The sequence below is a fragment of the Ruditapes philippinarum genome, unplaced genomic scaffold (genome assembly GCF_026571515.1).
Source record: "Ruditapes philippinarum isolate M1 unplaced genomic scaffold, ASM2657151v2 ctg6467_1_1_1_1, whole genome shotgun sequence".
Taxonomy (NCBI): domain Eukaryota; kingdom Metazoa; phylum Mollusca; class Bivalvia; order Venerida; family Veneridae; genus Ruditapes; species Ruditapes philippinarum.
Window position 1 is genome coordinate 1 of NW_026860875.1, and position 52,634 is coordinate 52,634.

The following is a 52,634-nucleotide window of genomic DNA, read 5'->3' on the forward strand; positions in this document are numbered from 1 at the left end:
GTAGGTGATAATCGGCCCTGAAATGTATAATGCCCTCGAGCTTAAGCCCTCGTGGCCATTATTCACTTTGCGGGTCGACTCTGATGAAGTTGCTCTCATAATTAACAAATAATTATTTTACCCAAAGTTTTGTAAGTAATTTTAAGAACGTGCCAATGGTTTATGCTTCACGAATTAGTACAATTCACTATGATCCTTTGTCATCTTATATTATTAGTTTCTTAGTTACAATTGTTCAAACAGACGTGTACGTATTATAAGAAGATGGCCAGTTACAAAACCATTGCTGCTTTGGCCGGCAGTCTGAAATCCCTTTTGAACAATATGGAAACCAAAGTATTTCATTTGTATAGATACATGCTTGCGATACCATTCGAAAGATTTCAGAATCTGAACTAAAACGGTATGTGGTAGAGTATACTGAACTTTGATTTTACAGGGACACGATTCTTCACTTAAAACCCGAAAATATAAATCATCAAATGAACGTTGACATCTTTAACAACGTGACAAATCTTCTAAAGTCAACATTTCCAAGAACGCCGGTTTATCCTTCTTTTGGTAACCATGACACTGATCTCACGGACCAGTTTGAGCCAAGAAATACATTATTATATAATCAAGCATGGTCAAGATGGCGTAGCTGGATTAATGATGACACTCAAGAGGCAACTTGTAGGAAAGGTATATCGTCCCCGAGGAGAAAACGTTTCTTTATTTTATGCTAATCAGTGTGATGCTGGGTTTTACCCGAGTAGTAAAGTCCATATCACCTACGGTGTGGGTAATATGTCAATGCCGAACTATTTTCTGACGTACGTTTTCATTTTTAAGATTCCGTAAATTTGTAGATTTACATAAAACAGCTTATTTTCTTTTGCACTTTGTTCAAAATGGCATATTTCTAGAGTCAAATATCATAATTTAATATTAAAAAAATGTTAAAAGGGTTTCTGCATTGTAATAAAAACGTTAAATTACTTTTGTTTGTAAATTACTTTTGTTTGTGTAACATTTACTTAACTATTAAACGCCTTTCGTCATCTCCTTGACGTGTGTTTTTAAAAACAGTTGAAAATTGCTGTTATTATAGTTCATGCTATATATTACACTGAAAAGTGAGATAACTGCATTTTTTTAAGTAATGGTCCTTTTAAATATTTGTGTTACCAGACATTTCCAACCGAAACTTGCAATCTCGAAACAAAGGTAAAAGAAATAAGAATAAAGTACGGTACGGTATATAAACATGTACTAAATCACATTAGCAGTTAAATTATTTAACTTAGGAACTTCGGATCTTTAGATATAATTTGTATCCTCCTTTATTTCATACCATTTGTTTAGAAAGAAATTATATATCATCGTTTATGGCCTTGAAGTCGCACTTGAAGAATTTTGATCGCGCCTAAATTATGACTCTCTAATACATTAAAATTTACAGTCCTGAATTCAAAGCAGGTACTGCCATTAAATGGATTTAATTTAGCATGGTAATGATTAAAAGTCACCCATTTATCTCTTTTCTACTTTCTAACTGCACCCTCCCCGTGGAACAAAGGGAGGAAATCGAATTATTTTGCCTCTTAACCCTTTCGCTGCCAGAGGGTTATTGTTTGATTGATCACCTATTTGCCAGAGAGTTTTCTAAGAAATTACTATAATTATTAATTAATATAATTATTATTATTTGTTATTATTATTATTATAATAATTATATATGTTTCCAAACATGTAACTAAAGTATAATAATAATTATTATCGATGGTATAATTTTTTATATTTATTATTATTATTATTATTATTATTATTATTATTATTATTAATTTATTATTATTATTATTATTATTATTATTATAGAAACGGCAAAAGCCGTCCTTATGGCAAATACGCCGAAAATAACAGGGACGGCATAAGCCGTCCCTATGGCAGTGAAATGGTTAATTTGCACCGTTTGTCTAATACACAATAAAGTGCCGTCTCGTAGATTCATTTTCTCTTGTCTTAAGATTTTATATTTGTCAATTCTCCATTCTTTTCTATTGCGTTAGATCCATTTACATTTTTGCAGGTGGGTATTACACAGTGAAAGCTTCACCTTACCTCAGGATCATTGTTTTAAACACAATTCTTTATTACAAACGAAACAAACAGGTGACCTCAGATGGTGATCCGGCAGGTCAATTCCGTTGGCTCGTTGAGGCATTACAGTATGCACGAAAACAAAAAGAAAAGGTAAGATACCTAATATAAATTCAATGTAACAAAACTATTTTAGAAAGAAAGGAAAAGTATGATGGAACGTTCGTTAAATCAGTTTATAATTAAAATACACAAAAACATGTAAAAAAGTTACTATCAATTAGAATTTAGCAGTAATATGTAATATTAAAGGAAACGATATTTTAACTGAATTTACATCAGATGATTTTCATTCAAATCAAGATTTCATAATATGATTAGATTCTGCAAAATATATCCATTGCAGGGATGAGATTCTTTTTGTCATTCAACGAACTTTTTTCAAGTTTATTATTATATTACTTTGTATATAAAACAACATAATTTGACAGAACAGACAATTATACTATCAAATAGAATTTCTTATTAATTACTAAAAGTTACCAAAATCAATTAAGATTTAGATAAAATTTGAATAAAAAATCCTTAAAATGTCTCAATTATCCATATTTTTTAATTTATCAATTGCGTTGAATGTGAAGTAAAGGCAGCGAAATGTAAACAAAGTAGTACATGTATTTTGACTTTCATACAAAACATTTATTCACTATGATTATACCCTTTGCTAACAGAGCAAAAGAGTTAAAGTTGGTTCATCTGTGTGGCAAATGAAAATGTTTTGGAAACTGTAACAAATACAAAAAATACAAAATGTTTGAGAAATGAAAATGATAGCATTTCTGAAGCATAATGGGCCTTCAAGTTGTCTGAATTTGTATAATTAAAACATGAAACTGTCCACTGTCTGATTTAGGGATTTCAATATTATTATAGAACAGTAGTGGTAATGCGAAAAAAAGTGCAGACCGGTTTTGTTTTACACTGGTGACAGACAACCGATCATTGCTGCTTATTGGCATTCTAAGAATGAATATTTTAATTAATTATTCTAATAATTATTCGTGAGAAATTGTACAAAAGTGTCTAATCTGTAATTATTCCCTCACTAACAGTGAAACGTTGCAGAATAAAGAGATTACAGTGACGAAATTCAGGGAAGACAAAATTCTTCAGTTACCTATTGTTTTTACCAGAACTGTTTTCGATGGTAATAAAATGAGCCGCGTCATGACAAAACCAACATAATGGGTTAGTGACTAGCATGGATCCAGACCAGCCTGCGCATCCGCGCAGTCTGATCATGATCCATGCTGTTCGCTTACAAACTCTATTACAAATAGAGAAACTGATAGCGAACAGCATGGATCCTGATCAGACTGCGCGGATGAACAGGCTGGTCTGGATCCATGCTGGTCGCAAACGCATTACGTTGGTTTTGTCATGACGCGGCTCAAATATGATTGCTACTTTCAGGTTATTGCAGTTAACACATTATATTGTCATAAATGTTTTATGGTAAAATTTAACACATTACATATGTCTTTCACTTTCAGGTTATAATCACGGCTCATATACCGCTGGGAGTTCAACCAAACGGTGAAACAGAATTATACAAACATCAGAATGATAGACTCATCGCAATATCAAATCAATATTCTGACGTCATTGTCGCCATGCATTTTGGACATGAACATACAGATGCCTTTAAAGTGCTAACAGATGAAAAAGGTAATGCAAAGTGTACTTCTTGAAGATCTTATAACGAAAAAAAAATGTTATGCACACTGTTTTAATAATACCGAATTTAGCATTTCATGTAAATAAAGTCTAAGAAAGTTTTTTTTTCAATAAAAATGAATACCTTAATTTAACGTTTAATTATAATGTACGTAAACATATGCTGTACATATTTAACATATTCCTGGATGTTATGAAATTGTTTTAGAAGAATATTGATATTATGGACTAGAAGGGAAATAAATGACGTTTTAGAAAATATGGACTGGAAAAGAATGAATACATGTACACATATAAAAAAAAAACTTAACTTAACTGTATGTCTCATCCTTAATTACAACATAAATGATCTTTAATTTCCAGGCCATCGGCCTTCTTAGAAAGACTAACAATCAAAGGCAAAAATGTCAATCACTCTTCAAGAACAAAGATAAAGTTTGGGCGATTCGAACATCTTTATACATTGTATATATAATAAATATCATTGCGTTTATAAATACTGTTGCCTTTTCTCTGTTCGAAGACCAGTATAATGTGACTGGTTAGATAGGGTTCACATAAACACGGAAATTATTATATCATTACATTATAAAAAACAAATTTTCTTGCATTTTCAGGGGTACCCACTGTACCTATATTTTTAGCGCCGTCGGTGACTCCACTCGGATATTCTCTTTCACATAATCCGGGTATACGTCTTATCAAATATAATCGAATAACCGGATTACATCTAGAAATAATTCAATATTACCTTGACGTAGAAGCGGCGAATATTGCGGGCACTGCATCATGGGAACTTGAATATACAACTTCCGGTGCGTACGGTATAAAGAATCTATCTCCCGCATCACTGTATTCATTAGTAAACCGAATGAAAGCAGCCGACAGCCAAGAATTCAAGAGCTTTTGGAAACATTATGTTGTTACCCCGCCCAGGAGCTTATATAAGGAATGTGAATCAAAATGTCATGCAAGGGTGTTTTGTAGATTTACAAAGCTTACCGAAAGCGATTTTGCAAAATGCTTACAGGAATTTGATGTCGATAATATTCAAAAGTTTTGGAGATGGTTTTTCAGAAGATAATTTTCAAGGACTATATAATTAAAAATCAAATGCAATGTTTTCCTTCTTCATGATTTGTCATATTTAGCATACGGTTTTATCTTTTTGTAAGAAATGTTTTATATCAATTTTACCATTTTATTTGGACATAAAATATTTTATTTCCAAGATAATCTACGGTGCTGGGACATAATTACTTATATGAATTGGTTATTTGTATCTATTTATGCGATCAAACACATAAAGCTGTTTTGAATTGGTTCAATGGTTTGAAATTACACAGCATTTTTAAAACGTCAATTCACAACTAGGAGAGGGAGACAGTGGGGTTTATATCCGGGCTTTAATCACGAAGATATAACCATCCTCCTGATGTGAGGTTCATAACTTTCTCATAAAAAAGTCAGCGTCTCTTGCAGAATTGGAGCGGGAAAATATGTTCTATGGCAGCAAGTAAAACAGGCACGTCTTTTACAATAAGAAATTGTTTTATGGCCAGTTGTAATGTGTTGATACAATTTGAATAGAAAAATGAATGACGTTTTGATATTATGTAGTCGAATGGAAATTAAAGACGTTTAGAAATTATGGAATGAAAAAAATGAAGGCGATTGGACAATATGAACTGGAAAAGACTGAAGAATGAAGTTTAGATGGCATGGACCGGAAAAAATGAATGGCGGTTTGAACAATATTGATTGAAAAACAATGATTGACGATGGACAATATGGACTGGAAATTGGTTAACGGGGTTTAGACTATATGGACTGGAAATTAATTAACAGGATTTGGACATAATGGAATGAAAAAGAATGAATTACATTGGACAATTTCGACTGCAAATGAATGAATGAATGATGTGGACAAATAAGACTGGGGGAAACTGAACGGCGTTTGGACAGTATGGACTTGAAAAGAATGAACGCCATTTTAACTTTTCGGACAAGGAACCAGTGAAAGGGGTCTAAAAGGTTTCTGGTATAAGACTCCATTATTGGTCATTACTGGATGGAGGAAATAAGATAAACAATCAATAGTTCTTCATTCTGTTTATTTTAAAATTCAGAGAAAAGTTTTGTGGATATGACAGTATTGTGATTATGATATGTATATAAATGCGTATAAGATACCATAACGAAATAGGAAGTGTCTAAACTGCATATAGAACGTCATTACATATTAGAATAAAACAGTCAAAGAAACTAAAATGAAATCAATCAATGCGATCTTAATTATATGGTGCTCACAAATCAAATGAATAAGATACTGACACTAATTTTGATCCGAAAATTTTGTAAATAGTCTAAATGTTTTCATTAGATATTCTAAAAAAGCATTGTCCTTCAAAAACCTTTTGCTTAAATAAGCAATCGTCGATACTTGCACTGTCCATCTATTCAGCTGAAATTACTTTGCTTATTCGTGATTTATAGTAGCCTTCGAAGAAGAGAGCGAATCCATTACACGTGTCTTTCTTTTAGCCAATGTTCTTTTGCTGAAATAATGTTTTGTTGTTTTCACTATCTTAAGGTTACAATAGATAAACACATACAGTATAAGACAAAATGAAAACAAAATGGATAAAATGGATTAATTTCATAAACAATCATTTCTGCATAAGTATGTTTGTTTCATAGAGGACATAAGTAGGCCTAAGTAATAGTATCTGTGCTACAAATCAACATAAAATTTCGTTATCAAATATTAAATACCTTTTGTAAATACATCCCAGTATCACCCCGACTATTACAACAAAGGAAGGACAAATGACTGCTGCAATGACCCATAGTTTCTTTGACTGAGGTGGTGGTGGAACTGCAATTGGGCATTCTAGAAATAGAACATTCTTTAGCTTAAATGTTTGTAAACTTTATGGAAAATATTCATATAGTATCCAATAAATGATTAACGGGTTTATACAAACTATTTGGTAAAATAAATATTGAAATATTTTTTTTATTTAAATGATATCTGCTATAATTATATAAAATATATACATATAAAGCCAACAAAAATTGTTAAAAATTCTTCTATGTCAAAAATGAAGGAAAACTAGACTAGCCGATGTTAAGACAAGCATCCCTATTAACCTAATCTGATGATAATGAGATTCTACCTTTACCAGGAACCCATGAGAACTGACCGTCAATACCACCGGTGCAAACATAACAGTCGTATTTGTCTCCAAATCGATAACATTGTCCGTGTTTGGTGCAATATCCTGGCTAGAAATATACAACATCTAATACTTCAACGTATATATATCTAATAGGAGGAAAGATAAGTTTTTACCATTAAAGGTCTAATTCTTTATTAAGAGAGGGTTCAAAGCAATCAAAGACATTATATGTTTACAAAATAAATGATATTTTTTCACCCGATTAATATGTATTTCGCATATTTTTTGTTCGTTTTGTTGATAAAATAACATTATATTTTAAGAAATACACAGTCTTAATACTATTTTAGTTTCTGTTCAGAACCATTCTTCTAATGAATCGAGCAATGTGTGAGGAAGTACAAAACGTCTTATGAAAAAGACACATACATGTATATGATATGGAGATTGTATTGTTTTTAATAAAAATAGACAGTAAACAAGATAAAACCTCACCCGTTGAACGCAAACTATCTTGTCGTTATCTTTTGTGCAATTAACACACTCAGAATCGTAAATTACAATGACATCTTCTTCACTAAACGCCTTGCCATCATTACTTACTGAAACAGTGTAACCTTTAGCCATGTAATCGTTAGTTTTTGTATCATCAGCGCGCTTTTCTCGTCTTTTTTCTAAGGGGCATGATACTTCCATAAATGTTTGTAAAGTTCCTTTGTTTTTATAAGAAGTATTTTCTGTCTCCATAACACTGTCAGTATTGATCTAAAGTATGTAACAAAATCCAAATACATTTATATTTCTTTGCTACTATACTAAAAAGTAAAACCAATATTGTCGAATATTTTACACGATAAGAAAATGATAATTTTAGTGTTCATTAAAAAAGTGTTTAGGTTATTAGGCAATCCATACGTTCAATGATATGCTTTTTTGTAATATAGCTAAACACAATAACTTATAATTTAATATATCAAAGACAAAACGTAAAAAACTTAACCTGAAATGGTTTAATATGACACGATAATGTTTCCGATTGTACCAAATTTATTCCGTAAACAGATGTTGTCAAACACTCCCTGTACTGTAAGTCACATTCACCATCGTCAGGAATGCCTGTCATTATTGGTGGTTTTGAACTATCAACGGAACAGTCCGCTCCAGAAAATCCATCATTACAAACGCACAGACCTAGCAATGTAAGTAACAATAGTGATGTCAGATAGACATTCTACATTCAAGTAAAAGACAGCATTTAATGAAATGAAAATAAATCATTTTCATTATCAATATAAGCAATCTTTCAATATTTACCAATGATGACAGACTAGGATTAAATTGTTAAAATATGATATTAGTCTATTTTCATTGCCATTTTCCACGCCTTTGCTGTAATAACAAAGCCGTAGCACACAATTTTTTATTATCTATTACGTTGTTATAATCTGTTGACATATATAATGTTTCAGAGTAAATGAAATGCAGAATTTGTCCTCGAAGTCCAATCACTTACCTGGATATAGCTGCAAAATAAAATCACTTAGATATGAAAAAAACAAATCAACCAAACAAGTCTACGTCAGATCAGTTTATCTTTATATTGTCAAAATGTTATATTGGTTTCAAGTTTGAAACTTTACCTTTTTCACAAATCCCATTTTGAGTGCAATCATTGAGACAGGTTACATCTTCAAGATTGCTAAGGAAATCTGATGTAAATACTGGACTAAGGGTTGTTTGCAAAGTACTCGAGGGCATCAATGTAGTCATGTTAGAATTGATTGGGTCTGGCTTGAAACTTTTGAGATCTTCTGCTGTGAGTGGTTGATTTACTTTAACCTCTTGTACACATTCTCCTTTCATTGCGTCTAGATGAGATGCTGTCCATTCCATTGAATTTGTCGACTAAATAGAATGAAACAAATACCGATTATATAACTCGCTCTATTTTACGTGTATATTAGTTTTAAGCATACTTCATAACCACTTATTTTATGAATTTTTTGTCTCTGTAAATGTGCCTATATTCATCATGTTTTGTACACCATGCGTTATGATTGACATATGAGCCGCGTCACGACAAAACCAACATAATGGGTTTGCGACCAGCATGGATCCAGACCAGCCTGCGCATCTGCGCAGTCTGATCAGGATACATGCTGTTCGCTATCAGTTTCTCTAGTTGTTGTAGAGTTTGTAAGCGAACAGCATGGATCCTGATCAGGATGCGCAGGCTGGTCTGGATCCATGCTGGTCGCAAACCCATTATGTTGATTTTGTCGTGTCGCGGCTCATATATGTTTAATTTATTAAAATGCATTTTGGATAAAAACAACGACAACAAAAGAAGAGCAACATGAAGGCTTTCCGCTAGTTTTTTTAATGGCTAAAATAATTGTTGTTATAGCTTTAGCTGAGAGATTTTGATCCCTGCTGTTTCTTTAACACCCGAGGTTAGCAAAAACTATCGTTCCTGTTTCGGCGCCATTACAATGTAACAAATAAACAAAGAAGAGTAAATTCATTATCCAAAGAGCCTTTACTGAAACGATTATGAAATATGACAATAATAATATAATTACGAAACATGTTTCGACTTGTAAAAAGATGTTAAAAAGTACCAATGCATCGAGAGTGCAGTCTTCGACATATTTGTTAACGTCGACAGTGGGAACTGATGAACACATTTGAAATGCCGTTGTATTTATAGTCTTTAAACAGGCTTGCCGTGCAGATGCCTCTGTATAATTGATATTTGTAACATCCCTTTTATGTCTCTATACATAAAAAGAAATTGTATACTAAATGCTTGTTTATTTAAGCTTACATATAATATTATGTTGTTACCATAACAACATAATTTTACTGACACAATAAACAATATATTACATATTGTCACCTACTATATACACGATGATGACTGGCATTGACACATTTTAATCAACTGCATCATATATATGTGAGCAATTATTATTTTTGTTCATTCAATTACAATAAAGGTAATTTTTACTGATATTGATTGATATTTTTGTAATTATTTTTGTAATTATGAACATACTGTGTTATTCATTTTTGATATTCTTAATGATATTTTTCTAAAATAAATCTGACGATAGTGATAGTTTTAAAAATGTCTAACACCATTTACTAGTATGCAAAATACCTGAGATAAACGGAATGTATTCAAAAGTTTTGAGACGAATTTTGTACTTGTCGTGAAGTGTTTATCAACATCTCTTTGTACGTAATGCCCGTGAACATTTCTTTTTTTCCTCGCAAATGAACACCTTTCATTATACTCTTCTTCAAATATTCTATCCTTGCATTTTCTTGCCTTCGATTTATGTGCAGAACATTGAACAAAGTTTTGTGGTCCACTAGCGCCTCCCACCGGTGCCCATTCAACAGTACAATTGCATAAAAATCTTTCAGATGACCATTTTTTTAGATACTTGTCATTCCTTTGATCAAACAGACTTTCAATCGGCCCTACACTGTAATTGATATAAAACTTCTTCATACAGTAATACTTACTTTTGTAGCAGGTGGCGAAGATAAAGATGGAGAAGAAAGGAGAACAAGAAAATTGAAGGATGCCTTTTTCGATTATATTATATATACGAGTATATTGAAGATAAAAGTGCAATAATATAAACTTTACTTTATACAAATATAGTGTAGTGTATATTTACTATTATATAATATAGAAGCAAATTGCAATTTCATGAGCAGTTGATATCCTGATCCAAAATATTCCTAATATACTTGTATTTTATCATTACTGGTATCAATCAGATTTTAATATTAATGCGGTCTTCGAAACTGATGTTTTTATAGCTTTTTTAAATCAAGTATTAATCAATAACAAACATCATTCTAAGAATATGCACGATATTTTATACATGTGTATGTTTCCAATGTTTTTACTAGCATTCAATTCATCAACTGACATTATTAATGCTCTGTCATATTCGCAAAACCTTTACAAACAATATTGTAATGTATTTATACATGTATCTTTAGCATTGGTGTACTTGTTGGTTGAAGATATGCTACTCTTATGTTTTAATGTCTTTATTAAAGTAAAATGTCTTATGGAACTGAGTAAAGACGAGAACAAGCTACATTTTGTAGGTGCTTTACACAATTATTATGTATATTTTATGATTTCATTTACCTCCAGCTTAGATTAATATCATTTTTTGTTGAACCAGGCCTTTTTTGTCTATCGTCATTTGCATTTCCATTAAAGAGACCACAAAGTCCATCCGTTTTGTTCCAATCCGCCAAGCTAGGTGTAACTTGTACGTTTAGAAAGGGTTGGAAATAGTGTCCACTAAGTGTTATAAGAACTTCCGTTCCTGTCGGAAGAAATATCTGCAAAAATGTAAAAATATCAGTGCTAGAAAATATTGTTAAAACACTGGTGATGTATTTGCCAACAAAGTCTGACTGAGACAATTATAAATTAAATCTTGCGTTTATCAAATTTACAAGGTAGATCTATTTATTTAATGAAATGACATCTCTTTCGATTCTATAAAAAATCAAAAGAACAAAGCAACAATATCAACAACAACCAAAAAAAAAACAACAAAACTTTGTACTGATAAAATTAGAACGATTTGGAAAGACGACAATACAGTGTTTGTGCGTGTGATAGCGTGAAATTAAAACAAATAAAAATGACATTATTTTAAAATATATATAAATAAGCATACGAATGCATGTAATTTGGATACATTAAATTTCTGTTCGTTGAAAGTAGCTTGTAAATATTGCTTTTAATTAAAAAATTCTAAATTAAAATCCATCATAGAAAACTGATTTTCCAGTTACATACATGCATTTCAAAATATAAACATCCCCCATCACCACCCCGCCCACCCCGAAAAAGCCATGATGATCCTTGTAGACGATCAACTGTTTATGAAGATGATAATGACATAAAGCATGTTGAATTTATATTGATCACTATGAATGAAACTCAGGCATTTTGTCACAATCTAGGAGAACTGACATCAAATTCTAATACTAGTAATGCATTACTAAAATGAAAAACTGTATATGTAAATTGCAGCGGTTGCAAGGAAAATCAATTATAGTTATGGGAAGTCAATGGTTGCCATAGAAGTAAATTACTGTTTGTAATTAAAAATCAATGATTGCTACATAACTTTTCAACATGTTTGCAAAGGTTCTGTTTAGATAAAAGTAATTCAACGATCTTTTTTCAGACACGAAGACATTTCACCATTAACCACTTACACAAATGTCAATGTCAAACGTTTTCATGTTCTATTCAGTGCTTTGTCGCACTTGGCAAGACTTATTTCAGACTCTTTTGTTTGTTTGTTTGGTTTTACGGTGCACCAACAATATATAGGGCATACGGCGCTCAAACAGGAAAGATGAATTTGGCTAACAAAGGGTGTTACAAGCTTCAAAGCAAAACCAGGGGTCAAAACCACCCATACCATCTGATTAAGGTTTATTGATGCAAATACTCGAAATTTCAACCCATTCATTTGCCTCTTACGACCAAGCAGGGATAAGCAGTGTCTGCAATTGTGATGCATCAACCTTAAAAACAACCCATCAGTCATAAGGGACGTGCTCTTAATTGAAATAAAGAGGCTCGAGCTCAAGACCTGGCTCTGAGTGTCTAATTATGGCTTTTTTGTAGATGAAAGCAGTCGGCTCGAATGTTTTGCCAGTGCTTCAAAGATAGAGCATTTAATGTTCATAAAAATTGATACTTGTTGGACATGAGTAACGAGAATAGAGTTTTGTTTTGGAAAAGGAAAATTATGTTATTTTAGTTATTAAGAAAGAAAAATTAGTAAACCCCATTAACTCTGAATTACACTGATTACTATCATAATGTGTTGTAATTTTAATTTTATTTAAAAATGAAAAGAAAAAGAAAATATTTACCACAAATTTTTGTTTTGCTTTGTCTGTCTTTATACTATTAGACAACACTTGATCTTTACATCGAAATTCCTGACGCCACTTTCCACTATTGGCACCACAACTACTCATGATAAACACGTCTCTACCTGCACTTACAGCTACCCCACAATTGCACCAGATGTCACTGTTGTGTTTATAACAAGGACTCGTCTGCACCTGAACCTATTTAGCATTGAAATAGAAAAGCACAAAACGCGTAAGAAATTGATAAATAATAAGATGCTATTGAATTATTTTGTTTATAAAATTGGTAAAAGGCAACAAGAAAACTGAACTTGCTTAATGTTACAACAGAAAAAAGAACAGATAGAAAAATCCATACTACTTTACAAAGTGACATTGTAACCTCGGCATTCTTCATATTTCGGAGGCACAGAAGAAATTGTTTATAAAAGAGATCGTTTTGAGTATAACTTTCTAACAAGAACGATTTTAAGAGATGTTTTCCATATTACATTTTGGTCTGGTTGTGCGCCTTTTGCATCACACTGGTATTTTATAATTTCTACAGTTTCAAAAAGAAAGCCAACATCGCAAATAATGTTATGAGGATATGTAAATATATCTCTCTCAAATTTTTCTCTTGATATAGGTTAAACATATTTAGAAATTTCAGTCTATTTATTGCTGCGTATTTTTAAAAAAATGATTGCGTTGTCTGTGTACGTGCGTATGTGCGCGCACGCGTGTTTGTGTTTCATGAAAGTTAGAAATGACCCATTTTCAAACATTAAATAATATTGCGAGTAAACTGTTAACTGACAGGAACTCAACCTGGGTTTTACGTAATGACACCATTAGTCATAATTTTGCTGTACATTTATCTCCGGATTTGGTAACATCACATATTAAACCTGCTTAAAAGATTGCGAATGAATTCATTACAGAGCGACAATAATTACAATAGACCGTATCCTCAGTATACAGGCAGACTAATTCAGAAAGATGTAAAATCGCAAAAGTAAATAGGATTAATTCTACGCCGTAAACTGACATTTGTTTACGTTGCTATATAGTTTATTATTGATTATTGAATACTGGAGTAGGTATAGTCAGTGATGTGAGTTTCACAAAATGTCCATCCGCTGAGGAATACATCTTAAAAGGACAACTTTTTTAAGCAAAAAAGAAACAAGTGGTGACCCTGTTTAATTAAGTGTCACGTGCATGCATAATTTTGTCTCTCTTGTTTACGTTATTTCCATTTTTGTCGCTTCCGCACTTTTGTGGCTTTTGTTAAACTTTTGTTGAATTGAACATAGAGATGTGTAAATGTCTCCATTCATCTCGGTAACGTGACTTGCAGTAAAGTGCTACGTAAAGATTACAGTGTTTGGGTCGAATCCAACAATATAGAATCTGTTGAAGCCAAAAGGTACCTACCTTTGCGATTACGTTTTATTTTTATGGCTATTTATTACTATGCCTGTTGAAAGAATTATGTCGAAGGTTGAAATTAGTTTTCTCTGGCAGTTGTGGGTTTTAGTATTATTTAAGCAGAAACGCTCACGTGCGTTATTTCATTCCCATATTTACATTTTTTATCATATATGTTTAACCTCGGTAATGTATTGTTGAAAATCTCCAATTTCCGCTTTCGAGATCACCCATGTTAGGATAGCTGCGGCTTTCCAAAGTTTTATTTATGTAATACATTGTTTCGATATCACCCGTGAAATATCGTGAACATTGATCACTCACTTTGTGTTGTATTTGTCCAGTAGTTGTGTCTGAATAGTTTATTTCGATTAATAGTATCAATAGATTTAATAGTATCAAGTCATGTATTAATGTATAATAAATTTCAGAGCTATACAGATCCTTTAGTCCGGTGCCCGGGACAACTCTCTAAACAACTTCGGACAACTGACAATATGCAGAAAATTAGCCCCGAACAAGTCAAATTTTGATAGATGCTTATCTTATAATACAATCCTGCACAGCATGGTGTGTCGGTAATTTACTATTGATACAGTCAATCGAAATATCTAATTAGCAACTATTATGAAAACTTTCAAACATAAATAGCCAAAATAGTAATATTTCAGAGGAAAACAGACACATCTTCGTGTGTCAAATATTTTCACGATGCTGTTTTTTATATAAAAATCGAAAGGCAAATTTAATCTGTAAAAAAGGTCTGTAGCTAGTAGAAATAATTATAGTTTTTGTTGTTAATGAATCAAAAGCACTGATGATGACATTTGAAAAATGCTGGCATTTGTATGATCTAATTCACTTGTCAATATGATCTGTCTATTTTTTTGTTATCCATGCCCTTTGTGAAATGTGGAAAACGAGAGAAATATTCAAGTTCAAGGATAAAAATTCGAGGAAAATAGAAACTGAAACAAACATACACAGGCTATGGAACTTGAATGTTATAATAGTGCTGAAAGGTATCTTGTAAAATTGCTGAAGAATTTAAATTATTTCAGTTGAAACATTTTTTTATACCAAATGACACACAAAATATTACTTAAAAATGTTAATTGCTCTTCTTTGGATATACATACTGCACATACTGAACATTCGAGACTTTTGTGGTCAATTTTGGTATGTTGGGATATTGTATTGTTTTTTATGTATTTTAATTTAATATGTTTTTTATTTATAAGATGTACGCTTCAGACAATTTCGGACTTTAAATCTTCGAAACTACCCAGCTGAGTTTTGCAATCCTATTTACTAGAAATATTTGATCTTGTGACAGATTTACCATTATTAACAAAGTCGGTTTTTTATTGATAAATTGAACTGATTTTATAATTAATTCCAACTAATTTCTGTTTTAAACCAATAAAATCATCTTACCTGTACTTTTTGATTGGAATTACGGTACAGTATGAATATTCCGTTATTCTGGTTTTCAAATTTCCTGAAAGAGTATATAAAAGAATTTCTATAATAAAACTGATTTACTAAGAAATAAAATCAACATTAGTGTTAAGTGAACCATTATATTTTTCAACATTATTGACATTTTACAACACATTCTATTGGACAGTATGTTAATACTATAGATGTAAACGATAAGAAAAGGATATTAAAATAGTATATCAAGTATATTACCCTATATTTCCAACACGATCAAACGAAACCATATGAGGGTCATTATTTGAATGACATTTTCCCTTCACACGGGTCATATCCACCAATACGTCTACCTTTAACATCAAAATGATAATCTAGGTTTTATAATACAATGTACAAAATATCTCCATGGATTTTCAATAATTTTTAATTTACACCAAACAAAATATGTATTACGTATTATAAAAATAGTTCAATATCAATACACTTAGTTAAAGTGATATTATGATCTTCTAAAAGTATATAGTGCGTGAACAGGTGAAAGTCCAAGTAAGTTAACATTTTTGCAAAAAAAAAATTTCAATTCTAAATGCTCTTTACAAGAACAATTAAAAACCCACGTGGCCCAAGGAAATTTTCAATAAATATTCATTGGAAGTTACCTGAAATGTTCAATTTATAAAAAAAGAGTGGGACAGTCTTTTAAAATTTTAGGCAGAAACATACATGTATTTCATCCTAAACAATTTCCGATATTAACTATTGGTCAAGCACCATTATAACCATAATAACAGCCTATCTTTGTCAATTCAGGTCAACTTGGCAATGAGAAATGAGCATAATGCTACATTAAAGGTAAGGGCTTATCTTTAACTTGACTATTGTTTTAAACGATTATGAAAAAAGTAAGTTGTATAATAAAACGCGTCAGTTACTGTTGATAGAATTCATTTATTCTAAATGTTATGTACATATGAAGTTTTACATGAAACATATAATTTAAACAAAACCATACTTTGACCATATCAAGCACATAATTCTGGAAAAATGGATGTGCTTTGTAGTCCTTTGTTGTTGCTAAAATTACTCTGAAATTCCAGTCTTTTTTTTCACGATTTTGGCCCAGATCTGCTTCAACTTGAATTGTCTTAGACTTCCCAATTTCGTCGTTTTTAATTTTTATTCCACAACGATTATCTATTCTGTCTATTTGGGAAGCTTGGGAAAGTCCACTTGGCCGGCAATTACTGTTTTGATTTTCTGGTACAAACATTGTTACATCCAACGAACACCCATTCCTTTCCCATTTTTGGCAACCAAACGGAATAGTCAAGCGTATTTCAAATTGACCTATTTCTGTATCTTTCAACCTGAGTGTTGATTTATTCACAATCTAGATAAATTAAACTTTAATAGACTGATTGTGTTCTATTATTTTTCTTAAACTATAATTTATGTCCTCAGTTTAAAAGTAAAAATAATGCACTTACAAATATTGTAAACGATCACTGTATACATAATATTGATAACATTATTAAGAAGATATCTAATTACTAAGGAAATTTGTTTCCCTCTTTCTTATTCGAAAATATTTATTTAAAGATATATAATAATATTTTCAGGTAAGAAAGTGTTTGAAATATAAGATATCTATCTAGGTAGTAATATCAGGCACAAAAGATCAGAATTGTATAAGGTGAAACCATTAATCGTATTTCTTTACTGATAAATGTTTTATTGTGTTGGTTTGTTTTCTGTAACTGATAAAAAACAATATTGAACTATTACAATAAATTAAACATTTTTCAATAATGTTACCTCAATACCACAAAACTTTGGAGCACTTGGTCTTCCTTTGCTAGGTAACCCTAAAACGTTTTTCATTGCTCTAACAAGGCAAGCGATCTGAAGTGAATTCAATAATGATTTAATACAGACATGTTACATCACACATGGTTGACGAGGAAAATAACTACATTTTCAGTCCTTTTCCACAACATTTATAGTTTGATTAAATTCTCTTCTTCAATTAAAATTAAATCCAGAGAAGGTGGTTTGCGGCAACATTCAATCACTGCTGAGAGCTTCGTTGAAAGTTATGTATCGTTGAAAGTCCGGGATAGTATATATCTTTATTGACGGTGCGTAATCATTCCGGGCTGATTTGGAATATTTCCCCGTTCCTGAACTGATTCGGATTTTTTTTTCACCGGATTGATTCAGATAAATTGGATTTTGAGCTTGACAAGGTAAGAAAATATATAAAAAAACATATTTACAACTGTTCGTCTTTGAATATTCTAATTGCACGGAACATTGCAATGTTTAAGGAATTCATATACAATTTTATAAGGTTTGTTAACGGTCTTTTATCAGTTTGAATCGAAAAACAAATTTCACATGTCAGTGAAGTAGTCGTTAACACTAGGATAAAATTGCCAAAAAAGTCATTATCATTCTTATTTTTTCAGGTATTTCATGATTATATTATAGAAAAAATAATTCCGCAATAATTTAGTGGTTTTTAGTAAAATGATTTGTCCGGTAATGAATTTGTAGGACGTAAGCCTACAATCAGCGCTTTGTCTTGTTTTCCTTAATACGAATCAATCCGGTGCCCTAAAAAAATTATGAGGTTGTCATAAAAGTACGTCCTACAAATTCATTACTGGACAAAACATTTTACCTGAAATCTCTGAAAAATCAAAGATAAGAATGACTTTTTGGCAATTTTATGCTAATGTGTACTACTACTTCACTGACATGTGAAAATTGTTTTTCGATTCCAACTGATAAAAGACCGTTAACAACCTTATAAAGTTGTATATGAATTCTTTAAACATTGCAATGTTCCGTGCAAGTAGAATATTCAAAGACTAACAGTGGTAAATATGTTTATTTTATATATTTTCTTACCTTGTCAAGCTCAAAATCCAATTTATCTGAATCAATCCGGTAGAAAAAATCCAAATCAGTTCAGGAACTGGGAAATATTCCATATCAGCCCGGAACGATTACACACCGTGTTATTGACATTCAAATATGTTAAATTTAACGAAAAATAAACAAATACCTTTCATGGCGCGGCCATTAGCGTTGACTCGATGTTGCAAAAAATAAATGTCACATGATCACCTACCATGAAATGCCAGTAAACATTTACTTTTAAACTTTGAAATTATTCTTATCTTTTCTTTACTCATAATCGATATTCAAAGATATTTAAATTTCAACATTTTGAATATTAAACCAATTATGAGACTTTGTAAAAACATAAATCTGGTTTCCTTACATGAATTCCAAGACGACCAAAGTTCTTTACTTTAAGAGTTGTTTCAGTCAATCTAGTTTTATTGCGAAAGTCGGATAAATTTATAAACTGAACAGCATTAGATTCAAAAAGAGAGTCTGTCCATGAAACTCCAGATGAAATACCCCATTCGACCGTATAGAAATAGTTTGTGTTTTTCGGTGGTTGAAAGTCACAATAGAATTGAAGCTCGTTAGACCCCAAAACTAATACGACATTCGCTTCAATATGAGGCAATACTTGTGAAATGTCTGGTGCCGTGTCATCTAATAAAATTGAGAATATAAAGAAATTTGATTAAAAAAGCACAATTATCTTAAGAGGGCTGTTTGAAATATATGTGTAACTTTATTATAGAATCTAAAAAAAAAATTTCTAAAATTTCAGCATGCAAGCAACACACACAAAATCATATATCAAAAGTCAACAAACTTTTTATATAAATTATTCCTGCGCAATGAAACTGATGTGAGCGAAAATCTTAACTTTAGTTATATTTACATATTTCTGTGTTACCGAGAAGTTCATAACTGGAAGAAAATTTAGAAAAGTTCATTTAAAATCAAACGGGGCTCGAATAGTTTATATATGTCACTACTTTCCTCTTAATAGGTATTCATAGTTAGAACATGTAAAACATATATAATAAGCACAGTGCTAAAAATAGGCTGTCGCAGGATTCATAGCATGCAAAATAATAAGCAAATTAAGTAAATATCAAACACACTTTTGACGCCTTTTCATTTATTACCAGGCATAATTGTAACAAAATATCAAGGGAGGTAACCGTAATGCATACTTGGAATACTGACATTGAAAGCATTTCTTTGTTAAACCCGGTGTTTGTTTCGAATATGTACACAATTACTATGTTTAATTGAGTGACTGTTCATATTTACATGATAAAATTCCACGATTCTTTGAAACAACTCTCTTATAATGACATATTAAAAATCATTCGAAAAAAATAGCTATTAAATTTAATGAAATACTTCTAAAATGAAAGTGAATCTTGAAATATCACCTGTTGTGGTTCCATTTGTGTTGTTCAATTTCTCTGAAAAATATTGAAATTGAGATTTTCAGATACAGATAAGATCAAATTGCAAAAAGATGGCAAATATCTAAGCTCCAAAGAAGACAAGAAATCTATTTCCATATAACCCACCCATACCGGGTATCATTGTGTATTGCATCAAGTTAATATAATGTGTGCATATTCAGCCTAATATTTTCTCCAGAAAAATATATCATCTCATTAACAAATTATGTTTTTAAAAATTTAATCATACATTTTCAGGGTCATTTATGGATTTTCAGCACACTTCCATTAGCGCCGGCGACTGAGAACATATTTTTTGTTTGGTTGTAATTAAGAAGCCAGCTGAGAAGAAATGAAGGTTGTAACTATTTTTTTCGAACAACACGGGATTTAGCATATGCAAATACCAATGCATCTTACGATCTAAAGATTTCATGAATTCAGTTTTAACGATTCGTGGCACATCCAAGGGGATTTGTGACGAATCATGGAAAATGCTATCCATGTCTACAGGGGCGGATACAGAACAGGGTTTTCTGGGGGGGGGAGCCGACATAGGGGTGGAAGATTTTGACATAAACAAAAGAAATAAAAATGCAACAGGAGAAAATTGTGCATGTTTAAAAATTGGGCCAGCATCTTGTTCATGTGACAAAAATTGCAATTGGTGTGTTTTATAGCTCATCTTATGAGTGGCAATGTACTTTTTCTAATATATGTGTATACTACTGTTTTTGTAAATATTTAGAGGAATATTAATACTGGAATTAAGAAAAATGTATGTGATTTGGGGGAAGCGGGGCTGGGAGGGGTGTCCCCTCCCATAGACTAAGAAATTTTTTGAAATATGAGGTTGAAAAAAGTGTTATTTCCTTGACTTTCTAGTGCTGTTTAATATGGTACCTTTAGGATGATTTAATTTCACGTTGTATTTTGTATAGGTAAGTGTTTGCAGGGTCTTTCAAATAGCATTCCCCTGGTGTTTAGTAGTAAGCATTTACAAAATAACAGCACACTTACCAATGTATGCGCGACCGTTGATAAAATTAATTTCAAACACTAGATCAATTTATTCATCTGAATAATAGACAATGTTCGTAAATAAATTGTTCTTAAAATACTGCTTTTCTATTGTACATTTTTTTTTCAAACACTTATATTCGATAAGAATTTTTTTCCTGCAATGAATCCATTAGAGATTATGACTCAAGAGGTCAGTACAATTTAAATTTTATTTAAACATGTAACTGCCATTAAAAGTTATTAAAAGCAAATGACCAATCATTTCATCTTGATAAAAATCTTAGTAAAACTAGTAATACAATCAATTATGCAGTTTAAACAGTTTAAACATTGAAGTGATTCAAGCATGTTGATAGATAAAGATCTCTGCCAAGCCCCAGGCAGGAGATTAACAACTGGATGACAGCAATAAATGTTTTGATAAGGGAGTACACTACAGCCAATAAAGTTTGAAACTGACAAAACTATATTCTAGCCAAGCTGGTAAACATATCTTTGGGCCTAACTGGTTGTGGGGGGGGGGTGCAGTCCTGAAGCCCGGGCCTGAATCCGCTACTGGTCTAAGTGTTTGTCATGTCATGATTCTTTTGTGAAATAATGCTCACTATTTTATCAAATATACTTTTCACAAGATACTGTATTTGAATTAACATACTCAATCAAGCTAAGCCTGCAAGGCATTCATCTTTGCCGCTTTGGACGTTTTTAAGGAATAATATTATCTATCATATGTTGCGGATGCGTCCCGAGGGAACCTCGTCCCAATGTGCTGGTTCCCGTGGGACCGGTATTCCGATCAAAAGTCAGATAATTTTTCTTGCATATTCTGCCATATTATTTCTTATCTACAATGGTTTACCTCAATAAGATATTTGTTCATGGAAAATAAAATTTTATGTCATTTCATCTCTAACTATTTTCTGACAATAGCGTTTGAGTTTACAACTTTAAAGATCCTGTATGTTGTGATCAAAGTGGTAAACCTGTATGTGTGTTCAAAGTTTAATAAGGTTAACCACACTAAGTGAAATTATATATATGTACATAATTATGCAAATACAACAATTTTCAACTATCGAAGGATATGTAAAGTATGTACTGCAAATATTTGTGCATATTATAAGTTATCATTAAAATATATGCATTCATTTCTTGTAAAGTTTGACTTAAACTTTATAGATTTTTGTTATTACCTCCCTTTATTTACATGAAATGTTAAATTCGGTAATATCTTTATAAATAATGCTTTTTGGAACCTACAATATTGATAAATTTTATTTGAGCATCATGTTTATGATTTAATACCATAAAAAATTGTGTGACAGGATCTTTAATAACAACGGTGATATGTCGTTATCCTGAGCACATAGTTCTATTCTAAAATGACGTCATTTTAACGCAGTTCATTTATAAAATGCCCGGAAATGACTTGTTGTATGGTACGCAACTCATCTGGCACTCAAATTCCAGATGGAATTTCCGGCATGAGTAAAACTCACGGAAACGCCAGCCTGCTATGCAAGAATGAGTTATCTTTATTTAATTGAAAAGGGAGATTTTTTTCTTCATCAGGATATGCTTTTTTCGTACATACCTATACATATATAAGCATTTGCAATGTAGACATACTAAGTTTTTTTCCAAACGATTGAAAGGTAGATTCTTATACACTTTCTTGTCTTAATAATAGAAAATCCATATGGTTGTCTTTACACATGTTGTGAACATTAAATAAAATAATTTTTTGTAACAAATTTCATATGTAAAAAAATGGAAGTAGATATTTATTTGCACGTATATACACATCTTATCTTTTGGTGTTTATGACACGTAATTGGTAACAGCATTAAAAAAAAGTAATTTAAAATTAAAAAGACATTTGATAGAAATATTTTAAACTACATTGAGCGCATTGAGGTGTTGTTTACCTGACGTCATTTAGTTTTTTGTCGTTATATCTGAAGTCATGTGACGTGTTAGCATTCCTTTTTTATGCTGTACATTTTAAAATAGTGTATAAATAAATATCTTTTAATATAAAATAACAAAATTTAGGATATTCTAAGGGGTAAAATCATTTTGCATTTTTGGCCGCCTTGCTATCCATAAATGGCGACAAAAGGAGTGCAAAATGATGTAATCAACGTTTATAGTAACTTTTAATATGGCTGCTGTCGTTGAAATTTCTTGTTCTCAAATCATTCTTGAAAGATTGAAAATACTTAGTGAAAGCTTATTTACATTGACGGAATATCATTTATAGAATACACAAGTGTAATTATATGATTTCCTTAGTCACTGATCGAAAGCTTATTATCACAATTCTAAAATCGAACTGTATACACTATAATGATAAGTTTAGGCAGGCGTCATGTTTTAAATTTTTCAAATTAAACCATTCATATACTTATTCTTTTGACGTAAAATCCACTTGATTTTCTATGTTTATATGCATGACGTTTTTCTATAAATAATCACTTATTTGTCCATGGGGCCGGGCGATTTGTTTGTTCTGGATTTGTTTTATATTTGTTTATACTATATGCATGTATCGCAAGTATCTATAATAATAAAAAAACATCTTCGTTTTCTCTTCTTTCTTCTGTTTGTTAAAAGAGGAAATGTCGGACTTGAATTTCAGACAAGGAATAAGCAATTAAATTCTGACATCAGTAAGTAACTCACCTATACAATACGCCTGAGAACACCCCGGAAGCGGCAAAAGTTTGAAGACATATTTTTCGTCGGAACATTTCATCACTTTTCCTGTTTCTTCCAGGCCACATTCTCCGTTGCCAATATTAAGACAATAATTCATATTGCTCTCTTTTCCAATTTTTTCCGGAAGAGCATCTAAAAATCATTTAGGATATAGTTTACTAGGAACCTTACATATTTAAAACACGGCCAGCATTCCATGTGCGAATCAATGATTTTACAAAATTGATTAAACACAATTAATTTACTTATATAATATTTCATACGTAATTATCTTACCCTTGCGGTACCAGTTTATATCACTGCCACATTTTCCATCCGTTGATGCTATAACATTGTCATACATCTTGTACCATCCTTTGTAGAAATAATGATCACATATAGGTTTTTCTCCATCTGCAAGTTCATAACCAACAACACGTTGTCTTAAAAAAGGGAGTTCACGAGTTTCGCTGCTAGTACATGGGTCAACAATATGCTGATGTGTGTTTCCTGGAAATGAAAATATTGAATACCGATTCTTAATATATTGTTACGCGACCTTCTAAAGCGCACATACTGTCTATTAAATAGTGTGGCTAGTGGTGTGTACATCCATGATCGCGGATGAGAAAATCATTGTCATGTATTCTCCGTATTTTATTTCAGTTACATTTATGCAAGAGAATGTTATTGAAGGCAAATTAGAAATCTTTTATTATAAATGTGATTGATTTGTTTATTTTCTTACTTACTTAGAAAACAAATTTTAAACACAGTACACAGCTAGCACAGTAATCTTTTTACCGGGAGTCTGACACAGAAAGCTGCTTTATTTTCTTATTAAAGACCCTCTTATTTATTTGACATTTTAAAGTTAAATTACATGCTATTATAATCAAATCGACCGGAGAAACAAATACCGATGCTTAAGAGAAGTTCGAAGGTTATATGCATGTAACACCTAGCAATGACGGTTTCAAGCTTTCTATTCATAAACATACAGCACTTTTCCTTGGTAGGTTTCCGCAGATCGGTTAAAAGGAATATGCTTCACTCTGTCATCTCAAACAGCGGATATCTGACGAGATATGATCTTTCCAGGCTCCTCATCATTTTACTGATAGAAACCCGTTTGGAGTATTGACTTTTTATATTGACTAATCAGGCTTACTTAGCCACTAGTCATTCTTGCAAATCAGTGTTATAATTGAATAACAATTCTTTACAGACTACATTATAAATTAAAACATTATGACATGGTATATTACAGGTTTAATATCTCGCAGATATGCTTAAGCAAAGACAAATTGACTTTTGTGGATTATCTGAACATTGGCTGTTACCTGATAATGTCCACGTTCTAGATAGTATTGAGAAAGACTATAATTTCCATGCTTTGTGTGAAAAATAATTATTTATCCAGACCTCGATCAGCTAATAATGGCGTTGCCCTTTTGTGACATAAGCGTAATATTGTAACGCCATTAAACACTGACGATGTATTCAATTACAAGTTGGGTTGAACCAGTATATGTATATATTTCAAATATACCTACAATGTACTTATCGTTCACTGAACTCTTTTGTAAATTACATTAATAAACTTTAAGATTTGTATTACATGTATTCATGATATGGTATGTCTATGTTTATTGGTGACTAGAGAATAGAAAAGCTTAACATCTCGTCATAAAATTATGCTTTTAACATATTTAACTTGATAGCTGTGAATATGTTACCAACATGTTTGTTATGGCGGTACATGTTCATATGTTTCTTATGATGATCGTTTTTCAACTCTATTTGTTTACCCATTGATCTGACCGTCTTTCTGAAAGAAAGAGGGCCGGCCTCAATAGAAGATTGCAGAGCAGTACATAGAAGCGCATAAAGGGGCGCCTTCCGATTTTTGCCAGAGGTACAATTATTCTAAATCAAGGGCAGCTAGGCAAAATATTTATACCTCATACAGACATCAGGCAAACCTACAGAGAATAGACATTCGCCAATCAATTATGAAAAACAAGATCAACAAGGAAAGGCGGCGTTCAATGAACGCAACCCCCATATGACCCAGCAACAAGAACCAATGGCAAGGAGCCCAGGTGGACCCCAAACATAAAAAGGACAGGGCAACGACACGTTAATCAATAAATGATAAATAATTTGTAACTGATTAGGAATTCAAAGAAAATAATAATAGGCCCACAAAGGGGAAGGGGACAGGAGACCGGGGAAGGGGGGGGGGGCGTTAATCAAAGAAATAAAAACTAGAGGCAATGGGGAAGATACTTACCGTAGACGAGAAAACAACAAGGGACACAAGCAAAAGTGTCACCAAAACAGTATGAAACAACATAGACATACATCTGAGGAACACAGTGGGGCGCCGCCTTGGAACGGTCAGCAGCATTATAATGACTGCTGGGAGTTTAAACCGGTTAATGGTGCACCAACCTCGCTCTTAGCCCCACCATGTTCCTATAAACGAGACAGTGTAAATAAAATGAATCCCCGCCAAGTGAAATTCTAGCAGTTGTCATGGTTACAAAAGGTTAAATAAGTAAAACACTAAAATGATCATGTAGAAACATATAAAAGTAAACCCAATGACCATAACAAAAGTACTCAATGTCCTAAAGGAAGACAGAGCAACAAGAAAATCACCTACAAGGGCCCGACGAAGCAAGGCAGAAGACGAACATTAAGACAATTCAGTCCCAAAGGGCTTTACGAACTATCCATCATAGAGTCTCCCACTTGGTCCGTCAGATGCAATCAAAAGAGGAAAGCGTAGTGTCCAACTGTAAAAGGGTTGAACACTAAACATGCAGTATGTCTTAAAATAGTAGGGTCATAACCTCTTTTAATAAAACGTTTAATGATTTTAGTAAAAACAGCAGAAAAATTACCATGACCCAAAATCTTACGAAGTTTGTAAACCACATCGCCATAAAAACCAGGCTGGCTAATCCCTTGTCGCAGAAGAGTTTTTAAATCACTATTAAATTTAGAAATTAAATCAAAGTTACGATTGTAAAATTTAGTAAAATATTTCCGTAATTTATGATAGCGGTAGCCCTGTTTTAGAAGCTTGCTGGTAATAAAAATATTCCGCTCGTTGAAATCCTTTACGTTGTTACAAGCTCTAGCGAATCTAATTAACTGAGAAACATAAACCCCGTAGGATGTTGCATGGGGTACGTCTCCAAGACATGTTTTATTTGTAATAAGGCAGGCAATTTTGCAATAGAAGCCAGGCACCGAAGGTGTGCTTTATTTGCAATAAGATGGGGCATATTGCAAAAAAGTAGGCAAACAATGTCAGAAGATGTAAGAAGTGACCACAAGGTAGCGGGCGTAGCAGACCTTAATGCTTTATAGAAGAAGACTGAAGATGGAAAATTGTGAGTAGAGAAACTGTGCCAATCCTCGCGGGAGCTTGTACCATTAATTTAGTGAAAGAAGAAAGAAACCTAAAATTAAAGAAGAGTTTTGTCAGTTAAAATGTTTAGAGAAACTGGATGGGAGTTAGCGGCTCCGAAGAAGAAGTATGTAAAAGAAGAACAAATATAGACAAAAAGGAATCCCTTAAGAAAGCCCAAAACAACTCACAACTCAAGGGTAAAGAAATTGTCATGATTACACTTGATGAAAATGCTAAAGTCGTACCTTGGCGAAAATATGGGTAGATATGCCGTACTATGTTTGGGAGTTAGAGGCAATGGTGCTGAAGTCATTGATATGCGACTTAGTGATCGATAACGTTGCCGGAGTACTTGATAGGCCTGATCCTGAATGGAAGGAGACAGAAGAATCATCACCTGTTGCAGCAGTCATGACGAGAGAACAGCGTGAGAGAGCAAACCGTTCAACAATTACTTTGACCGTTCCAAAACCTTCCTGCGAAACTGAAGTTGACATAGAGAAATTGAAATAATACCAGAAAGATGATTGCTCATTGAAAAAGGCTTGGGACTTAGCAGAGAAGACAGAAACTGTGAAAACCAAAGGAGGGGCCAAATTGAAATACGTAGTAGAAAATGGTGTGCTTTTTAGAGCCTACTTTCAGCAAAATTGTGATGACTTCAAGAAGAGTATCGTTCCTTCGGATTTTAGGAAGAGAGTGATGGAACTTGCCCCTGAATCCATTGTTGGTGGAAATATGTCATCCTAGAAGACAGAATTCTGACAAGTTCTCATTCGCCAGGAATAACGGGATATGTTGGACGTTTTTGCAGATTGTGTAATGTGTGCCAGAAGACCACCCCAAAAGGGGGAGTGAAGAATGATCCCCTAAGAAACATGTCGGTGATTGAGGAACCTTTTCATCGTGTAGCAATTGACTTGATAGGACCGATTATACCGATGTCGGAGAGGGGCTATAGATATATCTTGACAGTTGTAGATTACGCCACATGTTACCCTGAAGCCCTGCCATTATCAAGAATAGATACTGGGAGAATTGCAGAAGCACTGCTTGAAATATATTCGAGAGTAGGCTTTCTATCAAAAGTTGTAAGTGACAGAGGTTTTCAATTTACAGCTAATTGAAAGAGATATGTCGGCTCATATCTATGATGCAACTCTTCACAACAACATACAACCAAAAGTCAAACGGCTTCTGCGGGCAGATGAATGGAGTGCTAAAAAACATGCTACAGAAGATGTCCTAGGAAAGACCGAATGACTTGGATAGATACATACCGGCCGTATTATTCGCATATTGAGAAGTACCACAGGCGAGTACAGGATTTTCTCCCTTTTGTGTTGCTGTATTTTCATATTTTTTTGTCCAGGCCATTTCTCCTAAAGTATGAAAGCTATGGTCTTTAAACTTCATAGGCTGATAGATCTCATTAAGAAAAAGTGAAATGTACAAGAACCAGTACTCTGCACTTCTTATTTTTGAGTTATTACCCGTTATTAATTCATATACTTTAATTTTGTCCAGGCCATTTCTCATAAATTATAAAAGCTATAGACTTGAAACTTCATAGGATGATAGATCTTATTGATAAAAAGGGCAGTGCATAGAAACTGCTGCTCTGCACTTCTTATTTTTTGAGTTATTGCCCTTTGTTAATTTTCATATTTCATTTTTGTCCTGGCCATTTCTCCTAAACTATATAATAATTGTTCACAAGGCGACACATCCGACTCGCGGAGTTCTAGTTTAAAGGATTTAAAGGATCTTGTCAAAGTGATTAATAAATTTGATAACAGGATCAAATTGGTGACAAGTTGAAGACGTTCTACATCAAAAGAAGCCGAAAATGAGCGTTAAGAAAAGGTTACGGCAAGTGTTGCGATGATAGAAGATGTTGAAAACTATTCAGATGGAGAGGAAGATTATAAAAGTCTCCTTGACATCGTAACTTCACAAATGAGAGACATAAGTGTAAATAGAGGAATATCAGAGAAGAATCTTTGCAATCTAATTAATGATGTTTACAATATACAGACAGCCGAGGTGGAGACTATCCATATGCAACAAAGTCAAGATAGAAGGAAACGTGAATTCCATAGTCTCGCGAGTATGATTTTCTAAAAGAGGCATCAATGAAACAAGCATATGGATCTGAAGTGTTCATATGAAAGGATACAATCATCAAGCAGATGAACTTTACAAATTCACAATTATCGAGTGATCTGAAACTGAAATGTAAGGATACACTGAAGTTGCAATATAGGAGGGAAGGAAGAACATAACGCTGAAGTTATAAAATATAGTGATACAATGCATCAAACAAAATGAATTCAAAGGAGTGCATCAAGTCGAAGGAGCACAGCAAGTCTAGTAATGCAGCAAGCCTAAGGAGTACAGCAAGTCCAAAGAGTGGAACAATTCTTAAATATAACAATATCAATGAAAATTTCATAAGTGAAACCGAAAATTGACACTTAGAATTACCCCTGGAAGTTGGTAACATGGAGGGGCAGTTACAAATTTTCCGCAGAGTAAAATTGTTATTGCTCCAAACATAGCAATTATGCAGCATCCTATAGCATAGGATCAGATTATCAGGTAATCGATTCTTGGTCTTAAATTAATAAACAGCGTAGCGCCACCTTGCGGGAAGCAGAGGCAATACACAACTTCATCAAAATATATGGTAGTGTTTTATGAAATTCACATCTAAAGGTGTATTTGGATATATCAATTTGGCTGAACTGTTGTCGTTAACCTCATGTGCAGTTTTATTACATTAGATTTGAACTCTTTTTGCGAAGAAAATAACATCGTTGTATGTCCTGAATTGAATCCTAGAGAGGAAGACGAAATAATCGATTATCTAAGTAGATGCTTTGATTCAGACGATTGGAAAATAATAACACAATATTTAAAGAAAACATATAGAAGGGGTGTGGGGTACGCATTCGATAGACATATTGCATCGCATTTCAGTAACCAATGTTTAAGGTTTAAATCTAGATGGTGGGTTCCTCGAACAGAGGCAGTAGGTGCTTTTACTCAGTATTTGGGTCATGATATAAATTGGTATATAAAATATAAAGTTCCTCCACTATGGCTTGTGCCAGATTGTATAAGAAAGATGTACTCCGAAAAAGCGAAATGTGCGCTTATTATCCCGAAAAGTGTACCATTTTGGCCGATGTTTAACAAAGCTGATAGAAAAATTAAAACTTTTATATTATTAAGATTTGCAACAAACGGTGTCGGAAATAATGTTTATTTAGGTAAAGGTTTCTTATCGTTTAACATGCTAGCTTTAAAATGCTTACCTTAAAACAATTTATATAGTTATGGTTTTGACAGGTTTTGGTTTAAGAGAAACTTTAAATAGGAAAATGGATGCGGCAGGAATACTTTCACTATCTCATGTAGGCATCACGTACAAAATGGCCAGTTATTTGATGCAATCAAGGACAGATAACATCGTAAAGAAATATCGTTTTTCTTTTCAGTATTTTGAAAAGTACTGTGTTACTCATGGTCTGACACAACCAATATCTGTTGCTTTATACTTAACATTTCTTATAGATCAAGAAAAATCTAATAATATAATTTTATCTGTTTTTGAAGGATTAAATGTGTTCATTCTTTGAAAAACTATTCTGATCCGACAGAAAATAACATTGTTAAACAAAAACTAAGAGCTCCAAAGCGTATATGTTCCAAACAAGTGAATAGGAAAGACATTCTTAAAGAAATTATTCAGTCTACGTGTTCATTTTATGAAACTTCTGTTGACATAATTGATTTACTATACTTAGCAATGACTATTTTATAATACTCAGGGTTTATGCGCATAAACGAAGTTAGTAATTTACATAATAATAATATCCATTTTAAAGGAGATCACTTATTGGTTAATGTTAGACAAAGTACAACCGATGTTTAATAAAATGGATCTGAAATTTTTAAAGCCAAAGGTACTACACAAGTCTGTCCTAATTCTATTTTACAACGTTACGTAACGCACGCTAATATATCTTTAGATTCGGACAAATATTAATTTGGGTCTTGTTTTCGTTCAAAAATCATTTCAAGTTTAGTAAAAAGGACAAAAGGTTGAGCTACACACGCGCTCGGGACCGTCTTGTTAAAAAATTTCAGCTCGTCAGACCGAGTTAGATCTTGATAAATTAGTGGTGCTGCAAATGTGGCAAACGCGTCAGCTATGTCTGATGTTATAGGCACGGTCGATGGAAGACCGATATAGTCAAGGACGGCTATAAAAACGATTGTCAGATTATTTTTGAATAATAGTAGTTCTATATACATTCTATTTGAATATAAAACTTTTCTCCCACTTTACTTTGTATTTTCTATAAGCATTTCTCCCCAACGCTCAACATAGTTGTTATTTCTATGGCTTTGTAGAAAGACAGTAGTTGAGAACTATTGTTCTTACGAACATTGTATAACAAAACCGGTTTGTCACGGTTCGTGAGTTACAGGTTTTTGTTTGGGGGTATTTATTGTTGAAATCAGCCCCAGCGAGATTTTCAAATTCAAGAATGTTTGTATTAGTACCTTTGGTAATATTGCTATGTTCTTTTTAGCATGTTCGGAAATACTTTAACATGCATGCCATGGAAACGTTGCCCTCTACAAAGAATGTTAGGTTGTTTGTCGTCGGCTGTCATTCCTGACGGAGTTACGATCAATTTTGTGAAAATAACATTTTTGATAAATTTGTTCGGAACAAGCTTGTCAGTGTGACCTCATACTCTTATATAAAGTCAAGATGATAATGTTATCTATCTATCATTGTATATATTGAAAGATATAATAATACAGACTGGTTATTTCAATATCCGTTCATAAGATATATACTGAGTTTGGATGTGTATTCTTCCACTATTTTGAAAGTTTTGGTTTTCATAAATGTCAAATACATGTATCATTTTTACTCGTGCACATACAAAACATAAGCATTTTCGCTAAAATGTTTGATCACGTGACTACGTGAGTACGAGGTTGCCCTCGGGTTCATTTAAATATACGGGGACAGTTACGAAATCAATGTCATGTGCTTTTGTTTTACAATTTTTTTAATTATAAAAAGGCTATTTGCTTTCTTGTATTCTTCTATTTTAATTCCAGTATTGTAAAATTAACAATAGTTACAGTCGAGGGAGAGGTGGTGGTCAACGCTCGACGCTTATACTTTTACTAAATGCAAAACAAATAAACAGTTTAATAAATCTTTTAAAAAAGTTAAAGGAAAACATTTTTATTCCTTTTTTAGTCTAGCCAGACTTGTCTTTTTGTTCAATTATGAATCATTTCCATAAATTAAGGACAAAGTCAAGAAAACATAATTAAAATTCTATGCTTTGACGGTCAAGGTCATTTAAAAGACAATGCCATATCTAAATATTCCACATCTCTATTTTGCCACAAGTGTTGTGTTGTCTACATATGAATCGAATCCCTACATAAATAACAAAATTATGACAACTTAGCCCAAATTCAATACTTTGACCATGACAGTAATGGTTAAGGTCAAGGTCAGTTTAAACTTTAAGAATGTCTTCTCAAAAAGTATGAAAAAAATCCATTGATTAATTATAAAAATACAGCCAATTATAGCCATAATCAGTGAAAATAAAATAATTTGACCTTCGAGGTAAAGGTCATATATAAGTTAATAAATAACAAAGTTATAGCCACAGATAGCAAAAAAAAAAAAAAACAAGCAAAATTTAGACAATTGAAATTGAAGGTCAAGGTTATTTATGGATGAAGTCAAGATCTGTCTGGTTTACTTAGAGCTTAGAGGTCTACCCTAAAAGATTATTATGCTCAAATCTGGAGACAATCCATTCAATACTATCAAAGTTATAGTCACTTATAGCAATTGACAATCAAGATTTAGACATTTGACCTTGAATGTCAAGGTCATTTCTGGATAAAAGGAAAAAGGTCAAGGTTAGTCTAATCTATTAAAAGGACTTGCCCCAAGGGTTGTTATGGCCAAGTATTAAGACAATACAACAAGAACTTTAAAAGTTACAAGTTTGCGGACAGCAAAGCCAACTGCAACGCCGACATGAAAACAAAAAAGTCGAACTAAAAAGTAAATACAAATGAAATATCGAGTATTGAAATAATGTCATTTCAACAAAGATGTTCTTATTATAAAGCATGTTAGTACTCTAACCGGTTGCCGCGAATTACGTCTTGCGAAGTATCGCCCAACTCCTAAGCCGTTTAAAATGATGTTTCGCAGTATGATATGCAATTTTACTCACATTATCAATAATTTAATAATTTAAATAGTCTAAAACAATGTTGAAATGACAATTTTATTGGATAATGCGCCATAATTATTTAGGAAAAGAATATTTGCAAATTTAAACAAGGTTTCACCAACGTGTCTGATTCTGGTTAGGTTTCATATTGGGACCGATCCAAAACTTTAAAAATGGCGCATCAGACGAAAGAAAACATGTTTAAAAGGCGGCTTATAAAATTGAGGAAGCCAGAACTACAACTGAGCATAAATTGAGACAATTTTAAAGCGGTTAAGCAAAAGAGCTTCCTTTACCATCGTATTGTTCAGATACCTTTATTTGCTACCTGAACTTGTTATCAATTAATCTGCTTTCAGTTTCAGCATTTATTAAAGACACATTTTTACCGTAGAAATTCTGTTAAATAAATTCTGTTCATCATGTTATTTAAATGCAGATCTGACTTTATAGTGTTAAAATGAATTTGGGCTGTTTGTTACTTAGACGGGAGAAAGTCACACTTAATGTCCGCGCATGTTTTCATTTATTTACGTGACGTCTGTTATCTTCCGCTATTGTATTATATCGATTCCAAATTCTTTACTTCTCTCAATGCACCACGATACAAGCATAAGGTATATAAACTGAATATTTGTGACAAAGCAAAATAGCATTTACAGAGAACAATCACAATACATAAAAGATTAATCGTTTTTTTGCGTGTGTTTTTCTTTTTTCCTTTCGTTCGGTATGAAAGTAATTTATTGAATGTAATGTGAATCTGCAGCATAATTCAAGTATGTATGTACTCGTGTTTGTACTCAGTTTTAAACAGAATGTGTGTGAATTTGAATTTATCTAAACATGTGCAGACTCACGCGGGTTTTAGTTACTCACAGAAAGTGATTAATGGATTTATTTCTTTTGGAATTAAGCAGTGCATTTACTAGATTATTTTTAAAGTGATTTTTAGATGACTGGATGCACCGCAATTAAGTGTTGCAGTGTGTTTGTCATGACAAAAAAGTAAGTGTTAACATTTTATTGTTAATATAGGCTTGTTTAATCTTTTTTTTATTTGTGAGTCTTTGTTTTCAATAAATTTGAAGTTTTTCTTTGCTGTTCATATCGAATTATCTTCTAATTTAAATTGCTTGAAGTTAATTCACATCTTTAATAAATAAGAAAAAGAATATATACATCTGAAGATTAATTGTTGGGCAAAATTGACCTGAGACTCATTAATTTTCGGAAGCATTGTCGCTAGTTTCCGTAATTCATTGCGAATGACCGCTTGATTCTTAATGATAGAAAAGGTCTCATTACTTTATTTTATGCTAAAGTCTCGATGGTCTAGTGGATAACATGTTTAATAGCATAGCAATCCCGAAGTTGCAACTTCAAATCCTCAACAAACTTTTTTTGCAGATTTCTTTAATTTTTGTTATAATAATATGCAACATTAGAGGATGAATCGTTTTTTCATTCCTTGTGTCTTTTCATTAAAAATCTTAACTTTGATATATAAATGATGTATATGTAAACTTTCAAAGTTTCAGTTTGTACAGTCGTACAATGGGTTATTGGCATGAACAAAAACTTAGTTGTCAAATTCGCAAATAACAATGATAATGATAAAGTTTCATGAAGATTCAAACCAACAAACTACAGTTTGAAACTAAGTCTTAACTGCTTATCGCCGAGGGTAGTTAGCAGTGTTGTGTCGATACATAAAGCATGTAAACCGTTATGTCAAATTATAAAATCCGTACGATTTACTTTGAAATCCGACAATAACTATCCAAAAAACATTGAATATTCAAATGTCTCAAGTCAATATTACCAAGACAGTACTCTAAATCTGATTAATGGTGTACTACTTATCATATACTACATATGTTTAATAAGTAAACAAATGTATCTGCAAAATGCGTTTTCTTTTTAGTATTTACATCACCTAATTATTTTTAAGGTAAATTGTTCTTGAACTTATTTTATCATTATTGTTGTTTTTTCTTCATTATTTATTCTACTTGCTTTATTTTCTGATGTTTATTTTTTATTTATTGTATAGCCAAATAAAAAATGTTGAAGTGTTTTGTTGTTATTGATTGACATGCTCATGTCACTGTCAAGAAATCTTACCTAAACGAAATGTAAATAAACTTATGGCTTGACTTGTTTGACTTGGTTTTGATTAATAAACATAGATCTATTGAAATTTAAATAACTATCTAGTTTTCGAATGATGTAAAATGTTCCAAAAAGCAATAATTTTAGGGATACTCTTTTTGAGATGAAAAATTAACTTGACACTTTCTAATATATCTAAATTGCCAAATACCCAGACATCGGATGGTGCCGTAATATACGCTTATTAGGCCATTCAACAGTATTTTTATCTCGTGCATTTTTGTGAATAATTTGTGTACTATTTTGAACGTTTGATATGAAAGAAGTTTTGCATTTGCTTTTATATTTCATTTCTTCTATCACAGCATGTGCAATGAACGAAATAAATAGAGGATATTCAAGTTTTTTCTATAAGTACAGGATTTATTTTCATTGAATAGTATGAAAATAAAGATTTCATGAGTGGCGGTAGCCACGAGCGAAATATGATCATTTTCATACAACTAGATGAAAATAAATCCTGTATTTTTAGAAAAAAAGAAAGAATTTTCTGTTAATTATATACATTTTTTAGACATTTCAATTTGAAAGATTTCCCCTAAAATTTGTGTTTTGGTTGAATTTAGAAGAAAGTAGTCCGGCAAAACACCAGTGAAAATACGGAAAATATGTTTCACTGCAGTGAAAATATTTTTACAGTGAAAATACGCATACTATTTTATCAATGTTTCTCAATATTTCATTTATAAGTAATTAATTAATTGATTTTCGAGAATGCATTACTTTAATCAGTTGTATTTAAAGAGCATATTATAAAAGCAACACAATTAAATAACTTAAGATAACTAAATCATTTTGTGATAAAGTTGACTTACATAGTGTAAATGCAAAGATGATAGTGAAAACGTACATTAAGGGTACTGATATGGATAAGAAAAGTGTACTTGCTGAGCATTACCTTTCACACACCAAACGTGTAAATGACAAAACCTAGTTTGACATACGAGAATATTTAAGCAGTATTCTATATCAAATTCTGATTATTTTTAATCACAAAATTTACTAAAAGGTACTCTAGCTTTGTTTATGTACATTTATGTCAAACACTACTTTTAATCTTTGTTTTTCCGAGTTAGTAAATTGTAATCATTGAGTTATTCTAAATGCAAAAACTTTTGTGTTCCGATTTTAACATGTTGTATTGCAACTGTTATGGCTGTAAGAAAAAAATTCTAAGAAAATGAAAAAGTCTCAAATATCAAACTTCCCTATGTGCTCGGAGTCAACTTATCGACTCGTTGAATTGAAATCATGTCGTCATTAAAACATTGTTAATATATAGCCATTAAGGCATTAACAACATATTCGTTATCGAAATGTAAAATTAAAGATTTTCACACCGTTTGCTTTATGATAAAATGTCAGCAGGTATCTTCAGCAAACGGTGCTTTGTTTTGTTGGATGAACCGTCACACAAGATAAAATAAGTTAAGACTTAGTTACATCACTTACCTTGAATAGTTGTAAATGCAATCACAAATGAAATATATATAGAGAGTGGCCCTCTTTGTGTCTCACCCATGTTCACAGAGGTATTGCATTCCAGTAACTGAACGGTTAATCTTTTTTTACAAACATTATTTAGTTAAGCATGATCACCAGGTTCAATGATTTCATGGCTAAAATAAGATGATTTGGAAATATATCAAAATAGCCCGCCCGGATAGCAGCTGTAAATTTTGCAAACTTAAATCTTTTGCTTATTTAATTCAAACTTTGTCAGAACTATTAATCATTATGGAGTATTCGATATTTCCAACAAACAGTCTATGGTCCGCTTTTAGTAAGTGCCTCAAGAGTTTTTTTTAAAGTTTATCTACAATAGATTTATCTAATATCAAATCTAAGGATTACTATTGGTGTATTCGTTTGTTTTAGGTAAATCGAATGGTAAGATTTACTTGACGAATTTCAAAAAGGTTTAAATCGTAAATGAATCATCATATAAAGATTTCCTGAAAATATATTTTTTTTTATTATAAGAAGTTAGAAAATGTTTATGGAAATTGTAAATATTATGCATTTTTTTCCGAATATAAATAAAACAACAGGCAAGGACTTCCTCTTTTTTGTGTTTTATATATCAATTATGGAATACTATTTATTTGATAAACATTATACTCGCAAAAATCATATACCGGTAAATGTATATCTTGTGTGAAATGCGTGCTCTTTACATTAGCCAGCGGAGAGCCATCTGCATGGATCACATTTGTCGCATTTCTGACATGTGCGATCGCACTCGTCACAGCAATCAAACACATTCCTCGTACCTCTGGAAACTTATGTCATAGAATCACAGTTGTCAAATTTATTTTTCCATTGCGCACTATCACATTTGTTGTACCTTTCTTCTTCTTTTTTTTTCAGCTTCAGGTCCACAAATGTGGAACGCCATTTATTGATAAATCGAAATCATACAATCATACATAACCATGTAAATCATTGAACATTAAATAAAAGGAGACATAAGATTTTCACATTACATTTATAGTATAAATTTTTGAAGTTGATGAGAGATAATATAAAAAGAACGTTAGAAGAAAACAATGGTTCATATTTGCATTATATAATAATTATGAACAGATGGTTTTTGAGATAATTATTTCTTCTTTCAAAATTAAACAACTAAAACTGTAATAATTCTCATGTATTTTGAATAACATCAAGCTTACAGGTCAGTGGTCAAGCAATAAATCATTGTAAAGGCGAGAGGACGAATTACATTAGTTTACATAGCGATACTCAAATAATCGTTTATCTCAGACATCGAATATGCCCTCAAATCTGTTTTATGTATAGAAAAATACTATTTTATCAAATAATGCATATAGTTAAAGAGCGATAAACTTTTATAGAATATTGTCATCTATGAGTAATCATAGACTATCCTTAAAACTTTCACAAAAAATAAATTTCTGTTTGAAATTTTGTTCGAGTACCCGCAACTGTTTTTTACTATCAAAATACGACTTAATCTTCCTTGGTGACAGTATTACAGAAATTTATGTTTTCAATTTTAAAGGCTAAATCAATAAAGACATTGCTAGAAATTCTATAAATTATGCTGATTGCCTCTTATTTCACTTTCGTTGTTTGTGGTTAATCTTATAACTATTTACATAGTCCGAACACACTCGTGGTTGATCAATGTTACGCAATAAATTTGACAGCAAACATGGTGGATAATTTGAAATGTAATAATGCAATGTCGATGTTTCCAGTCTTGGGGATGAATGTAGAACAATAGGAATAAACTTAGAAAGAAAAAAAAATTATGTGTTCGGCGTTATTTCAAGTATTATCTATGTTAACACTAGTAAACAGTAAGTAAATTTCTATTTTAATTAATAAAATAATTGTTTTGTATTCAGATGAAGTAAACTGATAATTTTCATAGAAAGCAATGATGTTATAGCTGTAAAAATATAAAACTTGGTTGTTAAATTGAAGCATCACATTTGTAAAATCTTATCATATGTAAGGACACGTTTGCAAAGATGGAAACACTGGTAACAAAACTACCAAAATTCATGAATTATCAAAAAAAAATGTGTTTTAATGTTTGAACATGTACGTCTTTTATGTATTAACATCGGATTCAAAGTATCAAATGATTCGACATTGTAAAAAGGCGAATGATGAATATTTAGGAAAAAAGTTTTTGATTTATATAATTCATACGTCAATTCAAATTGAGTTCATCTGCAACATACATAATACAAACATCAAATTACATCTTGAAAGCAGTAACAATATTTGTCTTCTATGTTAACCTTATGCATGCATTATCTTATGTAAGTCCATTGGTCTATAATGAATGATCTGTAATACAGAATTTCTTTTATTACGCAAATAGTATTTAGTATTAGACATAACAACAAACCGCGAAAGAATCATTCGTGTGCATGGATGTTGCTGGCAAGTGTAAGATAAATGATCTGAAATTCAGATATTTATATACCAGATAATAAAATGTAATAGTATATAAATAACACATTGGTTTGTGGGTAACTAAAAAAATATCATCCCGAGAAAAATACTGTTACCCGTGGCGTAGCCGAGTGTAACAGTGTTTTTACGATGGATGATATTTTTACTGTTACTGACAAACACATGTGTTATTTATTTTATTACCCCGAACAAAAATACTGCGATGATCTAAAATTGTCAACTAAATCTAACTGTAACAAAAATAAACCAAGAGTAACAATTACTAAACTGTCCTTACCTTTTAAGTTTTCAGTGTACTTTAGGCCTACTAGAGAAGTTTTCTTTTTCTTTTGTTCTTTAAGCAAGCGATGATATCTACAAATCATAAACATAAAATACGCTGTGTTTTATTTAGAAAACAAAACACAAACCTATTTATACGGTTATGATCTGAGAAATCTGATCCCTCTGTATCCAGAATATTCTTCGCATGGTTTTTGACCTATGTGTTTTCTAATTAACAATGATATCCTATGTCTTTCCAGCATATCTGTAATGTTTCACTGATTAAAATTGTTAAATAATTCTTTATTCGTCTGAATGTTTCAGTTTGACTCATAATTCACATTGCAATTACTTCTTGTGAAAACGGATGTTTCTTTTGGACTATTCAACAAAGTGATATTTTATACGCGTAAAGTACTCCAGGGTACAAGCAACTAAATTTTATGGGTGGTCATAGTAACTCTAGTGATGCCCTATTGTGGTAAACTTCGAAAATAACAATGAATCGAGAGAAAAACGGCGGCCATTTTATTTTATTTCATTTAGAAAATAGACCACGTGACCAGATTTTATACTGTTAAAAAGTACTGTTACCCCTGTAACAGTATAAATTTCTTGCTTTCGTGGTATACTTGCATTAACAGTAAGAATAACTCACAGAGGCCTATGGGAAATTAACATTACGACAAAAGTGAGGGGTAATAAAATATATAAATAACAGATGGGTTTGTGGGTAACAGTAAAATATCATCACGAGGAAAATACTGTTCGCCTCGGGTAACAGTATTTTACGAAAGGTTCGATGTTGAGCGCAAGGCGATATTATTTTGGCATATTGGCAGGAGCGTAGTCTATGATTTTTTTTATATATAAAAGCTTTAGAAGTTAAAATAGACATGATCAAGTGTTGAGACTGAGATATATATACCCTTTAAAGAAAACTAATAAATTCAACGACTATAGCGTAATACATGTAATCGCGAAGGTGTCACCTATGCCTGCCGTATAGATTCCATTATCTATGTGTCAAATTTGGATGAGGCCCGATCATTGAATCATATGGCGTAAAACAGGGTGCCACTTATTCGAGGTCAACCATGATTTTTGACACAGTTATGTACATTTAAAAACGTGTGTCCGTGCAAATTCGACAAAATTGAATATTTTCAGTTCTACCGCGAACAAATTTTTCCGAGCAGGTACATGTAACGCGATTGTTCCCGTTAAATGTTATGTTTTTCGAAAAGTTAGATATTTAAGGTGCAGAAAAGAGACAGAATTATGCAATACACGGGGCAAATAAAATGGATCACTACTACTGAGTTAATTTTACTATTATTATATAATAGTCAATTATCATTTTTGTCGTGTATACATACTTCAACGAACCTTATTCTGAATCAGCTTCAACAAAATTTTATACTTACCTAGAATAGACCATCCTTATAAACTTACACACTTATCTCATCAAACTTACCTCATCCAATCCTCGTTTTAGATCAAAATCAAAAATACATTCATACTTACCTAAATCTATTCAGCTCAATTTTTTACAGACTTGTCCTATCGGACTTTCGTTTAAAACAACAAATAACTTCCTATATACTTCTTAAATGTCCCTTAAAATCCCTCCTACTAATTACTTACTTATGATACTAGTACTTTCTTTTTCTTTTGTTCTTTTGTTTTTTATCAGTCTCATATCCACATTTCATTTTAGTTGTCTATCACTCTGCATACGTATTCTTTTCTGTCCCTTGTACATACAAGTTGTCAATGTTGGCTTTGCAAAAGTTTTTACTCGCTATAATAGCTATCTCATAAGTCTTATATGAAACGAAACACTTGCGAAGCCTTCATTAAATCATACAAAAAATATAGGTCACTATATTTTCCAATCACTTTTCATATTTTGCTTTTGGTATTTATCTGTAGTATCCCATTGTTTGTGTTCTCAATGCATTATTGGCTATCCTCAAATAAACTGTTTATCGTCAGATTCTCTTCAAAAAAGGTAATGACATTCACCACTAGAGTTTATAATAACATACAATTTACCAGTAATACTTTAACTTTGCTATTTGTATTGGTGTACTATTCCTGGCTAGCAGTACTCTTGCATGTATCTGGAGACATTCATCCGAATCCTGGTCCAATCTCAGCTACTTCTTCAATTTCATCAATGACCTCTACTCCATCGGAAATTAATCATATTCAAAATCATCTTTCTTTCGTACATTTAAATGTTCAGAGTATTGAACATAAACTCGATATCCTTTTTTCAGAACTCTGCGATTTTGATATTCTTGCTTTCTCCGAAACTTGGCTCAAAAGTTCTGTATCAACAGAAGACTTATTACTTTCCTCGTATCATTCCCCTGAACGCAAAGATCGCATTGGGGATTCTCACGGTGGTGTTATTTTGTACATTAAAGACAATATACACTACAAACGTAGAACAGATATAGAATTAAACAGGTTAGAATGTATTTGGATCGAGTTGATTCTTTGTAACAATCGTCATATTCTATTTAGTATCTTCTATCGCCCGCCTAACTCAGATGTCATATACAACAATCTAATTGAAGATTCGATTGGTCTAGCCATTGACACTAATATACCTGACATTATCATTACGGGTGATTTCAATCTAAATGTAAACTGTTATTCATCAAACCGCAAAATTACATCCATCACTCAACAATTAAATCTAGAACAACTAATTGATGAACCAACACATTACACTGAACATTCAAATTCTTTGATCGACCTTATATTAGTTACAAACAAAAACAATGTTATTCACTCTGGTGTTGGTGATCACTTTCTAGAACAAGAACTAAGGTACCACGTTCCTATATTTGGTTTTCTGAAATTCCGTAAACCGCGACAAATGTGTTTTGACCGCATTGTTTGGGAATATGAACATGCTGACTACGAAGCATTACGTGAAGATATAGATACCTTTACATGGGAAAACTGCTTTGATGCAGATGTTAACATATATGCGAATAACGTAATCAATCAGATACAAACAATTGCTAAAAATAACATCCCTAATAAATTGATTAAAGTAAGACCATTAGGTGTTCCATGGATGACAAATTCAATCAGAGTTAATATCCGTAAACGAAAATGTCTGTATAAAAAAGCTAGAATGACAAATTCACAATATTACTGGCAAAGATTCAAATCCATTCGTAATGAAACAATATTATTGATACGGGAAGCCAAGTCAAACTATTTTTGTAAACTCTCAAATAAACTGAAAAATGAATAACTTTCGTCTAAAGACTGGTGGAAAAATCTAAAATCTTTTATTTCATCAACGAATAATAGTAGCATTCCACCACTGACAGATCCCTTAAACAGAAATATTGTTTACTCAAATAACGATAAGGCAAATCTTCTGAATAACTTCTTCGTAGAACAAATGTCTATTAACGATGAGAACAGAGATCCACCTTACCTTAGTTCACCACATTCCTGTCTCAGCGATATTGTGCTTAGCTTTCGTGAAGTAAAAGATGTTCTTCTTTCGTTACAAGTTGACAAAGCAGTAGTTCCAGATGGTTTAAGTAATAGAATTTTACGCGAGACTTCTCATGAACTATCTTTCCCCTTGTGTGACTTATTCAATGCTTCTCTACGATGTTGTGAAGTTCCAATCACATGGAAAGAGGCAAATGTCACTGCAGTTCACAAAAAAGGCGATTCATCTCTCCCAAATAACTACATATCACTTTTGAACACTACAGAAAAAGTATTTGAGCGACTTGTAGTTTAACACATCTTTAACTTTCTTAAAGTAAATAATTTTCTGTCTACTGCTTAGTCTGGTTTTATCCCTGGTTATTCTATAGCAAATCAGCTGGCCTTCATTTATGATACCCTTTGTAGATCACTTGACAATGGCCTTGAAGTTCGTGTCGTGTGGTTTTCTTTGATATCAATAAAGCGTTTGACAAGGTTTGGCATAAAGGCCTTCTTTCGAAACTAAAGCACGCAGGTATATCTGGATCTTTGTTATCTTGGTTTAATAGTAACCTTACTGATAGAAAACAAAGGGTCATACTACCTGGCGCCTACTCATCATGGGCCTTTGTCAAAGCAGGAGTCCCTCAAGGCTCTATACTTGGTCCCCTATTATTTTTGATCTTTATAAATGATATTGTGAATGAAATCGAATCTTTCATAAACCTCTTTGCTGATTATACCAGTCTTTATGTTATAGTTGAACATCCTAACACAGCAGCCACACTTCTTCAGTCTGACATCCAAAAAATATATTTATGGGCAGAAAGGTGGTTAGTCACATTGAATCCTTCAAAATCGGAATCGCTACTTGTAACCAGAAAGCGAAATCGTCAGCATCACCCTTCATTGCATATGCTTAACCAACAAATTCCAGAAGTTTCTGAACAGAAACATTTAGGCATCTTTCTTTCTTCTGACTGCACATGGCACAAACATATTGAATACATAACTGATAAAGCTTGGAAAAGGGTTAATTTAATGCGTAAACTGAAATTCTCTCTGGATCGTAAATCTTTGGAAATTATCTATATAGCATTCATCAGACCTATTTTGGAATACGGTGATGTTATTTGGTGTAATTGTACCCAATATGAACTCGAACAGCTTGATAAGATTCAGAATGAATGTGCACGCATTGCAACTGGTGCAACCAAGCTTATCTCACTAGAAACTCTGCAGAAAGAAATTTATTAATCGTTATCCGAAAGAAGATATAAACACAAACTAATTATGTTTTACAATGTGCAGTCGAACAAAACTCCAGATTATCTCTCATCATTAATACCAAATCCAGACCAGTCCCGATACAGCTTACGAAACTCTGAAGATATCAGAGGAATTACATCAAGGACTACTCTGTACCACAATTCTTTCTTGCCATCAGTTATTCGTGATTGGAACAACTTGCCTGTTATAATACGAAACAGCCCTACAATATCTTCATTTAAAACTGTCTTAATTAAGGACAGAAAATATACACCAAAATACTTTTATATAGGTAGTCGTTAACTGCAGGTCCTTCACACTCTTCGAACGAACTGCAGCGCATTAAATCACCACCTGTTTTTGAAAAACATTTCTCTTACCCCTTTGTGTAATTGTGGGCAAATTGAAACTACCCAACATTTCTTTTTCGAGTGCTGTGCATACGATGCCGTCCGCAGAACACTCCTCCTTAACTTGCAAGACTTCAGCATAAACCTTCATAAACTTCTCTATGGTGACCCATCTCTTACATACCAGGACAACGTTATTATATTTACAAATGTACAAAATTATATATTATATAGAAAAAACGAAAAGATTTACTTAGATCCATTCTTATTGAGATTATAATCCTCTCTCCCCCTCTTTCTTCTCTTTCCCACTATTTTGTTTTCTTCTTTTATATATATTCTTACATTTTAGACATCTACTTGTAATAAATCTATTCTATATCAGTTTATATATAAATTTTATATGTGTGTATAATTAATACTTATTCCCTTGTCTAGTATATACTAACTATAAACTTATTTAAGACAAACCATATAGTTCGCCAAAGGAGAAGAATTCTATAAGACTTGTCTTTCATTCTCATCCTTTTCCATTGTGTAAAAATGTTTTGTTTGTAATATATTTGTATGTACATTATATATACTTTCGGTAATAAATATGTTTAATCTAATTTTACTTTGACTTTCTGTAATAAATAGCTCTAACGTACAAGTTCAGATCAAACACAAATCAGCCACCTTTTCATGAAATAGAAAAACTTTCGTAAGGTGGGGAATCTCTATGAAAATGGTTGACAAAGTGTCAGTCGTTCTAAGGATGTGAAATATGATAAACAAGATAAACAAGGAAAGGTCGCGTTCAATGAACGCCACCCCACGCGACCCAGCAACAAGAAACGGTGGCAAGGAGCCCAGGAGGCCCTCAAACAAAAACAGGACAGGGCGCAATGCGGAGCACGGACAGGTCAATCACTAATTATAAAATTGAACATAAAAAGAAATCATAAAAACCGACAAGGAAAACAAAGAAAAAAGATAAATGACTGCTTAACAGGCTCACAAAGTAAAGGGGCATAGGGGAGGGGGATACGAGACCCGGGGAAGGGGGGATTATATAAATGTTTCAGTTCTGTTTCAAGATACTTTCTTTCTTATTTAGCATTGTTGTTTAGTTTACCATTTTCCTCTCAAAGTATAAATGGAAATGTTCACTTTTATAATCAAACACTGCATATTGTCAGTACAAATCTTGGTTAATTAAAGAAAACAAATAAGTTAAAAGAAATATCTGTAAAATTTTGTTCGTTTATTGAGTATCTATAAACAAAACAAACGTAATAAAAAAGGCAGTGCTTAGTCGGTGTACGGACTAAAATTATTAATAATTGAAAGACCTAGTAACAGTAGAAATAAATAAATATCTTATCATATTTCTCCGGCTTCACATTTTAGTACGTCTATTTTAACTTTGAAAGATTTTTTATTTATATAAATTCGTAGACTATCATTACTATGCTCTTTACACAAACTTACAGTTCGCCAAAGTTTGTCTACCAATGAAATCGCTCTATTTTGTTTCAAGTATTTTTTGCCGAAGTATTTTCCATACATTGCTGTAACTCAACTGTATGTATTAAATACGTTAAATGAGCCGATTTAATGGACCTCGCCTATTTACATCGTGCACTCGGTTTGAATAGGCGGGGCTAACTGTAAGTCGGTTATAGGTTATATACAGAGTTTTCAGAAACTAATTTTCTCGCTTCACTTTGTTCGCTCGAAAATTAATTTCTTAAAACTCTGTATATAACCTTTAACCTATACTTAATGTCGCCTTGCGCCCAACAACCGACCTTTCGCTCCATCTCTTGCCCTTTGGCTCCACTACTTTCGAAAAAAAAAATCGATATACAAATTAAAGAAAGCCATCAAGAGTAGTTTATTTACACGAATGACTAGCTCTTGTTACGGGTTGATATTTTTGTAAAACACTTTTTCAAAAAATCCTAAATGTAGAGCGTTTTTATGGTTGGAAGTTTGATATTTAACAAATCGTCGTTCACTTCGTCAGGGGGAAAAGTTCTCCCAGGCTTGATATAATTTTCTTTTTGTGACAGATCATTGGAAGCCTAAATCAATCCTACACGGAACTACATTTTCCGTTTTTCGAAAAAATACAACTTAAATGAATAACTAGACAAAAAGATAAACAACACTTACAATTATCCGTTTAAATCGGCCGTCCGCTCTATCTCGGAAATGCCGTTCGCTCGTTTTACCGTACACCACAATTTTATAGTGGAGCGACAGTTTGCCGGGCGTGAGGGTGCAAACATGATGCCATAGTTACTCCAGAGAAGATGTTGATGTCCTATCGGGGTTTAACGTCGAAAATAAGAATGAATCGGGGAAAAAGTGGCGGCCATTTCATTTCATTTTATTTAGAAAATAGACCACGTGACCAGATTTTATACTGTTAAAAAATACTGTTACCTTTGTAACAGTACAAAGTTCTTAGTCTTGTGGTACACTTGCATTAACAGTAAGAATAACTCCCAGAGACCTATGGGAAATTAACATTACGAAAAAAGTGAGGGGTAATAAAACAAACTGTTATTCATTTTATGAATGTTCCTACTAAATCACTTAGAACTTTATCATCAACATTTTTAAACAACATATTTTAAGAATATATTATGGATATATTTCTTTTGTTATATTTCAAAATTTGAAATACTTATTGAAAATGTGCCCATTGTACAGATCTTTCCACTTTTCACCATGTGACCATCTGAAAAAAAACTGAAGTTAGACACGATAGAAGATAACTTATTTTATTCATAAACTATCTTATCAGAAACTTTTGTTTTCTTTGTTTACATGAATTATTTAAAAATGGCAGTTGTCAATATTTCAAGTACATTTTAGACTTAGACCTTTATTGCACTGAAATTCTGAGCTCAGTACAAATTTTACTTGATGTAGACTAAAACTCTTTTTTTTTTTTGGAAATGGACCTAAATCACTTCGTTTTAAATAAACCTTATAGATCGAAATAAAACTATGTCAAGAGAAGAAATGTACAGAGACTAGAATTTTCATATTTCATTAATATCTCAATAATGAATAATGCAAGTAACTACATGTAATATCAAATGCAAATATTTTGATTCATATAGCATGAACATGGTTGACTGACAATGCAGTCCTATCTTTTGATATGATCAAAAAGTGAAATTTCAAAGCAAATTAATATCTTTATATTTATTCATATAAGATATCGATATAAAACTTATATAATGATACTTTTAAATCTACATCTATTTGTTTTCTGTTTTTTGTTTTTTTGTGTATGGATTTGTTTGCGTTTTTTTTGTAACTTTGTAAATAATTTTATATACCTTACAAGAATCGTCAATAAATTAATGAATTTCTCCGTTTTTTTGTTGTATCTGTACGCATTCATTTGTTTAAAAGACCTCAAGATTTTTTTAAACCGATACAATTTTTCTAAACATATTTCAGTTTTATTTAATTTTGTAAGTTGCCAAAAAAGGTAACTAAGGAGTATAAAAAGAAAAGAAAAAAACAAGAAAAAAGAAATATATCTTACGTAGATTATAGGAAACAGACATATATTTAAACATTGGCTTTATCAGGAAATGGTCTAGGGAGCGTGAGGAATTTATGGTTCCGAGGGATCACTCAATATTATTCAAAATAGTAGAAGACCTAGTTTTGATGTAATACGCTTTTGTGTTGTTAGGCAATAATCTTGTGTAATTAATAACAAGTTTACAAGTTTATTTGGCATGCTTTTGACCATTTACAATTATTATTGAATAAGATGACCAAGACTATATAGATATGTATACAATACACAAAAATAAGATATAATTACATGTATATCAATATTGCATACAACAATAAGATATGAACTGGTGGACATATTTGAATTTTATTTATTGAAAATGGCACTATCTATTCACAAACTTTTAAGGATCAGCTTTATTTGCAAGAAATTTTGTTTTTAATTACATAGTATGTGCTGTAAATCACGTAAATCTATCGAAATTTCTAATTATAGTTTTTGTGTTTTACTAGACGGCATAAGAAGAAGATCTATTCAAAATTAGAAATGAATAATCAATAAAACATTTTAGGCGTAGTTCCTTATATAAAGGACAACACCGCAAAGGTTTGGCTGAATTGAAATAGTATCACACCACTTTTGTAAATACTTGTTTTGTAATCTTCGGAAAGTCTGTATCGAAATTTGATTCATTCCATAAATATCCGAAACCTAAACATAGGCGTATGAACGAAATATCAGAGCAAGCACATTCATGACATTACAACATAATGTTTAAAATAGCTAGGGATGTGTGTCACGTTTTGAAAGTGATAGTATTTCATAATAAAATTAGATAATAAAAAAAAAAAAAAAATTCAAATGCATTTTTGTTAAAACCTTATACAACAGTATTAAAAACTAGTATGATGATATGTATTCAAAAATAAGTTTTTTACTCATTTTCTTTAACCAACATTTCATGAGGCGTTTTTGTGTACATGTCCATGATTTGCAATTTTTTTATATATATTGGTTACAACTAACTTTTGCACCTTTTTTTGGTTGATTAATACAAGGAACTGATGGAGGTTTATAGTTTTAATGAATTTTCACATTTTCTACGAAACAGTATTTTCAATGATTACAACACAGAAAAGCTCAAACTACAGTATAAAATAAAAACTACACGAGACAGTACTTTAGTTCAAATTTGAAGTAAAGTGATTAAAAAGGGCAAATTATTCTACATTTTCTCCAGAATGTGTATTTGACTAAATTTTTCAAAATATGTAAAAAGGCAATTTAGGCAAAACTGGAATCTGATTAAAATCAGCTCTAAATAACGCTCCGATTTAAGATCTGAGCGTGACCATATACGAAATTATTTCTGGTTACTATTCACACAGCCAATCATCGGCAAGCTTTCATAATTTGAAAGCGATGTGGTTTCTAATTTTAACCCTGGGAAAACCAATTCTTGGTAGATAAATTTCATGATTTCGAGACCAATATGGCGTTGTCCATATACATGTAGCCGACAGGTAACTGGCCATTAAAAATTGACTCTATTTTTTCAAGTAATTTGTTAAAAATTACTTCAAACATTTTTCTCAAACGAAAATAAACAATTTGTTTAACTTCCACGTAGAACCGTATTTTGATACTTCTTCTAGTTTGATATGCATTAGATTTGATTACACGGGAAAAATACCCTTCTTGGGAAATCCGAATTATAAAGAAGGCGAAACATATACAGTCGTCTTCAGATCTACATAAAAAAAGTAGATCTGAACTTAAGTCAGATTGGGCAAAAATGCTATTTAGACAAGTATTGCACTGAGCCATCGATATTAGGTCTGTAATAAACTATTTGATAAATTACCGGAATGTTTTAGTTCTATTAAATAAATGCTTCATCTAAACTCTTTTTCAGTCGGTGTTTCTATTGAAGATCCATGTGACAGTAGTTCTCATGTCCTCTTTCCACAAAGAAACTTTGGTGCCAGAAACGAAAAATGCCAATCAAACGGAGAATCGACATGTGATATGTATTTTAAATCTAACTGGTACATTGTTAAAAACGCTACAGCTCTCAACCATTGTCCAAAATTGGGTTACTGCGGGGTTACATATCCGGCATGGGTAAAAGGTATGTTTTTTGTGAAATTTCATATTTCTGTCATTGAAAATATTTGTAACGTGTAATAAAAGCTACAGATTCTGTGTTACAATGCAAAATTATCTGAAAATATGTCAAAACAAACTTACATAAGGAAGTCAGTGTGAATGTAACATTATATGTAAAATTAAACAAGAAATATGAAATTTAACTTTCTTCCAAAGGTACTTTCCCAACTCTTGAAGATGGAATTGTCAACCGTACAGCATGTATTAAGTTTGGAAATATATGCTGCAACGAAAGCAAGACAATACAGATGAAAAACTGCACAACGTTCCTGGTCTATTACTTTGTTCCTCTTACATCATGTCCTATGGCATATTGCTTTGGTTAGTTATTTTCGTTTAAATTCGACAACACCTGCGTTTGGATATACGTATATGTACATAAATATTTATAATTCCCAAACTGAGACATTGTAAAATGAATGGCAAAGTCCTTCTTTAATTACTCATATGGAGACCCTTAATTTCACGTTTATATTAAATGGAATACACTGAGATGTGGCATACTCCTTAGCATTTTAATATATGCAAGATATTTTTTTGATATAGCATTTCTTTCTGAACATCATCGATGTGTATATCTCAACTAGATAGAAAAGCATATTTGGATCGGGTTCACAATAAAGAAACCGATAAAAAGGCGGGTATTTGATTGACGTTGCCCGTTCGTCAGTTTCTGTCCGTCTCCATATCTGAGAGGCAGTATGATACGAATAGGGGAATAGGGAATTAGAATAAATTTTCACTGTAAGCTTATTTCGAAATGTATGCGTCGGTTCGATAAAAATTAAATTCAGTATGAATGTAAAATGATAAGGAATGTATGCATTGTTAAATTGTATAAAAGCTTAATAAGTTGTAAATGAATAATTGTTTTGTTATGGGTGTGCTGTCTTATCAATAAATTTACCAGAGCCTAGATGATAACATTGGTTTTATTTTTCAAATAAATACAAACAAAGGGAATACATGTATTTGAAAAAGTAAATATGAAAATAATTTTAAAGAAAATATTGCATTACTAATTATATTATATTGCATCATTCATCGTTCTTTATACTGGATGAAATAGTGACATAAATACAAATGCTATATGGAATGCGATAGAACGGCGCATCAAAAAGGCTTTGTAAAATTTATCATGCTTGTACCAAAACTAATAACTTTATTTTTATCAATGTCAATTGACTTACCTTTTCAGAATCTGATTTACCTTGCGAACCACCAACGACAACACCCGTACCAGGTATGGCTAGATTTTTTCGTTTTTCACCCAATGTCATAAAATTAGTGTCTTTGGCTGATAAAATGATTTGTTCTCTAAATGTTATTAAAAACATTTTGATAAAAATATATGTCCGTAGGTTTTTACATAACGTCACTTCTTTTCTTTGTAATATAGCCATATAACTATGTATCGTTATATCAATCGATACAAATGATAACAAAAACGTGAAGTCTATAAAAGTAAAAAACAATATTGCAACGGAAGAAAATATTTTCAAATGATTCTTGTGTTTGGTTATCATGATAAATGCAACTTAAAATTATTGTCAAGTCTATTTGATCACGTGATCTAATCAATCTGACATTCTTTGTTGCATTATGTTAAGATTTATCAAATCTTCAAACTTGTTGTACATAATGCCGGAAAGAGGTTTGCTTGATTCATTTCTGAGATATTTTTTACGAAATAACAACTCCTGCCATATTAACCCGATCTAATTATATTATATGGGCGCTCAGTAACAGGACATTCAGTCATGTTAAAAGGTAGAAAACAGATGGAAAAAAACACTGTAAATCTTCAACTTTCAAAATTGACGTTTTTCACATGGCGTCGTTTGTTTTTCCCGCG

At 32.0% G+C, this 52,634-nt stretch overlaps 3 protein-coding genes across 3 annotated transcripts; 2 read left to right on the forward strand and 1 right to left on the reverse strand.

Annotated features, from left to right (window-relative positions):
- Positions 1–439: 439 nt before the first annotated feature.
- Positions 440–4,938, forward strand: LOC132713669 (acid sphingomyelinase-like phosphodiesterase 3a; the record flags this gene model as incomplete). Its single annotated transcript, XM_060696318.1, is given in 4 exon segments — positions 440–684; positions 2,072–2,235; positions 3,636–3,810; positions 4,437–4,938. Coding segments are annotated over 4 exon segments (1,051 nt in total), but the record flags the coding sequence as incomplete, so codon positions are not given.
- A 978-nt stretch (positions 4,939–5,916) lies between these two features.
- LOC132713671 (von Willebrand factor D and EGF domain-containing protein-like) lies at positions 5,917–37,432 on the reverse strand. Its single transcript, XM_060696321.1, has 19 exons — positions 37,220–37,432; positions 24,164–24,376; positions 23,852–24,019; positions 20,126–20,158; positions 19,084–19,367; positions 17,610–17,696; positions 16,807–17,184; positions 16,050–16,144; positions 15,792–15,855; positions 12,939–13,139; positions 11,179–11,378; positions 10,165–10,495; positions 9,623–9,778; positions 8,642–8,906; positions 8,002–8,192; positions 7,497–7,766; positions 6,999–7,107; positions 6,595–6,712; positions 5,917–6,377 (listed from the first exon to the last, which is right to left on the reverse strand). Exons 1-19 carry the CDS (start codon positions 37,287–37,289, stop codon positions 6,299–6,301), a joined length of 3,312 nt encoding a protein of 1,103 aa, XP_060552304.1. The 5' UTR covers positions 37,290–37,432; the 3' UTR covers positions 5,917–6,298.
- Positions 37,433–38,927: 1,495 nt separating this feature from the next.
- On the forward strand, positions 38,928–52,022 carry LOC132713670 (uncharacterized; the record flags this gene model as incomplete). The annotated part of the gene is given in 4 exon segments (XM_060696319.1): positions 38,928–39,093; positions 50,526–50,741; positions 50,936–51,100; positions 51,978–52,022. Coding segments are annotated over 4 exon segments (475 nt in total), but the record flags the coding sequence as incomplete, so codon positions are not given.
- Between the last annotated feature and the right edge of the window lie 612 nt (positions 52,023–52,634).

Excerpts from the sequence above, each read along its gene's own strand:
- LOC132713671 (XM_060696321.1), bottom strand. The coding sequence starts at position 37,289 with ATGGGTGAGACACAAAGAGGGCCACTCTCTATATATATTTCATTTGTG. Across the intron at positions 17,185-17,609 it reads CAAAGTTTTGTGGTATTGAG|ATTGTGAATAAATCAACACT; the intron begins GTAACATTATTG and ends TAATTTATCTAG. Across the intron at positions 6,378-6,594 it reads CTGGGATGTATTTACAAAAG|CAAAAGAACATTGGCTAAAA; the intron begins GTATTTAATATT and ends ACATTATTTCAG.